A 72,089-nucleotide genomic window follows, 5' to 3' on the forward strand; every position below is an offset into this window, starting at 1 on the left:
AGGACATGTAAAACACATCAAAACACACAAAATGATGGACGGAATGTTGCACATTGGAAAAACATTCACCTCCAGTCACAGATCTGGGTTTAATCCATCGTTATTTTGCTCACCACGCCACCGCAGCTCAGACATGGCCATATGCAAATCAGTCTTGACCCTGTGCCTCATGGGAACAGTCCAGCCGGAACTGCCAAGCCATGTCTTCCCTGGACCGGGATCAAGCATCCTAGGACCGGTTTCGGGGTTTCACCCCTCTTCAGCCAGGATAGCTTGACTCCAGTGGCGTAGTGAGCACGGGACCCACGTCTGGGCATACCCTTCCCACATAGGGCAAACAGCAAAACACACAAAATGTTGGGCGGAATGTTGCACATTGGCAAAACATTCATCTCCAGTCACAGATCTGGGTTTAATCCATCGTTATTTTGCTCACCACGCCACCGCAGCTCAGACATGGCCATATGCAAATCAGTCTTGACCCTGTGCCTCATGGGAACAGTCCAGCCCGAACTGCCAAGCCATGTCTTCCCTGGACCGGGATCAAGCATCCTAGGACCGGTTTCGGGGTTTCACCCCTCTTCAGCCAGGATAGCTTGACTCCAGTGGCGTAGTGAGCACGGGACCCACGTCTGGGCATACCCTTCCCACATAGGGCAAACAGCAAAACACACAAAATGATGGACGGAATGTTGCACATTGGCAAAACATTCACCCCCAGTCACAGATCTGGGTTTAATCCATCGTTATTTTGCTCACCACGCCACCCCAGCTCAGACATGGCCATATGCAAATCAGTCTTGACCCTGTGCCTCATGGGAACAGTCCAGCCCGAACTGCCAAGCCATGTCTTCCCTGGACCGGGATCAAGCATCCTAGGACCGGTTTCGGGGTTTCACCCCTCTTCAGCCAGGATAGCTTGACTCCAGTGGCGTAGTGAGCACGGGACCCACGTCTGGGCATACCCTTCCCACATAGGGCAAACAGCAAAACACACAAAATGATGGACGGAATGTTGCACATTGGCAAAACATTCACCCCCAGTCACAGATCTGGGTTTAATCCATCGTTATTTTGCTCACCATGCCACCCCAGCTCAGACATGGCCATATGCAAATCAGTCTTGACCCTGTGCCTCATGGGAACAGTCCAGCCCGAACTGCCAAGCCATGTCTACCCTGGACCGGGATCAAGCATCCTAGGACCGGTTTCGGGGTTTCACCCCTCTTCAGCCAGGATAGCTTGACTCCAGTGGCGTAGTGAGCACGGGACCCACGTCTGGGCATACCCATCCCACATAGGGCAAACAGCAAAACACACAAAATGATGGACGGAATGTTGCACATTGGTAAAACATTCACCCCCGTCACAGATCTGGGTTTAATCCATTGTTATTTTGCTCACCACGCCACCCCAGCTCAGACATGGCCATATGCAAATGAGCCTTGACCCTGTGCATCATGGGAACAGTCCAGCCAGAACTGCCAAGCCATGTCTTCCCTGGACCGGGATCAAGCATCCTAGGACCGGTTTCAAAACACATCAGCACATGTCCTGCCTTTCACCTACACTGCACCTTGCCCATGGGTGTATCTTGGGCCTATCTTAGGGGTGACTTACATGTAAGATAAGGGAAGGTTAGGGCCTGGCAAGTGGGTGCACTTACCAGGTCGACGAGGCAGTTAAAACCTGCGCACGCAGACACTGCGGTGGCAGGTCTGAGACACATTTGAAAGACTACTTGTGTGGGTGGCACAATCAGTGCTGCAGGCCCACTAGTAGCATTTGATTTACAGGCTCTGGGCCCCTACAGTGTACTTTACTAGGAACTTACCAGTAAATCAAATATGCCAATCATGGATAACTAATCACAATCACAATTTACACAAAGAGCATATGCCCTTTAGCACTGATCAGCAGTGGTAAACAGCCCCGAGTCCTAAAGCCAACAAAACAGGGTCAGAAAAATAGGAGGCAAAAGGCAAAAAGTTTGGGGATCTAACTGGGTTCAGGGAGGCGTGGAACTGGAGTCTGCCCCTGCTGTTGCAGGCCAGGGCCCATGTTTTATCACCCCAATCACGGAAGTCCATCAACGTATTGATTGGTCTCCCCTGGCTTTAGGCTGGTGGGAGGATGTCCTGGAACAGGCCTTTTTGACAAGTTTATCCACCAGGACAGAGAACTCACACTCCACCGGATGTCGGCATAGCTCTGGAAAACAGGAACTGAACATATGCTCTCCAGAAATTAAACACACAGCCCCTCACAGGTGTTAACCATACTACCCTGCACCTCACCAACCAGTGCCTTGCATAAGTGCCCTACATCACCCTCCTGAGACTGGTGAGACAGTGTCTGACTGTTTCTGTTATTCGACCCACACTTTTCTAGGTGGTCTCCATACTCACATACCAAGAGTTCTACCATGGGGGAACCCCTCTTACTGTACCTATCATCTAGAGTCAGTAGAGTGTCCATCCCACCACTAGGAAATATGATCCCCTGTACCAGTTCCCCAATCCACCTCAGGGACCCTACGCACCACTGGAGCTACCTCATAAACCTGAACCCCTTGGTGTATGTCGACCCCCTCCTTGAAGCTGGGCACCAAGTCTATGGGTGCGTGTACGTCTCCCTCAGTACTGGACATAACACTTTTGCTGCCACCATCTGAGCTGGACTCCGTCTTGATGGCTTCCACCTTCACCTCCAGCCCAGCCAAGCTCAGTTCATGAGCGACACACATTTCCTTTTGCTTGGCTAAGGTACTCTTGGCCTCAGCCCTCTCGAGCTCCTCATCAAGCTCTCTCAGCCTCTGATCACGAGCTGGAATCCTCATCTCCTACTCGAGAATCAGTTTTTCCTTACATGTTACCCTCTCAGGGTCACTGCCCTAACTTTCTGAGAAGTCCTCCTCTTCAGAATCATCTGATAGTGTTGCTTGCCAGAGGTTATCCTCATAGATGAACAGGGTTGACTCAAGATCCTTCCTTGATCTCCTCTTCACAGGCAACCCCCTCTCCTCGCAGAAAACACTCAGCTCCCTCATACTATAAATAGGCAGGTACCACTGGTTAACTTCCATTCTGCCAAGGCCTCTCAGGTGCAACAACTAACCAGGCTCTCAAATATCACTCAAAAATCCAGAAGGACACCAGAGAACATAAGAAGGAAAAATAGTATGTGGACACATAATGGTCTGCCCTGTACTAGTAGATTACACCAATTACTGTGGGTCAAGTACAAATACAAGTTCAAATCCTCACGGCTGACCACCAATGTTAGAAATGGTGGTCTCTAGTTGACCGTGGTCTACACCCTATCCAAGTAGGGACCCGTCCTTCTAGTCAGGATAAGGGAAGTAGACACCTAGATATAACCCCTGCTCACCCCCTTGGTAGCTTAGCACGAGCAGACAGGCTTATCTCTGAGGCAATGCACAAAGTATTTGCACCCAAACACACAGTAACAGAGTGAAAACAGTACAACAGCACACCACACCAGTTTAGAAAAATAAACAACATTTATCTAAACCAAACAAGACGAATACGACACAAATCCAACATACACCACTTAAAATATGACTTTTTAAAGCTGTCTTGCAAAAATACAGTTCCAAGAAAACAATAGTTCCAACTGGGGCTATCTTGACGTCTTGACAAGCACAAATGTACGGCACCGACTACGATATGCGCAGGCCGTCCACAGAGTCACACGGACCCCCAAAACAGTACCTTGGAAAATGATGAAGTCAAAAAACGTTGCACACCGTCATGGAGGTGAGGCGTCGTTGGGCCGAGGCAGCGGCGGTTCCTTTACTGTCACAGGGGATGCCAGGCATCAAGTGCATTCAGAGGAGGCAAGGCACAGAGTCTAGGCTTCGCAGGTGAGGTGAGGCAGTGTTGGCTGCGAGGCATTGGTTTCATACGAAAGGCGACCGGTGGTCGCCTCCAGAAGATCTTCGCCCCAGAGCCTGCAGTGTTTGTTGCAAACGGTAAATCCTCATTGAAAACAACAGGGCACCCGATGCCAAAACAGCACCCTGCACCTGCCGCCCATGTGCCGCTGTTGGCTGAAAAGTAACATGCAAAGTAATCCCAGTAATAACTGAAAAGTAATTCCAACTGTTGTATGAACAAGTGACTTACTTGTAACCAACCCAATTACATTAAACTGCATTCAAATAGTATTTAATTGCATTATTCTTGCAAAGTACTATTACACTTACCTGTACCAGGCCTGGTTCTAGGAAATAAACTAGAACTTAATAATATTTTTATACGAACAAATTGGTCTGCATTCAGTCTTTGAGTGTGTGACATCATTTCTTGCCTGAGTGTGTACAATAAATGCTTAACATTACCCTCTGATAAAGCCTTACTGCTCACTCACACTACCACAAATAAAGAGTAAGGTATCTACTTTTACCTCTGCCTACCTTTGGGCATCCACCAGACTGTGCAAACTATACCTTACTTTGGTATAGTATATACAGAACCAGCTTCCTACAGCATAGAATGTGTTGCACAGAGTGGAGTAGACTGTTGTAGAGTAGAGAGGTGTAGAGCAGAGTAGAATGACATAGAGTGGAGTGGGATAGAGTGGAATAGTGTAGAAGAGTAGAATGAATGGCATAGAGTGTTACAGAATTGAGTCGAGTGGAGAGACCTGGAATAGCATACAGTGTAGTACTCATTCATTCATAGTCTTTATTTGATCTCTTTTTCACAAAAGCGTCAATTCATCAAATAAGCCATAACACAGTATTATAAAAACCATATAAAAACACCTAAAACAATTAAAATTTATGTTGAATTTTTGCCAATTTCAACAGATTGGCCCTGTACAAGAAAAATAATATTTAAAAGCCATAAGTGAGAGCAATCATAGTCTTTGTACAATTTTTTGCTTCTTGGGCCCCCATCACTTAACTGAGACCAATTATTCATGTTAATACAGCAAGTTATGTCAACAAAGCCTGATTCCTCCTCTTTCTCACACATGCCCACAGAAAACATGCTACAGCGAAGCAGACAAAGGGTTCAGAGAGTACCTTTAAGAAATACAATGCCACCCTGCACTGTGTGAAGTTATAGCGCTTTAAAATCGGTAGGATAAAAGCGTTCCTTTCAGTAGGTAGAACTTGCAGAATAGTACTACATGTAGATCCGTTTGGGCCAAGTAGTTGTCGCATGGACAGGGGGGGCAAATCTGAGTGTTTAAACTTTCTCACTGGGAGAGCTAGAATCAAAGGGATGTAGTTCAGGCGAAAACGCAGTATAATGAATCTATGCTGAGCGAGGCTGATGCACTAAAGGTATGAAAATCCAACCCCTACTCTTGGCGGAATAAGATCATATGCAATTGTTGCCTTTGGTTGCCGATTCTTTTCACTCCAGAGACAGTTAGCCCTCTGGAGATACAACTCAGTCATTTGCCGCTTCGATAGCTTCCTACACAATGAGGGCTGCCTAAATAAGTTTCCCTGCTCCACAGCAGTCAATTTGGCCTCTACATATCTAAGCCAGCCAATCCTGTTGTAGTGGTCCAGTTTCATGCAGCTGGCAATTATGCGTTGCGTTAAATTGACAGTGGACCTCCGCCAAATCGAAAGACACAACAGGATTGGGGCCAGTCTGATGGTATCAAGCAAGTAGGGTAACCCCAATTCGAGGTGTAAAATATAGCTTGAAAGAGAATGAGGTAATGAGGCACGATTTTTTAAAAAGGTATCTTCTATCCTCTGTAGCTGATCTGAGTTTGCCAACCCTCAGACTCCCGCCCCATATGTTACCGCTGGCTTTGTTTTAGCACAATCGATATTTTTAATCGTGTCTAGAGGGCGTAGTAGTATGTCGCAGAATAAATTAAAGTAATGTGGTGTTGTGTGGAGTTTCATAGAGTGGAGTAGTGTTGTAGAGTGGCAAAGAGTGGAGTAGAGTGTTGTGGAGTGGCACAGAGTGTCGTGGAGTGGCATAGAATGTGTTGCACAGAGTGCAGTAGATTATTGTAGAGTAGAGTGGTGTAGAGCAGAGTAGATTGTCGTAGAGTGGAGTGGGATAGAGTGGAATAGTGTAGGAGAGTGGAATGGCATAGAGTGAAGTAGAGTGTTGTGGAATCGAGTAGAGTGGAGTAGAATAGTTTAAAGTAAAGGCGGCATAGAGGGAGTTGTGTAGAGTGTCATAGAGTGGAGTAGTGTTGTTGAGTGGCAAAGGGTGGGGTAGAGTGGAGTAGAGAGACAGAGTGGAGTACGTAGAGTGGAGCAGAGTTTAAGAGTGCAGTATTGTAGACTGGAGTAGAGCGTCAGAGTGGAGTGTCATAGAGTGGAGTGTCGTAGAGTGAATTGGCTTTGAGTAAAGTGGCACAGTGTGCATTGACGTAGAGTGTAGTGATGCAGAGTAGATTGGCGTAAAGAGCAGTGGCATACAGTGCATTGGATTTGAGTAAAGTGGTATAAAGTGCAGTGACAGAGTGGTGTAGAGTGCAGTGGTGCAGAATAGATAAGAGTGGTGTGGAGTGGCGTAGAGAGTAGTAGCGTAGAGTGGAGTGATATAGAGTGGAGCAGAGAGCAGTGGCATAGGGTACAGTGGTGCACAGTAGGGCAGAGTGGTGCAGAGCAGAGTGGCACAGCATATTGCCGACTAGAGTATAGTGGCTTAGAGTGCAGTGGTGCAAAGTAGCTGGTGTAGAGTGTATTGGTTTTGATTAAAGTTTTGTTGAGTGCACTGGCATACAGTGCAGTGGTTTAGAATAGAGTGGCATAGATGGCAGTGGCGTAGAGTGGTGCAGAGTAGAGTGGAGTAGTGTGGCTTAGGGTGCAGTGGCGCAGAGTGCAGTGCCGTACAGTAGATTGTTTCAGAGTAGAGTGAAATGATGTAGAGTTGAGTGGTGCAGGGTTAAGTGAAATGGTGCGGGATAGAGTGCAGTGGCGTAGAGTGCAGTGGTGTAGAGTAGAGTGGAGTAGCCTAGACTGGACTGGTGTATAGCGCAATGGAGAAGAGTACAGTGGTGCATAGTAAAGTGGGGTAGAGTGCACTGGCGTAGAGTGGTGCAGAGTAGAGTAGAGAGGCATACAGTTAAGTGATGTAGAGTGTTGTTGCAGACAACAACAGTGCTAAAACCGGCCCTGGAGGTAGGCCGTTGTTGTTTCAGTGGACCATGTATACCTACTTGATTGTTGACAACACAAACATCCAGCAAATAGTATACTGTGTTTTGACATAGACAGGATGTTTAAGACTGTAGTGTAAATACTGTAGTGGGTTTCCGGGCTCCTGTTTGTAGTTTTCATGAAAGCAGTAATCTGTGTATGGTTTTTATGGCACGGTTCTACTGCACATGTTGCACATACTGAGGCTATTGCTCATTAAGTGTAGTTCTGTAGGGTACACCTTTTGACTTGACAATGTGTGTTATTATTGAAAGGGTTTGGTACTAGGACCCACTGACTGTAAACTGAAAGATTGTTGAATATTCCCTAGAGGGTGACATTAAGCAAAAGCCAACAGTGCTTTGATAGAAGAACCGTAACATGAATATATGTTTAGTGCATGCACCTGCTCCCTTCAGGCCTGTTTTAAGGGTTATGTTACAACCTCGTAAAGTCAAGCATAGAAGGGGCACAAGTAGGCTCCTTGGGAAGAGTAATCTGCATTCCTCATGCTTTCCTATAAATGCTCTAACTTTGCAGTCACAGAAAGAAAAGTAAACACCAAGCTCCCTAGGAAGTCAGAGCCTAATATTTGACCTTTGTGTTTAAATGCACAGCAAATGTTTTAGGATAAGAACAAGATTTAAAGGCCTGTTTACAGAAAGTGAGATCTCGGAAGGATACAGTAAACAAGGTTTGGGCAAGAGAAGGGGCAAACTCAAGCTAGACAGCCTAAAACAGGGGTCTCCAACCTTTTCTGTAGTGAGAGCTACTTCTGCTCAAGGAAAGTCTTCCTGAGCTACTAGCAAATGTTATAACTGTAAAATAGTGACTACACTATGACCACCCAATGCAAGATTTTCATTAGTTACCACCCATGTATACCAAGTACGGTTACCAGCAGAAATGGTGGGGAAAAGTTCATCAATATTAAATGCCTCCCCTTGACTTATGAAGTAACATTCAGATCTTGACATGCTCAGTGGCACAAAGGACATACGCACAGCAGTACCTCTCCCCAGCTCAGTTTGAATTATCATTCACCAGTTTCTGAAAATGCACATTTTTCTATCAAATAACACTTTCCACTTTGGGCAAACAATCTCAATTTTCCAGAAGAAAACCCATTTTTGAAAACTAAAACCGCTTTTAAAATATCAGTTTTCAGTTTTTGAGAAATGCACAGTGTCAAAATATTAGCTTGTCATTTTCATCATGTACTTCCATGTACAAATGCCTCATATGGACAGACTACTTTGAATTACCAAGTATTACAGTCATATGACATGGATGCTCACCATAGCACCACGGATGCCTGGATTATGCCAGTAATGCCCACCATTATACTAGGGCCACAGTTGTGCCAAGGCTGGAAACCATACGGATCAGGGATAAGACCATATATCAGTAATGACCATTAATATGCCAGGAATAGGTACATAAAGACCAGTCATGCTCTTTGTAGGTCTATGATGGCTGCCAGTATACCATAACTAGACCCCAAATACTAAAATAGTCAAGGATAACCATTATTATGCCATTGGCACTTTTATGCCAGGAATGGACACAATTATGCCAAAGATAACACTCTTATGATGGGGGCTAGCATATATATATATATGGCAGTTCTTGGCACCAGGCATAGTTTCAGGAAGCAATAGTGTTTATTATGGACACACACATAAATGTTGATAAATCTCTTAATTTTTTCTGGTCTGGATCATACCGTGTTCTCCTCGGGTCTTGAGTTGATCATGCATCTAACAGACACATTTTCACTCTGACTCCTGCAGTCCCGCACTTTGGTGAGTAAGCACTGATTACAGCTCAGGCTACTGCTGCCATAGTTTTTTGATGGTGCACTGTTCACACACATGTTGTGACTGATAAAGGAGGGAACACAACATGGTCAACCTCCCTGTGGCTTAATTATATTGAGATTGGATACAGACTATCATGTAGCAGGTCCTATAAGCCGACATAGTGTGTGTTTGAGTGTTAGTATTAGTTACAGTCATAAGTTTAGCTGGCTGTCACTCTAAGGGTAATGAGATGATCGGTGCTGCCTTCTTTAATAGGCACCTACTCTCTGAATTTGATACTGGGCTTGACTTCACCTCAGAGAGCTACTTTGAAGGTACTGGCGAGCTACCAGTAGCTCCCGAGCCACTCGTTGGAGACCCCTGGCCTAAAACAAATGGAGCCACCAAATAGCAGTCCACTAACCTTTTGGTAGAATTGCTCCTTTCACAGGGCAGCTCCATCTAGTAGCTGCTGCTGACCAGGAGGTCAGGAGTTCGAGGCCTTCCTCCTCCCACAGGCTTCTGCCTGGGCCTCATCCCTGGTGGTCTAGTGGCAGAGCCACACTGCTCTGCTACTTGACTATCATTCTGATTCTATTTTTCTTTCTCTTTTTACTTTCCCCTGCTTCTGCCTTTTCCTCTTGCTTCTGCTTCATTGTCGCCCCTGCCTCTGCGATCCCCCGTGGCCTTGCCCCCCTTCAGTGACCCTTCCCGCGCTTTCCCACCTCCCAGCTGTCTGGTCCCCACACAGCACTATTTAATGACGGCCGCTGTGTGGGTGCATCGCTGGAGTGCCAAAGACACCAAAGGCAAGTCCCTCTGCTCCCGTCCGCACCTGGAACGGACCCAGCACCAGAGACCCTGGTTCTCGGACCTTTCACCACTACAATGCTAGCACCCTCTTATCCCTCAACTCAGGATGCCACACCATATGCCACCTCGCGTCACGGAGGGAGACCCATGAACCCTTTGCCTGCTGGAACTGCAGCCACACCTTCACCCATGACAAAACGCCAGCTCCTCCCGCAGCAGACCAACCGCACACCCGACCAGCTTAACAGCATCCTCCTGAACATGCGATCCCTCCACAAACACACCACAGAAATCTGGGACCTCCTCGACGACACCGCTCCCGACGTCGCCTTCTTCACGGAACCCTAGACCAACCCCAGTTCTGGACCAGACATCGCCATCCCAGACGGTTACAAAATCACCCGCAAAGAACAATGCACCAACCGACCAGAAGGAAGCATCACCCACAAGCACACCATCTGACTGATCATGCAGTCAAAAAACAACCATGGAACACCTTCATTTCCAGATCCAGAGCAACCTCAACACCTCCTTCCATGGCACCCTTGTCAACGGGCCCCCCACCCCCTGTCCGCCCTTCACTGATGCCATTGTAGACCTCAATGCACCCCACGCTCTTGCATCCACCGATTACATGCTACTCGGGGACCTCAACTTCCACCTGGACAACCCAAGCAACCAGAACACCACCTCCCAACTGGAGAACCTCGCCAGCATTGGAATCAAGCAGCAAGTCATTGCACCAACCCACAAAGCTGGACACACGCTTGACCCTGTCATCACCTACAGCCACACCCCCATACTCCTCTGGACCGACCTCCACTGCGTACATCTCGCCTTCACCATACCCACCGTTCACCAACGCCTTCTTCGCCCCATGTCACAGATGGAACAAGGCCACTGAAGAATGTCTCGTCGACTTCCTCAGCACGACCACTCCGCCTACACCAACACCGAAGCGTGCAACCCAGAAAACACCAGGCAAGCAACACACCTGGGTCACTCCCGCCCTTTACGAGTCTAGACACACCTGCCGATGACTCGAGAAGAGATGGAGGAACAACAAACCTCTGGAAACCCACTCAACCTTTAAATTCGCCGTCACTGCACATCACCGTCTCCTCAAAACCACAAAGAAAACGGTCTTCCAAGACATGAACGCCAACGCAAAGAGCAGCAACAAACTCTTCGCCATCGTCAAGAAGTTCGCCTGACTCAACAGCAAACCACAGATGTCCCACCCTCCCAAGACCTCGACAACAAACTCAGCACCTTCTTCCACCACAAGATCAAGCAGATCTACGACCGCTTCGATGCCCAAGATCCTGCCACTACACCCACCACCACTGCAAGCAACCACACCGCACCCCAACAGATCGTGTTAAACTGGACTCCACTCACCACAGATGACAAGCTCAAGACCAGGAAGAGCATCTACCCAGGAGCCCCATCAGATCCTTGCCCGTACCACATCTTCACAACTAGGAGTCAGGAAAATTGGGATCTGGCGCCCTGAAGAAAGCCTAGGACTGGCTAAAGGGCCAGTTTATAGGCTGAAACATGTCGACCCCTACAGATGCAGGGATACTACATAATCCCATGCGTCAATTTATTTTTTAAGCATCCCCTAGATCAACCTACATTAAAGGACAATCCTTGGAATTAGATACAGGGATTTTTATAGAGTCTAGGTCCCATTTCCACATGTACCCACCTTTTCCAAAGTTTTCCTCTTCATCGTGAAGAGCCCATTCACCACTGGAAGGTTCTTTAATGATTGAGGTGTGGCTGATGATGAAATATGACACCCGGGGGTGTGAGTGGAGGGATGTGAGGCCACACCTATCACTTTTTTGAAATTCTGTGTGTCCTACACATGTTTGGAGATGTAGTATTATGGAGCCTGCATTTAAGGAAAATTCCCAGTAATTGAGCAATTTGCTTTAATTTTTGTCATTTTTTTGCCTTTCTTTAATTTTAGTTCAAGTGGGGAGGACACAATCAAGCGATTGCCCTTTATCCTTTTATTCACTTGGACCTTTTTCCTTAATTGAAATATAAGGTCAGCCTTTTATAGGTTATGTTTTTTTAGGCAATAAAATCTTGCATTCTGGGGCACATCGACATATTCCTCCACTGCATGTATATTCAGATATATATTAGCAGAATTTGTATAGAGCCTTTTGCCAATAGTATGGCACCAATGCCCTTTCTAAACTGGGGGCTCTTTGTTAAATGTCTAGTTTAGTAAGTACTGAAGATGGTTAATGTGAATGTAAAAGGAGTTTGATCCTACTAAATACGTTCCACTGGATTATGCGCATGGAAGGGAGTTCCAAATGATTTTGACATTTGTTGAGCTAGAAGGTTAGTTGTTTCATTGCCCGACTTATGCAAACATTTCTAGGCAGTATGGCTAGCCAAGTAAATAACTGCAAGGTAATGTTTGCGCATGATGGCGTTGTATGTTTAAGCTAAAGTTGTATAAGATGCATGTTGGCGTTGAGTATAGGGAGTGCTGTTGAACTGGCAGTGCTTTGCCAACTATATGGATTCGGTGTTGTGTAAAGCACAGAAGAATGTCAGGGGTTTAAGTTATAATAGTTTGTTTGAAAAAGGCAAATTGTATGCGTAATAGAAGGGTGCTGTATAATGAGTATTGTGGTACTGTCGGGAGCCGATTATGCCATATATCTTAAGTGTGTCGGGTGCTTGCGGTGAGGTTTATCAATTGGGTACTATGGTTGCAGGTTGTTTGTATCATAGTGATAGCTGACCCAGGTGGCATATCTTAGGCATCTGGTTGGCAGGACAGGAAGGAAGAATAGATACGGTAGTGGTAGGATGGTGGCTTAAGAGAGAGACCAGGAGAGGCGTGTGAATTCAGGGTGTATGTGAGAGTTGCCATGTATGTATGTTGTGAGTGAAAGAGTGCATGTCTGTCTGGTGATTAAAATGTGGCCTGCCAGAGGACTGAAAAATGAATTGTACTCTGTTATAGAAATAATAGGCCTAGGATAATCGAATGATGATGATGACACATCCTCCACCTCCAGCACTGTTGACACTCAAACCACAGATCGCTCCTCCACCTTATCAATACATTTACCTGCGAGGCCCAGCAGCTGAAGAGGGACTGGGCGGGAGTTTGAGCTCAGACTGATAGGTGCCCTCACCCCTTCATTTCTCTAGGTACTCTTGACTTCTGAGATGGCATGGTTGCGAGGGTTTGCTGCCCTTGGGCTATGCCCTGGTTCTCAGCCAGCTTAGGGTGTCCTGGGTTAGCTCACCAGAGTGTAGGGCCTTATCTTGGTTTTTAGGTCTCGCCTGAGCCAGCGCATGCGCTGGTCTGGCAAGACATTTAGTGAGTGTGCTTCAGAAATCCGACCACAAGTTTTTGCTTGTGGCCTAAAACTTACGGTTATGCACGTGGGTATGCTCACAGCCGCCATCTGACTGCACCATCTGGCTTTCCTTTCTCGCTTGCGGGCACCCTTACACTCGCGGGACGCTGCAGCTGCTTTCCTTTTAGCACGCGCGCACACAACTCCCGGGCTTAGTGATTTCACCTGATATTGTCCGATTACATTACATTAGGCCACACCTGCATGCCTGTCCCGCATAATTATAGCGCAAACTTGAACCAAGGGCATTATAGCACTTCACACAGAAATCAGCTCCCCTTACACAACAGTTTGTAAGCATAGTGTAACGAAGCGATTTGCACGGAATCACAAGATGCTGCGCCTGACCCGAGATTCTAACCTAGTTACCCAGTTCTAACATCTGCAGCCCTAGCCGCAACGGGTGTGATATTAGGAGATTTGTCATAAGAAGAAGCACTCCCTGAGCTGTGAATACGTAGTGCTTTCACCTGATATTGTCTGATTACATTACATTGGGCCACACCCGCTTGCCTGTCCCGCATAATTATAGCGCAAACTTGAACCAAGGGCATTATAGCGCTTCACACGGAAATCAGTTCCCGTAACACAACAGTTTTTAAGCACAGTGTAACAAAGCGATTTGCACGGAATCACAAGATGCTGCGCCTGAGCCAAGATTCTAACCTAGTTACCCAGTTCTAACATCCGCAGCCCTAGCCGCAACGGGTGTGATATTAGGAGATTTGTCATAAGAAGAAGCACTCCCTGAGCAGTGAATACGTAGTGCTTTCACCTGATATTGTCCGATTATATTACATTAGGCCACACCCGCTTGCCTGTCCCGCATAATTATAGCTCAATCTTGAACCAAGGGCATTATAGCGCTTAACACGGAAATCAGCTCCCCTTACACAACAGTTTTTAAGCACAGTGTAACAAACTCAGCGCCACCACAGCATCACTCAGCACCACCACAGCCTCACTCAACATCACCACAGCATCACTCAGCACCACCACAGCATCACTCAGGGCCCCCACAGCATCACTCAGGGCCACCACAGCCTCACTCAGCACCACCACAGCATCACTCAGCACCACCACAGCATCACTCAGGGCCACCACAGCATCACTCAGCGCCACAACAATATCACTCAGCACCACCACAGCATTTCTCAGTACCACCACAGCATCACTTAGCACCACCACAGCATCACTCAGCACCACCACAGCATCACTCAGCACCACCACAGCCTCACTCAGCGCCACCTCAGCCTCACTCAGCGCCACAACAGCCTCACTCAGCGCCACCACAGCATCACTCAGCACACCACAGCATCACTCAGCACCACATCAGTATCACTCAGCATTGCCTTTGCACTAGTACACCACCACATCATCATCACTCAGCAAGACCTGAGTATCATTCAGCATCACCTCAGCATCGTCTCCGCACCAGTCACCACCACCACCACCACTACCACCTCAGCATCCCTCAGCCTGCTCTAGGAATCTGGCATCTGTTGATTCTCCCCTAGCGTCTGGCCGCTGCTAGTGTTATAATACAGGTACTAGTTCCCAACCTTCAACCTCCGATTGTTTATGCCCCCTCAAAAAAAAAGCTTTAACAAACAACCATTGGAATAGGTAGAAACAAGTTGCCAGCTTTGCAAGAACAAAAGAAAACTGAGGACATTTTTTATTGTAAATACTTTTTTTAATATGGTCGTTCAGTTGTACATAATGCCTTCTTGGTCATATATAAGGTAACAAAAATGCTTCTGACACTTTTTTATTAAAACTTTTCAGCAAGCTGCACAGCAGCCACACTTCTCTACAGCACAGCTTAAAGACATTGGCAAAGTCAATAGCTCTGGCTAAACCCTTATAAGGCCCCAAAGGCGAGACTTATTGGCTATGCCAATGCTTGTTCAATATGGTAGCTAAAGTTGAGCATCTATATTTTGTGCCTGACAATGGCCGGGCCTGATGAAGGTCTGGATTCATATTTGGATGTGTACGAAATGCGAGAACGGTTGCAGCGCTGAGACACCTGCTCGGTTAGCTCTGTTTTCAGGATCTTGGAGAGCTAAGAAAGAGCGAGCAGGAGAGTGAGTACAGTGCCATGTGTCAGGGGGAAGTAGAGTATGATAGGAAGGCAGGAGGAAGCACTGGGGCATTTTAAAGTGTAAGCAGGTGAATGAGTGAATGATTGAATGAGTGTAGTCTGTAGAGTATACAGTAGAAAAATGCTAAACAGGCAGAAGTGCCTGTAAGATGGAAGACAAAGGAGGAGTTCAAGGTCAAAATAAACACATTGACACCCTGGCACCATTCTCCATTTAACAGATTGGAAGACACGTCCACTAACCTGAAACAAGAGAATGTCAAGGAGAACTCATCACTTAATTTTGTCATTGGGGCCACTGACATTCCATGACATGATACATACAGGGGCAGGGTACTTTCTGTCCAGTATGTCACCCACCCACGTCTGTGGCATAACTTAAATGATGATCTGTCTGCTGTGCTAGTCTCAAAATAGAATACACCGCCTCCAAGGATCGTCCGTACTTGCCATCAGCTACCCTCCTTCCTGCACTGCAACAACAGAAGCATCTGCCACCCTAAATCTCACCTCTTTTTTCCTACAACTATCTCCCTTTTTGACCCCCCCATATGATTTAACATTGTTAAACCAAATGCAGTCCAACTCTTAAAACCTGCCCAATATCCACCATTTAAAATCTGCTTCAAGCATACATCTTGTAAATATTACCTCTCTCTGAAAGGTTTCTCTACCACATTCTGCTTAATGAGAACCCCCAACCTCTAGACAGGCACTCTCATCTTTGCGCACAAGCTCTACCTACGCCCACCGTGATAGCCTATAATTCTCAGTCGCCAAATTATTTTGCAAAAAATAGCTCATGTGAAAATAAATTACCTAAATTCTCTAACCAGACTTGTTTCCAACTGTACGTGTGATTTATTTATGTTGTAAATAGATTTTGAATCTAACTTTTCTAGTAAAATCACACGGCTTGTGTGACATGAATGCCACATCACTTTCGCACAAGATTACTAAAACTCGTACCCCTGTTCATGTAGCCAATGCTTATATAATATCATATGTTCAAGATGTAAGCTCCTTACTGATCCCTCCACCTTATTTAACACGTGTATTTGTAAAGCGCAGGTTCACTCTTAAAGCATCCTGTCACTGCGTGAGCGGTATTTACAACTCCATGGTACTCAATTTACCAACCTCGGAAGGTTGAAAGGCGGAGTAGACCCATCTGGATTTGAGCCTATTCTTCCAATAATAGATCAAATGAGTTGATGCTCTCATTGAATAAGCTCAAATTGGACTCTCCTGAGAATTGGTTTAGTGCCTTTTAGCTCTAGTGGTTGCCCCTCCTCTTAGGATTATGCTCATACCCATTTTACTCAGGGGCACCACAGCCGTAAAGGAGGGGTGGCCAGGCCTCTATGAAACGTTAACACTAATGATCCTATTAACGTCAGACCTATTTACTTTTACCTGAGGTGGGAAACAGTGTCACTGGCTATTTGGTTATCTTGAATCGTCGGAGTTTCTAGTCCCCTTAAGGCTGGATTCCGACTCTCTCTCGGGACACTGAGGTAGCCCGCGTTGGTGTCCTCCAGCTGCTTCGGTGTTTTTAGTCTGCGGCGGTTTTGGCCCTTCTGGGCCGTTCCGTTGTGTTCGATAGGCCGAACAGTCCATTTCGACTGACTATCTGTCTCTGCTGGCACCTCGGAGGCAGCTTTTGGGTGGTTCAGCTCTTTCCTAGAGAATCAGTCAGTGTTTGTTTTCTCTTTATCCTTTCCACTCGAATTCATGTCCCATCATGCCTGATGTTTCCCAAGGCGTTTCTCTTTCTCCCATGTTGTTTAATGTTGATACTGAGGGTTTATCATCTCTTTATTAGGCTGTTTGGTTTGAAGTCTTTCTCCTGTACCTCAGACACCCTCTCGGTATGATGAATGCCAGCTGGAAAGCCATCACCTGAAGCAGCATCTACAAATTCAGGACAAACAACTATTTCAAGTGAGACATCAACTTTGGGCACTCCTCTCTTTCTGGTGAACTGGGTTAAAATGTGTGTTTCATCTGAAAACACCTTCAGTGGAAAATGTGTTGATGTATACTAGATTATTCTGGTCACAGATTAAGTGACCAACGCTCAGGGGTCTGAGCAATTAATTTTATACACCCATGAGACCAGATGAAAAGCCCGTTTTGCACCCAATGTAGTCACCACTGCATACGTTTCCTCCCCATCCCAATCAGTCATAATATGCAGGGATCTAGAAAGGGTACAACCAGCAAACCTGCCTCAGATAAACCAGGCAGGTCAGGATTAACAGGTTGCTGCATTAATAGAATGATTCTAGGGGAAATCATGTTTTCAAGAATCTAAATGTACATAATAATCTTCAAAAGTGGCACGTAACAGCCACATTCCTTGAGATTCTAGTTGGGTTCTAGAAACAGTGTTACGGTTGTTTCCCTCATTCTCCTGCAATGGCGTCAGCTCTGATCTGAAGAAAGTACAGGTCCTGAAGCCAGCCAGCCAAACAGAAAACATCAGTGCCATGCCCAGCTTTCTTGGCGTGGCCGCATAGTATAGGAGGTCTACCCTGAACAGGACTTTGGGCCTGATTTAGATCTTGGAGGACGGGTCACTCTATCACAACAGTGACGGAAATACTGTCCACTGAAATATAAATCCTATGGGATATAATGGGATTTATATTTGAGCGGATGGGATATCTCTCACCGTTGTGACGGAGTAACCCGTCTGCCAAGATCTAAATCAGGCCCTAAAACTCTAAGAGGGCTAACAAGAAGCAAGCAGGGGCGGCTCCTCAATTAAGGCGGAGGAGTGTCGCCCCACTGACCTTATCAGTGAACTGCTTCCCTTCTCTCACAGCTCCGCCTGGTAGCTGCTGCTCCTGACCCTTGCAGGCCTGTGTGTTCGAGGCCCTCCGCCACCTGCATGCACCTGCCTACACCTCATCCCTGGTGGTCCAGTGGAGAGCATCTCTGCTCTGCTGCTGCACTGCCCTCTGTCTCTCTGCTTTCTGCCTTTTCCTCCTCTGATCTCTTTTTCACCTTCCTTCTTTTCTGCTTTTTGTCACCTTCTTTCGCTTTTTCTCTTTTTGCTCCTTTGCGTCTCCCTGCCACTGCTCGTCCCCCGCAGCCCGCCCCCCTCCAGCACAGCTTTGCCGCCTCCCGGCTGTCCAGCCTTCCCCCTCACAATACTTAATTGCAGCTGCTGCACACCGAAAGGAGCCATCTCACTGATCTTGTCAGGGAACTGCTTTCCTTCCGGCACAGCTCCGCCTGGTAGCTGCTGCCCCTGACCCTTGCAGGTCTGTGTGTTCGAGGCCCTCCTCCATGCGCAGGCACTCGCCTGCGGTGCCTGCACCTAATCCCTGGTGGTCCAGTGGGAAGCTTCTCTGCTCTGCTGCTGCTCTGCTTTCTGCATTTTTCTCATCTGATCTCCTTTTCACCTTTCTTTCATCTTTTCTGCTTTTTGTCACTTTGTTTCACATTTTTCACTTTTTCTCTTTTGCGCCTTTTTCTCTCCATGCCTGTCCCCCGCGGCACGCCCCTCCTCCAGCGCCGCTTTCCAGCTTCCCCGCCTCCAAGCTGCCTGCCCCCCCTCACACTACATAATGGCAGCTGATGGAAAACCAAAGGCAAGGCCGTCGGCACCCGTCTGTAACTGGACCACACCCAGCGCCACGGACCCTGATCCTTGGACCATCCACCGCTACGACGCCAGCACTCCATGCCCTCAACCTGGACGCCAGTCCGTCTGCCAACTCGCATCACTGAACGACACCCAGGGCCATTTCTCCTGCCACAACTGCACCTTCGCCAGCCTGTACACGCCAGACCCACTGACCGCATGACCCTCAAGAACCGGACCCGACCACATCAGATGCATCCTACTCAACACCCGCTCCTTCAGAAGACACGCCCTGTAGATCTAGAACCTGCTCAACTTCATCTCCCCCGACGTCACCTTCTTCACAGAAACCTGGATGAAGTCCAGCTCAGCCCCGGACATCACAACCACCAATCCAGAAGGACACAAAATCATCCACAAGGACCGCATCAACCAACCGGGAGGAGGCATCACCATCGTACACAAAGACACCTTCCGCCTCACAACCAGCTCCGACGAGCACTCACCTGACATAGAGCACCTCCACTTCCAGATCCAGACCAATCCGAACGCCACACTCCATGGCACCCTCATCTACAGACCTCCCGAACCCCGCACCCCCCTTCGACGAAGTCATAACTGACTTCATCGCTCACCACACTCACGCCTCAATAGACTATATCCTCCACGGTGACCTCAGTTTCCACCTGGACAACCTCGAAGACCACAACACCTCATCCCTACTGGAGAACCTTGCCAACATCGGACTCAAAAAACTGATCACCACACAACCCACTCAGCAGGACACACGCTCGACCCCATCTTCTCTACAAGCAAAAAACTTCTCCATCAGCCACACCTCCAAACCACACTGGACCGACCACCACTGCATCAACTTCTCTTTCACCAAACCCATCGTACGCCACTACACCCACCACATTACTCGCAGCAGCTGGAACAAAGTCCCTGAAGACCAGCTCACCACCACCCTCAGGAGGACCCCACCACAGACATCCATGGACGCCAACACCTCAGCATGCAACTTACACCGATGGATCTCCAACTGCGCCAACACACTCAGGAAACCCTCAGGCAAGCAGGCCTCCAAGAAAGCCCGCTGCAGAGTCCAGGCGCATCTGCAGATATCATTGAGAAAAGATGGAGGAGCAGCAAGATCACAGCAGACCACGCGCCTCCAAATACACCATCCCTGCACACCAATGCCTGATCAGAACAACAAAGAAAGCAGTCATTGAGGGACGCATCAACGCCAACACAGAACAGCAGAGAACTCTTCACCATGGTCAAAGAATTAGCTAAACCAAGCACATAGACAGCAGACATTCCCCCGTCTCAAGACCTCTGCGACAACCTCGCCACCTTCTCCCACCTCAAGATCGGGAGTTCTGTTTGTTGAATAGTGAGACTGAGTATGTGGGATTTGGTCAGGTTGACCCTAAAACCTGATACTCTTTCAAACTCCTGCAGGATGGAGGCTAAGGCCACAAGGGAGTTTGTGAGGGTAAGGAGAACATCATCTGCGAACAGACACATCTTTTGCATTTGGCCGGCCAAAAAGATGCCAGTGATTTTCTGCTCTTGCCTGATAGCTAGTGGTTCAACTACTAGGGCAAAAAGGATGGGAAATAGTGGGCATCCCTGTCTTGTTCCCCGAGACAGGGGAATGGGGTCTAAGCGTCATCAGTTGAGCTTGATCACAGAGGAGGGGGCGGTGTAGGCCGCCAGGATTTTCTCCCTAAAACTGCTTGGAATCTGGAGTTTCTGGAGGAACTCAGACATAAACATCCAGCTCTCTCTGTCTAATGCTTTCTCCACATCAAGGGAGTGGAGCAGGGCTTCGATCAGGTGGGCCAGGTGACGAGTATTATCAGACCCTTATCGGCTGCGAAAGAATATTACCTGTTCCAGTTCTAGATGCATTGCTAATATTTTTGTATACATTTTAGCGTCCGTATTTAGGAGAATGATAGGGTGATACAGAACGCAGTCTGACAGATCTTTACCTGGTTTGGTGATTAAAGAGATTTTCACCTCCCGGGGTCAAGCCATGGCAGAGGCAAAGGAGTCATAGAACAGGATTAGGAGTTCTTGCAAGGCTGATAGTAATGGTTTCTAAAATTCTAACGGCAGGCGTTTGGCCCTAGGGTTTTGCCAGTTGGCAAAGCTTTGACTGCCCTGTGCAGTTTCTCTGCATCTATCGGAGTTTCTAAGGATTCTCTTTTGTGTTCTGAAATTGAATCTCAATCGCATTGGCGTAAGAAATGACTTACGTGTGTGGGGTCTGACATGTCCTCTGTGTAAAGGGTCTGATAGTAGTTCCTGAAGGCCTCCTACTTATCCTTCATTGTGGCTGCCCAAGTTTCAGCATCCCACCTGATCCGTGGGATGTGGGACCTGGCTTGGTGGACTTCCGGTAGGAAGTCCAAACGACGGGACAATTTTGCGTCCGGCCAGCTACTTAAACACATGCTGGGCCGGACGCGCAGCGGACGCGCGCAGCCGGCACGCCGAAGGTGCGCCAAAGGCAAGCCAGTCTGCGCCCGTAGGCGCCCATGCCGCGCTAAGCGCTAGGAATGCTGCCCAAATTTCCCCAGGTATGACTTACACTCTATCAACTTTAAAGAGCCTCAACACAAAGGGCAATTGTGGATGTCAAATCCCACCAGAGAAATTAAGGGGGACTCTTACCTGCCACAAATGTAGACTAGAGCTCACCATCTTAGACACAGTCATTCGCACCAAGGGTAAGATAGCCACAACCTCCAACAAGGCACAATTAAAAGGTGGGCTAATCAATGCCCGCTCACTATGCAAGCACGCCCAGGACATTAAGGAACTAATTACAGAACAACAACTTGATCTGCTCTTCGTCACAGAAACCTGGATAAAGGACTGGTGCAAGCCTGACATTGCAGCAGCACTTCCCCCCAACTACACAATTAGTAGGGAAGACATTGGTGACTCCAGAGGAGGGGGGCTGGTATTTCACGTGACATTTTACACCTCACGAACTTTGAACTGGACACACTTAAGGGAGCAGAAAGCATTGGCTTCTGCCTTACAATAAATGCCCCCCTTGCCTTCTCAGGAGCCTTGGTCTACCGCACACCCGGCCTCAGTACCGCTGTTCTAGACTCGCTAGGAGAAACCTTAAGCCATCTATTATTAAGATATGCCAGTTTTACCCTCCTAGGAGACTTTAATCTCTACCTGGAATGCAGTAATGAGCTAGGAGTGGATAATTTCCTTGAAACAATACAATCTCTTGAACTACACCAACTAGTAGATGCCCCGACACATAAAGCAGGCCACACATTGGATGGCATCTGCTCCAACTTCTCCTTGCTGTCTGTAGACACCGCTAGCCCACAGATATGGTAAAACCATGAATTAATACCCTTTGTGAATAAGAATCCAACCACTAACTGCCCGGGCAAACAAGTCACCCCCATACAACCAAGATGTAAGTGAGTGCAATTAGACAGCAATCCTAAACTGGCCACCACCGCCCAGGCTCGAGTCCCTGCCCTAACTGGTAAAACGCCAGAAGACTCATGACTCTTCCATACCTGGATGACTACCATAAGCGACAAACTAATCCCACTAGAATTACACAATAAGAAAATAAAACCTAAAACTCATAAAGCCCCTTGGTTTACGCCCGCCCTAGCTCAGTGACATCTCCAATGCAAACAACAGGAATGTAAGTGGAGAAGAACATACGAGGTAACAGAGCAAAAAGCCTTCAAAATGTGCAGGAAAGCGAAAGTCTACCCTGTGGGTCTTGGGTGGAGGGGCTGACCCTGGTGCCTGGGCCTCCGCGGTTTAGGTGGTGCGTGGGGGGCTGAAATAATTGGGTGTGTTCCTCTCAGACGCGCGGTCGATTGCCTGGGAAAGGAACTTGGTGTCGGTGTGGAACGGGGTGTGTGAAGATCTTAAAGTCTGGTGCCACATGCCCCTATCTATATATGGTCGCTCGGCCATCTTCAAAATGGTCTCTCTTCCTCGTTTGCTGTACCAGTTGCAAAACCATCCATATCCTATTTCTTCGTGTTGGTTCCGCCAGGTTAATGCGACCTTGGGCCAGTTTCTATGGGGCGGGGGGGTTGTCAGGGTGGCTCTCCGTACTTGCTTTAAATCCACGTATTGTAAGGGGCTCGCTACTTCTGACATTCTTTCGTACTATATGGCCTCACACCGGTTGGTTTTCAATGAATGGTGGTATGGCGATAGGTCAGATCCGGCGTATACCCTGGAGCAACATTTGATGGGTGATCACTCGCTACATACGCTCCTCTATTCTGCGCCCTTGCGGCGTTCTCTGCCGAGTGTGACACAGCTGGTGTTTCAGGTTTGGCGGCAGGCGTTGCGGAGGATGGGCTGGTGGAATCGCCTAACTCGAGAGACGCCGCTATGGCAAAATGGACGTCTGCCGTAGTTGGCATCCTTGCCTGGCTTCCAAGTTTGGGATGCCATTGGGATCTCAAACCTAGGGGATGTTATGAGGGGGCCCATCCTGAAATCGTTTCAGGGTTTGCAGAAGGACTTTCAAATGCCGCATACACAATTTTTTAAATATTTGCAATTTCGGCATGCTCTCTCCCCTAGCTTGGTGGGCCTGGAGGAGTTGGCCGACTTCAGTCCGGTAGAGGCGAAAGTTTTCATGGGGGACCTGCAAGACCATAAAATATCAAAAAATTACCAGTCCCTGGTTACACACTGCTCCCCATCTTTACAGCGTCTCCGCGGGGCATGGAGGAGGATGTGGGCTCACTTGAGGAGGAGGACTGGACGGAGGCCCTGGCCTCCCCATGCGGGGCTGCTATTGCTATGAGCCTTCGACTCATCCAGTTTAAATACCTCCATAGGGTCTATTTTACTAGAGTCAGACTGTACAGGGCTGGTTTGGTGGCATCCCCGGAATGTCTCCGCTGCTTGCATGAAGAGGGTACTCTGCTGCATACTATTTGGGATTGTTCTGCGCTAGCTAGGTTTTGGCGGGGCGTACTGGCATGCCTTCCAGAGGTTCTGGATTTGGATCTCCCTCGTTCCCCTAAATTAGTACTCCTGCATGTTGTGGATGATATAGGCAACGTCTACAAGCGCCACCTGATGCTCCTGGGCTTTACCCTTGCCAAGCGCGACATTGCTAGGGCCTGGAAGGCGGCTGCCGCACCCTCCGTCTCAGTGTGGAAGGCAGGACTGGATTTCTGTATGGGCCTCGAGGCCCCCATTTTTACAGCACGGGGATGCCCGCGTAAACATTATAAAATCTGGAAGCGCTGGGCGGATTACAGGGGATTGGAATTGGAGCCAATTCCAGCACAGGGATTGTGTGGGTTATAGTCTTCTCCTCCCTTGTCTTGGGAGGGTCTGTATCATACGTGTACCGGGAGGCATGGTGTCTGTTGGACATTTTTCATAGCGAGGGTAGAACTGTAGCTCCGATCATACATGCTGATTTTGCTGGGTTGACTGTGCGATGGGGTGTGAGGTGGGGGTTGTTATCTGTTTTGTTGTTCAATTTTGTTGTATTTTATATGCACGTCCCTTCATTATTCCTTTTCCGTTATTACATGAGAAAACTGTCAAAGTCAGGATATTGTTCATTGATGCTACGGAAGCCTCTGGGTTACAGAGCTCCGCTGTATGTGCATTTGACAAATAAGATTTGTTTAAAAAAAAATGTGCAGGAAACAATATCACTACCAAATCAAATTAGCAAAAAAAAACCATTTTATTCCGAAAAAATTCTTGAGGCCAAACAAGATCAAAAAACAATTTTCTCTATCATAAAATCCTTCACCGATCCCAAGGCACTAAAGAAAGAAATCCTGCCCTCGTAGAGCTTATGCGACCAGATCTCGCTCTTCTTTGAGGAAAAAATCCTCAATATCCAAAAGGATTTTCCTACGCCTCACAGACATAGCCTGATTGCTGACCCGGAGACTAACCCTGCTGACACCAGCCATTCACTCCAAACCTTTAAACCAGCCTCACTAGAGCAAACTCAAGCCGCTATAGCCGCCTGTAAATCAGGCTCTCCTCTGGATGCCTGTCCTCCTGATGATACTACATACCAAATTATGGTTATTATTAACCAGTAGTCAACCAAATAGTCAATTCCTCACTAAGCTCTGGCATAGTCCCTGACGAATGGAAACTTGCCATAGTAAAACGACTGAAAAAAACAAACATTGACTCATCTAATCTCTCCAACCTCCGCCCAATATCGCTTTTTCCTATAATGGGAAAAATTACGGAAAGATTAGTCCACAAAGAACTAACAAAGTTTCTAGAAACCACCATGGACCTTTACCTCTGGCAGTCTGGCTTCCGTCCCAAGCACTCCACAGAATCTACCCTCCTGGAAATATCTGATACTCTCAAAATCATAGCGGACAAAGGAAGGTAGGCAGTACTGATTTTGCTCGACCTGTCCGCCGCTTTTGATACCATCTCACATAGTATTCTCCTTGCACGGCTCAAATCCATTGGCATCTCCAACACCGTTTTGGCATGGATTGAGTCCTTCCTCACCAATCGCAGGCAAGCAGTGTCCCTCTGAACGTTCCTCTCCACCGAACGTCCCATTAAAACTGGAGTGCCACAGGGTTCATCCCTCAGCTCGCTGCTGTTCAATATACACATGACCCCCACTAATTTCCCTGATAACTTCATTTGGGATAGAAGTAACGTCCTACGCAGATGACACACAACTAATCCTATCCCTGGACAAAGATTCTACTGATGCGGAACTCAATTTTAAACTCTGCCTAGCCGAGGTCATTCACTGGATGAGGAACAACCACCTCAGGTGTAACACCGACAAACTGAGATTCTATTAATGGGAAAAGACAATCCCTTCCAGCTAAATGATTGGTGGCCCGAGGGAACGATGCCACCACCTACCACTGCTAAAGTGGCAAAAAACCTAGGAGTACAGTTCGACACTGATCTCTCCTTTCGACCTCACACACTGACTGTGGCAGGAACCTGCTTCAACCTCATCAAGTCATTGAGAAAATCTTATGACTTCATCCCCCTAATGGCGAGGAAAACAGTAGCGGTTGCTCTGATTCTATCGCACCGGGATTACTGCAATAGCCTCCTAGCAGGAGCCAACAAACAAACTCTGAAAAGACTACAGGTGGTACAGCACACTGCAGCACGTCTAGTCCTTTCACTACCACAAAGGTCCTCAGCATCCGCAGCACTTAAAACCCTCCATTGGCTCCCACTTCACAAGATAATCCTATTTAAGATCCTCTTAATCACTTTCAGAGCCACACAAAACTTAGGCCCAACGTATCTCTCAGCCAGATTCACGCCTTACATCACATCCAGAACTTTGAGATCATCATCAGCAAACCTCCTCAAACCTCCCAACTTCAAGTACAAAACAAAGGGTGGCAGAACAGTAACCGCATTAGGAACTAAAGCCTGGAACCTTTGCCCAACGCACCTGAGGATGCTAAAAACAGAGGCACATTTCAGGAAGGCACTAAAAACCTGGATCTTTGTAGCTCCAGACGAACTCTGCCTATCCCTGATATAGAGTCCCCACGGCTTTAACCTCATCCCCGCCTCCGCATAGCGCCGGGATGCTCCTTATGGAGTCATAGTCTGCGCTCTACAAATGCAAAAATCTAATCAAATCAAATCAGTTTGCGGGTGAGAAGGGAATGTACTTTATCACCTCTGTTGTAAAAGAGGGTGTGTTCCGTGGAGTTTCAGCTGCACATTAGTCACAGACAGTTTCCGCTTAAGGAGTTTGGAGGCCTTCTGTTTATCAAGAACCTTCAATTGTCCTATCTTGGCTGTCAGGCACCAGCACCAGCCTCGCCTCTCTCGCTCTGCCTTTCTCTATACCTATAGTTGTCTCCCATATCGTGGCTTTGAAAACGTCTCAATGTGTGTGTGCTGAGACGTCTGTGGTGGAATTGTGTGAGAAATAGTCTTGAATAACCTCTAGGATGTCTGCTCTAGTCACATACACTAGAAGTGTTTGTGGGTGAAGTCGCCAAGGTGCAGGTTGTCAGGGTCTGCAGGGTTATCGTGCCATACCAGTTCTATGTGTGCGTCGTCCAAGATGGATATATCTGATATGTCAGCAGATGCCACCATGTGAAAGGAATAGTGGGAGATGAATATGTTTTGTTATGTTATAATATTTGTAGAGCGCATGGCTGCCCCAGCCATGGGGCGGCCCAGCACAAAGCTCAGACAGAAGATAGGAGACCGGACAGAAGAACGCCACAACTGATTATTCAGGGAACAGATGAGTCTTTATGGCTTTGCGAAAAGCACTATGATTGTGAATGTTTCTGATGTTCGCCGGAAGGGAGTTCCAGAGTTTAGGGGCCAAAGCTCGAAAAGAGTGTCCTCCGGCTCAGACTCTCTTGACACGCGGAATGGCTGCCAGATGCTGACCAAAAGAGCGCAGAGGACAAGAGGGCGTATAAGGTATTAGAAGGTTGGCAAGGATTTCAGGAGATTTGGCGTTAAGGATAGGGTGGGTAATGCAAAGTGTTTGAAAAGAACACGCTTCTCCACCGGGAGCCAATGGAGTCTATTGATGAACTCCGAAGTGTGACAGGTCCTGGGGAGTCCAATCAGTAGTCGGATGGACGCATTCTGAATACTTTATAGGTGTTGTGTCTCTGCTCTGTTAACCTCTAAGTACAGAGCACTGGCATAATCCAGCTTAGAGAGTATAGTTGCCTGGATATGTGACTGTAATCAATGCAGGAGTAAGTAGAGTGGACGTGTGAGTAGAAGGAGTAGTCTCTATTGTCGGGGTAGAGATAGCGCCAGACACCCAGGAACCCCAGTTCTGCCATTTCCATTTTCAGTAGGGCTGACATCGCTCCCATCCCCTGGTATGAATTGGTGTTATGTTCGCTGTTGGGGCCCAAGCCCCAAGCTAGGTTGAAGTCAACCACCCACTATAATGTCCTCAGAGGCGTCCCATAGGTGCTGTTTTAGTGTAGTGCAGATAAACATGTCTTATGACGAGATAGGGGCGGATATATTAAGGATTTCATTCCCTAGCAAGTAATGACCTTCAGGTATCTGCCCTCTGGGTCTCGTGTCGCAGAGGTAGGGTCGCTGCCTCCAAGTGATTTACAAAGAATCACCACTACTGCTGTTTTGGAGGCGGGAGAGGCCCAGAACTGATGGAAATTACTGTGATGTTGCATACGGAAATGGTCTGCATGTAATAATGGGTCTCCTATATGAAGATGATATAAGGGTCAGGCTGAGCTAAGTATGCAATATCTGCCTGCGCTTCTTGGAGGAGTTTAGGCCATGTACATTTAGAGAGAGAAGTTTAAGCTTTTAAGTGTGTGGCCCTGAGTGTTAGGGTAGCCTCACCAGGTTCCTGGGGAGCTTTACTATCCCCATATGTCCTGTCTGCCTGAGGGGGCAAAGGAGGTTAAAGGGTGGCTGGGAGAGGGAGAAAACCATAAATAGCGAAGGCCAATAAGTAACAAGTCCATATCCATCTACTTGTATGAGTGTAGGGTTCTGGTGCATATGATGTGTGATCCCCTTGCTAGAAAGGGAAAGTATGAGGGAGCATGAGCCAAGGTTTATCCGAGTGTCTCCTTGTGGTGAAAGAGTTGGGTGGGACAATCCATGTCCTTGCTCAACATATCACCCTCCGGACTTGTAAAGCACCTAAAGTGGATGGTACTGCAGGTTCGAGAGAACAGGCGCTTTATGTGGATCGCGACGTGGTGGACTCTCGAGGAGGGGAGCCGCCATTGCTCCATTGTAGGTGAGGGATTATAGCTGCTTTAGCATCCTCAGTTGATTCCCAGCACTTTTGTCTCCATTTCAGGTAGAGGTGTTCCATTCCGGGCACCGTGTCTTCCTCTCCAACTGCTGCTGAGTGTGGGGGGAGGGTCATACCCTTCTGGATCAGCTGGGAGGCCTAGGAAGGATTTAGCCTCCTGCAGCCAGCAAAGTACTTTGCACGGGTTATTCCATTGAAAAAAGAGGATAAATGGGTGGCCCCATTGGTAGGTGATGTTCCACTCTTTTAAAGCCAAGGTGACTGGTCGGAAATCTCTGAGCCTTTAGAGGGTTGCTATCAGCATGTCTTTGTAGAGGTGGTCCATTGCATAGCAGAAGATTCTGTCAGCCTTACCCTATGCCACTGTCATGATTGCTTGTTTACCTTCATATAAGTGGAAGCGCATTAGGATGTGGGTGGCTGGTCCAGCTAAGGGAGCTCCTGGTAGCACCCTGTGGGCACGATCTGGGGGGGTCTCTCCTAAGTGTATGGAGGACCTCTGTCACAAATGCCAAGATGTTGGATCCTTCCGCACCTTGTGGCATACCTTGTATTCTGATGTTCCTATGGCTCCAGTTCTGAATGTCATCCTGTTTCAGCTGTAGCTCGAGGTTCTGTTCCTCCAAGGCATTTGTTGGCCCTCAATGCGTGAGTCTGCTGCTCGCTCCAGGTGGTCCCCCAGCTCCGTCACCTTCCTACAGACTTCTTGAAGGAAGGATTTTAATTCTGCTTTTAGTGAGCCTATTCCTGTGCGTATTTCAGTGAGGAAGCAGTACATATATTCCTGTCAGAAAGGTCTCACCGGAACCTGATCGCCATCCCGTTAGGGAGCCTCTGGTTTGTGCGCCCCATTCCTTGTAGCCTGTTGTGTCCACATCTCTGCAATTGTGCACTCTTTGGCTGTTTTCTCCTTGTCAATTGTAGCTCTTTAGACCAAAGCAGTATTGCCTATTTTGAGATTTTGTAATAAAACTTGTTAACTTTTTTCTGATCTAGAACTTCCTTATTGAGTGATCTCAGTCACTATTTTGATGTACTGTGCTAATTTTGTTCAGTCTGAAGTCGTGGAGGGTGGTGACTCTTACTGCTAGATTAAGGGTCCTGGAACCAGAGGTACATTTTAAGTTTATACTACCATGTGTATGCTTTAATTAATATTCAATTCAAATTAAATCAAAATCCTATAAATCAGAGGATGATCCCAGCATGGGGTCTCATCAAAACAGAAAGACAAAGGAAAGACAGCCCTCTCCCTGAATCTCACACTGAATCTCCTACTCTGCTCTATTCTCACCATTCTCTAACATTTTACACACCTCAACGCAGTACTCATAAGACTGTTCAATCAGGTTAAAGTGAGATGATACAATTATGTTCTTGTTAGGTTCTCAAGATTGCTCACAATATAAGCTTCTTTCTGCGTCCTACAAACGACACTATCTGTAATAGGATAAAAAACATGGACTAGACTACACATGTCTGTAATAGGATAAGATACATGGACTAGGGTGCATACTGCAGGGGCGATAATACACATTTTGCCTGCATCCTGAAGGCTGCTCTCTGGAAAGGGGAAAGAGGGTCCCATAAACCCCGGTCATCCCCTTGCAGGGGAATCTCTCTTCCATCTTTAAAGTGCATGTGGCATGCTGCCTGCTCTGTGACACACGGAGTGGCTTTGAAGCAGCCGCTTGGTATCTCACTGAATGCGCTGCCCCCAGGGCAACACAAGTTTGTGGCTGCCCTGGGGGCAGTGCAATCATTGCAGTAGGGCTCACTGTCCCAGTTTGCACCTGGTGCACGCTTTTAAAGGTGCGTCGTGGCGCTAATACGGCCCCAGGTGCCTTCTTGAATGTGCTAATTATTAAAACACTGTACAATTATCACAAATAAAATAAAACATTTCTTCACATGAGAAAGAAGGAAAAAATGAACATCACGGTCGACAATGACAACTCCAGATCATCTATAAATAAAATGTTCATGTGTTACAAATCGAGATGGCAAACAACATTAGCCATTTTAACCCCACTTAGGAGCTAAGGACGTGCTGGCCATGTCCATAGCACCGGCGCTCGGGTGCTAAGGACATGTCTAGCACATCCTAGCACCCCTCATGGGGGAAGCGCTGGTGCTCCCCTGCGGGCTCCCTACCTCATGCCCCCACCAGGGATAGCCGTGGAGGCAAAAAACCACTAGACATCAGGGAATGTAACATTAATGAATGTTGGGTACCTGCACCTTGGGCAATGGACGCTCCTCATTTCTAGGCACATGTTTTGACCGTTTATTTGTCCCCGTACCCCCCCAACCCCCACAGGGCACATCAGCCATTTTCTATGCCGGGGGGGCAGAAAACCACTAAACACCAGGGAATAATTTTCTGTGTGTGTGAACTGGAGTTTGGCTGTTGGTCTGTGTGAACTGCCATTTGGCGGCCTGTGTGTACTGGCGTTTGGCTGGTTTTGTGTGTGTACTGGTGTTTGACTGGCAATCTGTGTGGACTGGCGTGTAGCTGGCGTTAGGCTGATGATGTGTTTGAAATGGGGATTTTGCTGCCGGTGTGTGTGGACTGGCTTCTGGCTCGTGATTTGTGTGGCTGTAATTTGGATGGTGGTGTGAATGAACTGGTGTTCGGCTGTAGTAAGGGTCACTCCCCTCTAGGGTGTCAATTTCTTGCTTTTGCTGTGTGCCCCCCTTGGGGGCAGATCAGATTTTTGTTATGTTGATCTGTCCCCAATGTTGACGGTTTTATTTCTTGTCATTATTTGCGATCTTAATGATTTACCTTTTTTATTCTAGTGCAAAGCTTTTGATTTCCTTGGTAGCGACTCCTGCTTGCGATTTCGGCACTGGTAGATCTGCAGGTTGTGTCTGCATGTGTTTGGTAAGGAAACATTTTTTTACTGTTTACTTCAAAATAGTATCATTGCCCTGCTGGAAAGTATCAGTGAGGTGGAGATGCGTCCATCTGCCCTGATGAAATTGGCAAAAATTGTGTAGGCAATGAAACATGTCAGCCGTTCAAGTCAAAATGGTCTAAACATGCTATTTCTTTTAACCAAGTGCGGACACTATTAAAATAAAGAATGTGTGGAATAGTTGTTCACAATTCTTTTTTAACTAGGAGATTTATTCACTTTTCTTCACACTACGGGGCTTAGACGGTTGATAGATGACACTATTATCTACACATTATCATTTTTTTCACCACTTCACATGAGCCTGAAAGTTAGGCTAAACTTCTTATTCTTTCTGTCAAGAAAGTTGCCAATGATCACAGAACGAGCAAACTGGTGAGTACCAACCAGTAGTTCCATGGATGGTGCTTACGTGAGGCACTTTCTGACTTCTCTCACATTTTTTCTTTGGTGGGTATGAGATTAGTTGTGGATGGTTGATATATATATGTTTTAACGAGAACACTTAGAGGTAGGCATGACTGGATCAGTTAGCATAGCCATACCTAGGAGTACAAAATACCCGTTTAATATAAGTTACAAAGACTAAGGCCCAAATGCATCAAGGAAAAAAACAGTTGCAAACGGGCAGATACTCAGAATCTGCCCCTTTGCAACAGGTATTTTTGCATTTGGTATGCATCATCCCAAATGCAAAAATCGCAAATTGCGATTGCATTTAAGGAATCGCAAATTGCGATGCCTTGAATGCAATGCAAGATGCCATTTAAAATAGCGATTTCGCTATTAGGGTCTGCTAATTACCGAAAAATTATACCTGGTGGTAATTAGCGAAAACTTTGAATAATGCACTAAAGTGCTTTTTTCAAAGTTACATGTTACACACACACATGCCCTTGAGGCATGTGTGTGCGCAACATGGGTTTGCATTACAATTTCAGGGGTGCAACAGGGTGTCCTTTTGGCACCCTTGAAAATGCATGCGCAATTTGCGAGTAACTAATGGGTACTCGCAAACTGCGCATGCAATTCCCATTGATTCCTATAGGCCTGTAGGCCCATAGGAATGAATAGGAAGCCATTCCTTAATTGCAACTTGCAATTTGCGAGTCGCAATTAAGGAATTTGTAGGAATTGCTATTTTTTTTTTGCGATTCCTACATGCACAGGCTTTTGCGATTCCTTATTAGCGAATCCTTAATTTTCGCTAATAAGGAATCGCAAATGACATTTTTGATGCATGTGCCTGTAAAAGTGTACTGCCTAAGCAGGTTATTTTTCTTTGGATTCCGTGAGTGGAGTGCCACCTGGTTATATTCCCTCTCTTGCTCCTATTTTTTTGCTGAGTTCTAATTTGACAAAGCATTGTTTAGTGCTGTCTTGTTTGTTGTGTTAGTTTCATAAGTGAGCATTATGGCTACCGGCAAGCTGATCGCCCAGCAGGTTGTAGGTTTGCTTTCTAAATCTGCCTCCGAACATGGCTCTGAGACAGACTCTGCAACTGAGGCGGATGACCAAGTTTGGCAGTGAATTTTCTGTTTGAGAGGAATCTGATGATGAATCCACTATTAGTGCTGATGAAGTGCCTCTTTTAGAAGAGGACAGTGATATGCCAATAGTGCAGCAAGAGTGAGCTGCAGCCAAGGGCTGGAAAGCTTCCCATTGGAAGTGCGGAACCGTAGGTTGCCCCTAACAGGTTCAGTCTGTTTTGCCTATCTTTAGTGGTATTTCAGGGTGTAGAGTCAATCCAGAAAATGTTTTGCCTGTCAATTTCTTCCAACTGTTTATTGATGATGTGTTTTTGGATGATATTGTTGAGCAGACTAATTTGTATGTAGTACCGTTTTTGAGGGACAAAAGTGCGTCACTTAAGACCCACTCCAGAGCTATCTGCTGTGAGGAAATATGAATTTTTATGGTCAATTGTGTCCCCTATCTTAGACCCCAACGGCTCCATGTACATGCTACAAGTACATGTATGTTCCCTCCAGTTCTAGCTATGAAGACGCAAATACATGTGCGTCCAACGTCAACATGTCCTCTTTCAGATCCGCCATGAATGGGTCAAATATTCCATTCCTAAATATGATTGGCCACCGACTTTATATGGTTCACTTTTCTAGTTTTACAGTTCAGGCGAGTAGGCCCTGGATTCTGTCATCAAGCCTTTTCCTGCTTCTGCCTCTGAAATACTCCAGCCCGGACCTGCATCCGTATCCATGAACTTTGTCCTACTCCCTGCGCGGCTAACGGTGCCTGACGCGGCCTGTTGCCTGCCAAAAAACTGTATTCAGCCTTCAAGTTATCTGCTCCGCTCCTCACCCAATGCATTCCTGTCTAGTAGTTTAGGTAAACATCCTTCCAGCTACCGAGCAAAGAGCTTGGCCTCGCTGTCTTTTTGCAAGTAATTCATAGCCCCTGTTACCATGGAAGATTCCTGCCCCCTCGCATCTCATGTAGACACATAGACGCTTGTACATGCACTAACAGTCAGTATAGAATAGATTCCGTCCGAGAAACCTTTCCTTTTGGATAACACAGTTCCTTAAACAAAGATATTGGATACGATTTGGGATTAGGTTGACCTGACCCCGCAGACTTTTGTCTCCACATGTAGAGCTAAATGTCAATTCCCCTTCACCCTCTAGTTGCACGTCAATCACACGTCATGCGGCTGCGCGCGCATCTCTGCCAAATATTTCTGCTGACACTGCAGGATTCTCTTATGGATCCACCCACTTGTGACATCATTTTAAATGACGTTTCTAGTATACGCCTGTATTTACGCCTATTTTCATTACGTATGTGTATTCTTATCTGTATTATCAGCTGTTACGCCTCCTGCATCTGTCTTAATGCAATGCTTTTCTTATATATATTGTTACTTGTCAATAATGTATTGCCTATCCCTTCCTGAACCTTCGTGGTGATGGAATAAGATTGCCTAGTTCGAACTATGATTCCTTTGTAAGGAATAAAGCCCTTTTCAGAACCTCTAATACCACGGATTCTGCCTCTTATTTTGACTGAGTTATTCTTACTAGACTTTACCGCATAAAAATAGTACAGGTAATTTAAATATTTACCACATAAATTGGCGTCCGAACAGGGACACTTTCTCATCTCACGCGCCGGAGGTGCGTTGCAGGCCCGGTCCTCTGCCACAGCTGGACGGACAAAAACGCGTACCCGCAGGATTTCCTGTATCTCCCTCTGGCCAAGCGGGGGTGACTGAGGCTGCGATCAACACCCAGACGAGGCGGTGAGAAGTGCGAAGTATCCCGACCAGAGCCTAGCTGAGAGAGCAAGATCCGAGGTATACAGAGGCCCACCAGGTTCCGAAGTTCCGAGTCGAGTCGAGTCCAGTCCGGTCCAGTTCAGTTCAGTTCCGAGGCCTTCCGTTCCGTGCTACCCGGTGAGTACCATTGCTGGGGAGGCAGTTAGACGTGCACATTGGTTTGTGCCGGTCCTGACGGATTTGGGTACACAAATCCGGTCTGCACTGTTTTAGCAGTGTATCTGTACTGTTTAGCAGTATATCCAGTATGTTCATGTATATATAATCTAGTATTATCTAGTATTAGTATTATGTCAGTAGTTAGTTTTCTCTTAATTATCATTGTTCGTTAAATGTTAAATGTTAAATGTTTTACTGTGTTCAAAAATTGTGGTATGAATGAATGTTCATTATTGTGTTTTTTCGTATTAATTGTGTTCAAGTCCAGTTCAAGTAAGAATCAAGTAGCAAGGTTTAAAAATGCCGTTCTTTTCAAAATTAAGACAGATCAAAACTAGAAAAGGAGTACTCGAAGAAGCTGTTCCCATTCCACCTAGGGATACTCCAGGGTATTTTATGTATCATAAACATGGCTTAGATGCCGTGTTATATCTTGATTTATGGGTGGACTACACCAAGGATTTAGCAGAAAATCAGAGATGGCCCGCAGCTGGGACATGGGATGCAGATTGCATCATGAGAGTAGAAGAAGAATTATGGAAAAAGAAAGCCAGACAATCACAGAAAGATGCCATTGAACTATGGCATAAAGAATCGCATAGGCGCACAGAGAAAGCGCTCAGACTGGAAGAGAAAAGTAGGGAGAACTCCAATAAAGCCCGAGAAAATATGCTAATTGAGGAAGGTACCCGAGTAAAAACAGAACAAGTAGACAGGCAACGAAACACTCTTATGAATGGTATGTATCCTCTCTTGGCCGAAGGTTTACCTAAGGCCACCCCGGAAATACCGAAAGATTTGCCGCCCCCATTACTCCCGATTAAAGCACATCCCAAGACCGCAAAGGATATTTTCCTTTCCTCCTATTTAGACGATGCAGCTCCCGAATATGTTAATGTTCCACCACACCCACCATCTGTCGATGGTGCTCAACGCCGAGATCATCCGCCCCCAACTCCGCAACCACAAACTCCTCCGCACAATCCAACTGTTCCTGCATCCACAGTTTCTACCTTACATCCCACAAACCCTTTTATGTCTAGCACCTCAGAAGGTGCGACAGGAGGTGCGGCAGCAATTTTTGCCACGCCACCATTACGAAGTAAATCGTCTCTTAGAGATTTAGCAAACCAACGTACACCACAAATAGCAACGTCCGACATGTTTAAGGAACATCTTATAGATTGTAGATATGACCCAGTGCCCGGTAAAAATGACAGAATGCTGTTATCATCACTACGTATACGACGAGCTTCATCGTATTTAACGACATTACCAAGAATGATTAAACATTTAGACAATATATATCGCTTTGTCCAAACAGGGCAAGGCCCTGAAAGTATTGACGAAGCCATGGAATACCAGAAAGTGGATGTACAGAGACTATTGTTACGCTTCTTCATAAACTGCTTGATCAGAGACAGAGATAGGTCCGAGGTAGATCAGGATGAAATGCAAGTCCTTACCAGATGGGGTCAGAATATATCAGAGGGAAAACACGATAAACAGACATGTATAGTAGCTATGTGCAGAAAGATCCGCAAGGAAGTAGAACGAACACATAAAGCCAGATCGGAGGCAGACAAAACTGAATCAGAGGGAGAGGAGGAGGAAGAATCAGAAATGCCCACAGGACAATTAGAAACGAATGCTTATGTAGGTAGGGGAAGACCTTGTAACAATACCAGATACTTTAATGACCCGATACGTCCGATACGTCCAGAATGTAACAGACATTTTCAAGCCCCTATGCTAAATGCGAAGTCCCCTGAACACTTATTCCAGGCTGCTGATAAATTACTCCGAGACCGAAGGGGGTATCACATGCTTGATTCTATGGATGAACAAGAATTAGCCAGTCAGCAGTACAATGGGCTGACAGTTCTGAAAAATACAGTGATGATGCGTTAGCACACACGTTTTTGAATCTTACCCCAGAAGAACAGCGTTTAGCTGGTATATACATGATACAGCACCTCGTTATATTGTATAGAAGCCAACGTTCCGATCCTGGTCCCCTACCCGATATATTGATGGAATTACTCACGAATAAATGGAGAGGTTCGGGTAGAAGAAATTCTAGAACATCGACACCAGTACACTGTCTTCGTATGCCCAGAACATGTTTCAGTTCCCCCCAAGTTGGAAAGAAAAACGTATCACATAGACAGACAGAATCCCTTACGCGAAGTGCACCCAATCAGAGGCGAAGACAATACTTTTAAACGCGTGTTTGTGTACACGCCCATAACTAAAATTGAATTATTAGAAATGAAGAAAGTGGTACCTAGCCATGACAAAGACCCAGCAGGTTTCCACCGTGAGATAAAAGACATGTTACTCATGGGAGAGTATACTTATCCAGACATTATGAAAATATTAAAAGTTTTATTGCCTGCCGGTATTTACGAGAAACTCAAAGAAAAGGAATGGGAGGTGGGAGACCAAAAGATAGAGTGGACAGCATTAGAAAACGAAGAAAAAGCCCGAGCTGCAGGTTCAGGGCTTGGGGAAAAGACTACAGCATTACCAGGATTATTAGTGCAGGTACTACCACGTCTATTGACTACTAAAAAGGAAGACTGGGGTGCAATTTCAGCCTGTAAACAAAAACAAGATGAAGACACTAGTGATTTCTATTCCCGATTTGAAAAATGTTTTGGTATTAATAGTGGCATAAAAGCAAGTAGTGAGTCGTATCCACATCTGTTTGTGACAAAATTAGTTGAGAATTCCCTGCCCCAAGTTAAAGGTAGAGTATTAAAATTCGAGAGTACCTGGCAAGGTAACACACCGTCACAGATGTTACAAATGTTACAATATCATCACAATAGAATTAGAGAAGAACAAGAAAATGAACAAAGACGTATGAAAGACACGAAAATGAAAATGCTTGTTGCGCAGTCAGTTCCAGCTGATGGTCATAAAAAGGGTACAACACAGTCCAATGATTCAGTAGATCCTGTTAGAGGAACATGCAACTATTGTAAACAGCCAGGTCATTATATACACGATTGCGCAGTTCTAAAACATAATATCTCTACGGGTAGAACCAAGGAGAGACCACGTCCGCCTAGACAGGATCAGATCCAACAACAAGTACCTCAGAATACACAGCCTATGCCAGTTCCACAACAGACCGCACCACAACCACAACAACAACAACAACAACAGCCACAGCCTATTGCTGCAACACAAAACACGACACAACAGATGTACCAGTATGCACAAAATGACTATCCAGAATATCAGCGCTACACATGAAATAGCCTAGAGAGGGAAGTTGGCCCACCCCTTATTGAGGTTCCCGTAGATCAAGAAGGTCCTTACGTACAGAGTCAAGTATTAGGGAAAGACAGAAAGTTTCTACTCGATACAGGGGCAAGCAGAACCACTATCCGTCGCAGCGAAGTGCCAGGGGTACCCCTCTCAGGCTCACAAAATATTTCCCTTGGTTTTTCAGGAAAGCCCATTATTAATGAAGTATCGCAACCGCTTGCATTAACGGTCGGTCCATTAACACGGACTACAGATCTATTGCTCACAAAATCATGCCCAGAAAACTTGTTAGGTATAAAAACATTGAAAGCTCTAGGAGCTGTAATATGTTGTTCTCCGGAAGGAGTACGACTATTTTTGCGTGACTTTAAAGGTCACTATGTGTCTAGAGACATGGATCATCGGTTACAGAATCTACCTACACATTTATGGGCACAAGGCCCCACTGATGTAGGTTGTATGCACATTACACCATATCGAGTTACACTCAAAACAGGAGTAGTATTACCACGAATACGACAATACAAGTTACCGCCAGATGCTGTTGTGGCTTTACTGCAAATCATTGACGAGCTCATTGCACAAGGAGTGGTTGCAGAAACGGACTCCAATATATGTAATTCCCCGATAATTCCGATTCTTAAACGAACTGATCCAAAGGCACCACCAGTATATCGATAGGTTATTGATCTGCGAGAATTAAATAAATGCATTGTACCACAATACCCTGTGGTCCCAGATATCTCTTCATTGCTAACAGCCATAGATTCAGAAGCAACGTTCTTTACTGTAATTGATCTCAAGAACGCTTTCTTTAGTGTCCCAATTGATCCGGAAAGCCAATATTTGTTCGGATTCAGTTTAAATGGACGAAGTTTTAAATTCACACGCGCACCTCAAGGATTCACAGAAAGCCCCAGCATCTATAGCCAAGCACTGAAAAGAGAACTTGACAGTATCCACATGCCAGCTAACACTGCCTTGCTTCAATACGTCGATGATCTGCTGATCACCGCCCGAAGCGAACCTGAATGTGAAAAAGCATCACTGACGGTTTTACATTTCCTAGCCGACAAGGGGCACAAGGTGTCCGCTTCAAAGCTGCAATTCTGTGTCCAGCAAGTTGTGTACCTTGGGCACTTGCTGTCCAAGGGGGGAAGACAGCTTACACCCGACCGTATTCAGTTAATTGTTAACATGCCGACACCCAAGACACAAAAGGAGGTACGGGCATTCATAGGCCTCACTTCGTACTGTAGGCAGTGGATCCCTCAATATGCATTTCTAGCAAAACCACTCATTCAGTTGACAACACAGGAGGCAGCGACATCAACTGTCCTCCCTTGGACTCAGGAACATACGCAAGCTTTTGAAAACTTAAAGAAAGCTTTATGTCAAGCACCTGTTTTAGCAACACCATGTTACAGCAAACGTTTTACACTTTTTGTTACAGAACGAGAAGGTACTGCTTTGTCAGTACTCACGCAGGAACAAGCAGGATCACATAAGCCATGTGCTTATTTTTCCAGTACATTAGATCCCGTAGCTCAGGCTCTTCCTGCGTGCCTGAAATCAGTCGCAGCAACAGCTTTAGCAATCCGACAAAGCGATGCCATAGTGTTAGGACATCAATTGACAGTACAAGTACCACATGCAGTAGAGGTTCTCTTGAACCGGACCCAAACACAACACTTGACCATAGCAAGACTGACGGGTTATGAATTAACATTGTTCCAGCCACACATAGAAATCAGACGTTGTAGTACATTAAATCCTGCCACACTTTTGCCAGTAAGTGGAACAGACCCATTGGCACATGATTGTATTGAAGTCATTACTATTACGACGAAACCCAGACAAGACTTGACCGATATTCCATTATCAGATCCAGACCTGACATTGTATGTAGATGGTTCATGCATGAGAACAAGTACAGGAGAGTTAGTGGCCGCTTATGCAGTCACAACAGACACTGAAGTTATTGAAACAAATTGTATAGACACTCTGTCAGCTCAAGCAGCAGAGCTCATCGCTCTGACACAAGCCTGTATTCAAGCCAAAAATAAGAAAGTCAATATATACACAGATTCACGTTATGCATTTGGAGTCGTCCATGACTTCGGCGTACTTTGGCGAGAGAGAGGTTATTTAACTTCTCACGGTGCCCACATCCAGCACGGTCCCCTTATTCAAGCTCTGTTAGATGCAATACATCTGCTGACTGCAATATCGATTATGAAGTGTAAAGCCCATACAAAAGTGACTGACATTATTTCTCAGGGTAACGACCTAGCTGACAGAACAGCTAAACAGACTGCTCAGAATCAGACTCATACAACTGACACGACAAAGACAATAGTTCCGACAACAACACGCTGCATGACAGTTAAGGATCCTGCCCTTGATGTAATTGACATACAGACACATGCTACACCAGAAGAAATAAAGAAATGGACTGAATTAGGAGGGATCCAAACGGATCAAGGATGGATGACAAAGGGAAAATCTATATGGTTTCTCCCCGACTCAATGGTTCAAGTCATCATTAACACAATACATAGTCCAGCGCACCTAGGAGAGAAAGCTATGCTAGACAGTATTCAACACATTTGGTTCAATAAACACTTGCGAGCAGCAGCTAAACAGAAAGTACGTACCTGTATGATTTGCTGTCAGTTCAATCCAGGAAAAGGCGTACCTGTAGAACAGGGTGGATTCCAAACCCCCGATCACCCTTTTGAAGTCCTCCAGATGGATTATATCCAGATGGAACGATGTCGAGGATTCAAATATGTCCTCGTAGTTGTATGTGCTCTTTCCCGATGGACAGAGGCGTATCCCGTCTCAGATTACACTGCCCCGACTACTGCCAAACAGTTAGTTCGAGAATTCTTCCCACGGTATGGTTTGCCCCGTGTCGTGTACTCAGATAATGGCCAACCGTTCTCATCCGAGCTAATGAAACATGTTTCACTTTTGTTAGGCTATCAATGGAAATTCCACTGTGTCCGACATCCCGAGGCAGCAGGTCTCGTGGAGCGGCATAATCAAACTTTGAAAATTAGACTGTCCAAAGTATGTAGAGAAAAAGGTGTCGACTGGATAGTAGCCTTACCAGTTGCGCTCTTTTACATGAGAATGGTAGCACACTCTCGAACAGGGCTATCCCCGTATGAGGTGATCTTTGGTAGACCACCAAATATGTGGGGGACGCCTATACCCCGTAAAATAACTGATGTTGATTGTAATATGCTGACAGATTACCTGGCTTCCTTGATGTCTGCACTACAATCTTGTCGTTCACAGGTAGCTGCAGCTTTTCCCGATAACACTGAGGTGAAGTCCCATGACGTGGTTCCGGGAGATCTGGTACTGATCAGGAACTTCGACAGAAGGAACCCGCTGGAGCCTCGCTGGCAGTCGCCTAAACTCGTCTTATTGACCACAAGGACAGCTGTGAAGATTGAGGGACGTAAAGGGTGGTTGCACTCGAGCCATATCAAAAAATGTCATGGACTATCATCCGACTTGAATTATCCGCCCTGCATTCCCTCACAGACTGACTCGAAACTCCCCCTGGTTGAAAAAACTGAAAAAGAAAACTATAAACTGAAACTAAGGTCTAGCAAGTCAGACAATTTGATTGTTTAAGTCCTCTTCAAGGTGAATCGGTTGAATTTGTCTCTGACATGTATCCTCTAGACCGAAATAGAGAGAGAAATAGACAGAAACAGCTAAAAAAATATGCGTACTGTAAATCACTTCGTAGTCATTGCATAGTGACATTGTTAATTATGTTTTTTCTAAGTCTTCTGATTATCATCACCAGTATGTTATTACACATGTATTACCCTATTTCCAAGCGTGCTTTCAATGTTACTGCCGAACATTCTTTTAGCGAACTACCCCCGCATGAGTTGTCCTATAGATTTGCGCTGCGCAACAACACATTCATTAGTATGTTACATCATTCCCATCAGACCAGCAATGCTACAAATTGTTGGATATGTGGCCGACTCCCTCCCTATCAGAAATACAAGGGAGTTCTGCCTCTCTTTCCGTATCCATTCACCCACAATGGCTCCTGTGGAGCATGGTTTAGTTTGATTAATTCCCTAGATTCAAATTCAGTAGTTTATCAAGACAACTGGGTTTGGGGAAACCTGAACCTAGTTTTACTTAAAGTCTGCTACCCTAACAAGGAGGGACTTCCCAAAAGAACAGGAACTGATCTAGAAAATGAAGTATATGGATTAGGTAATTTTACACTTAATCTCATGATCCTGAATGTTGAATCCGAAGCTACACCAATCTTGCCCGCTATGTCAGTATTTCCAGTTAGAGGCGAATTATGTGTAAGAAAGAATGGTTCAATTCACATGGGCCATAGTAAATGTACCACTGTAATAGAATTCAGTGATAAAGGCAAATCTACGTTTAGAGCTTCTCGTCACTCCTACTTCATCTGTGGTCACACCGCATACATACGCCTACCCCTAGATTGGGATGGTACCTGTTACATTGCATTCCTTCTGCCACCTGTTTTCCTAGCCCCGCCTGATTACCATAGGAATACCCATTTAGTACACAATAGACAGCAGAGAGATCTCCCGATTGTCGACTACACCGAAACAGCATGGGAGCAATACACAGATTTCAATAAAGGTTTCTTTCCCTACATAGGTACAGTCACTAATAGTAAGTTGATACGTAGATTAACTAGAACCCTTGAAGCAGTAGTGAATGAAACTACTTCCGCCTTAGGCAACTTAACAGAGGAGCAGTCTGCGATGCGGATTGTTGTTCTTCAAAATCGTCTTGTCCTTGACGTCATCCTGGCCGATAGGGGCGGAGCTTGTAGGGTCATCGGATCAAGTTGCTGTGTTTTCATACCAGAAAACGCGCCGTCAGTATATAAAGCCATAACTCGACTTCATAAGATCGTAAGCCAGATACATCAGAATCCAGGCACCTGGACTTGGTCCGGTTGGTTCTGGAGCGTGTTGTCAGCCTGGGGATGGAGGATCCTATCCTTCCTAGGTATTGGTTTACTCATTCTATTCAGTTGCTGCTTGTGTCTACAATGTGGGCCAGCGATTTGTGGTCTGTGTGCCACATCGTGTATCCCGCCTTCGAATTTTCACTCAAGATCCCGGAAGAAGAAAGAAGAACAAATGATGCTATATGAACAGATTGATGGATTGATGAAGATGGATATTTCATAAGGGTCCGTAGGGGACAAGGAGGGAATGAGGAAATATGAATTTTTATGGTCAATTGTGTCCCCTATCTTAGACCCCAACGGCTCCATGTACATGCTACAAGTACATGTATGTTCCCTCCAGTTCTAGCTATGAAGACGCAAATACATGTGCGTCCAACGTCAACATGTCCTCTTTCAGATCCGCCATGAATGGGTCAAATATTCCATTCCTAAATATGATTGGCCACCGACTTTATATGGTTCACTTTTCTAGTTTTACAGTTCAGGCGAGTAGGCCCTGGATTCTGTCATCAAGCCTTTTCCTGCTTCTGCCTCTGAAATACTCCAGCCCAGACCTGCATCCGTATCCATGAACTTTGTCCTACTCCCTGCACGGCTAACGGTGCCTGACGCGGCCTGTTGCCTGCCAAAAAACTGTATTCAGCCTTCAAGTTATCTGCTCCGCTCCTCACCCAATGCATTCCTGTCTAGTAGTTTAGGTAAACATCCTTCCAGCTACCGAGCAAAGAGCTTGGCCTCGCTGTCTTTTTGCAAGTAATTCATAGCCCCTGTTACCATGGAAGATTCCTGCCCCCTCGCATCTCATGTAGACACATAGACGCTTGTACATGCACTAACAGTCAGTATAGAATAGATTCCGTCCGAGAAACCTTTCCTTTTGGATAACACAGTTCCTTAAACAAAGATATTGGATACGATTTGGGATTAGGTTGACCTGACCCCCCAGACTTTTGTCTCCACATGTAGAGCTAAATGTCAATTCCCCTTCACCCTCTAGTTGCACGTCAATCACACGTCATGCGGCTGCGCGCGCATCTCTGCCAAATATTTCTGCTGACACTGCAGGATTCTCTTATGGATCCACCCACTTGTGACATCATTTTAAATGACGTTTCTAGTATACGCCTGTATTTACGCCTATTTTCATTACGTATGTGTATTCTTATCTGTATTATCAGCTGTTACGCCTCCTGCATCTGTCTTAATGCAATGCTTTTCTTATATATATTGTTACTTGTCAATAATGTATTGCCTATCCCTTCCTGAACCTTCGTGGTGATGGAATAAGATTGCCTAGTTCGAACTATGATTCCTTTGTAAGGAATAAAGCCCTTTTCAGAACCTCTAATACCACGGATTCTGCCTCTTATTTTGACTGAGTTATTCTTACTAGACTTTACCGCATAAAAATAGTACAGGTAATTTAAATATTTACCACAGCTGGACTCACATGATTCTCCACCAGATTGAGCAGTTCTGAGGTTTAACTTTGCTGGGGGGATTGAAAAGGATCACTGTCATTATATTGGTCTACTAGTCCCTTGATTGCAACTCCTATATTTCCAGCCACTATGAGTCGAGAACTGTAGTTGCTTCTGCAGCGGATGCTGCATTTTGTGGATAAATGCTGCAGCAATGTTACATGATCACTCTGATTGTGAAGGTCTCTTCAAGATTTAGCCTGTCCTTGACCATTTAGTAGATTGTTTATCAGGGATCTATGTTCCAGGGAAATATATATCTGTGAATGAGTCTCTGGTCTTGTTCAAGAGGCATTTGGTTTTCAGACAATACATTACCAGCAAGAGAGCACTTTATGGTATTCAGCTGTATATGATGTGGGAAAATTACACTAATTATGCGTATATATCAGGGTGCACAGAGGTAGGGATTCTTCAATTGACCCCTCCCTCCCCCGGTTGTCCTTCCACTTTTGGAGCCAGTGAGAATATTGTGTGAGAAGTTGCCATTTCACTTTTTCACAAGAGTTACTGTTTATACATGGACAATTTCTACACAACATTTAAAGAATTGTTCAGAGTGGGCAGTGTGGCACGTGGCACAATCCTCTATAAACGTAAAGGTTACCCTAAAGAGTTTCAAAAACTTGAAAGGGGACAGAAAAGTGCTTTGTGAAGTATTGAACTCCTTGCTGTGAAATTTTCAGACAGAAAGAGATGTCCACATGCTGACAACTATTCATGATGAAAATACTGCGCCTGTGACTGCTTAGGGTCAGGTCTTCAGAAGTGCGCACACCAGTGAGCATTCTAGACTACAACAAGCACATGGGAGGTGTAGAGTAGATCAAACCTTGGAGCCTTACCATGCGGCTCGAAACTCGTACATCTGGTAAAAGAAGGTGGCTGTTCAGTTGTTTCATTTGGCCTTCAATGCTTACGTTGTTTTCAAAGTTCGTTCTCCAGAATCCAAGATGACTTTTGCACAGTTTCATCAGTCTGTAATAGGCAGCCTTGTTGCAGTTAAGCAGGCAAGTGTTCCTAGAGTCGGAGTAGTGGGGAATGTGGCTAGACTGAAAGATCACCACTTTACTGAATACTTTTCTCTAACACCAAAACAGACTTTTCTTGTCGAAGATGTAGAGTCTGTATATGAAGAGGAGTATAAAAGGAGAGTCTTATGTACTGCCCTGAGTCACCTTCTAATCCTAGCCTATGTGTGCCCACATGTTTTAAATTGTACCATACTCAAGTATTGGGAGCAACTATGACAGAAAAAGGGAACTGACTGTGGTCTGTATTGCTATATATTTTCTGTTTAGATGGCTGGTTGGCAATAGTTTGATGTGCTTAGTTACACCTGTTGTGTGTGCAGTCATAGTTGGTATTTCATATTCTACCAACAGGCTGGTTCTTTCTATTTGAATACAAACGTGCTCTTTTTAGTTAGATGTCTTATTTTTTTTCCTATCTGTCAAATCAAATCAAACAGGATTTATGAAGTGCGGCTAATCACCCGTGACCCGCAAGGGTATCCAGGTACTGAGAGCTTAGCTGCTCGAGAGGGTTCAGTTGAACAGCCAGGTTTTGATTCCCTTCCTGAATTCCAGTAGAGAGGGCCCGGTGTGGAGGTGGAAGGGCAGGCCGTTCCAGGACTTTGCAGCGAGGTAGGAGGAGCATCCTCCACTCTTGCTCAGCCAGATGCAGGGAGTGTGCATGAGGGAGAGGGAGGTGGAGAGCAGCTGTATGGAGGGTTGGTGGCAGTTCAAGAGTTGGTTGATGTATGCTGGTCTTTGATTGTGAAGGGCTTTTTAGGTGTGGGTCAGCATCTTGAATTGGCATCTGGATGGGGAACCAGTGGAGCTTCTTGAGGTGGGGGTGATGTGGGTCTGTTTGGGGAGGTCAAGGATGAGCTGGGCTGCTGAGTTCTGTATGGTCTGCAGTCTTCTCAGGAGGTGCATGGTGATTTTTACGTAGAGTGTGTTGCTGTAGCCCAGGTGGCTGGTGACTTGAGCTTGAGTGACTGTTCGTCTGGTGCTGACGGGGAGCCAGCTGAAGATCTTACGGAGCATGTAAAGAGTGAGGAAGCAGGTGAAAGAGACTGCATTGATCTGGCTTTTCATTGTGAGCATGCTGTCCAAGATGATGCCGAAGTTGAGGGCCTGGTCTGTTGGGTTGGGTGACGGTCCGAGTTCGGAGGGCCACAAGGAGTCATTCCAAGGGGCTGAGTTGTTCCTGAAGATCACTTCTTCCGTTCTGTCCGTGTTGTGTTTGAGGCAGTTATTTTGCATCCAGTGGGCAATACTAGGCATTTACTTGTGGAAGTTGGCTATAGTGGTGGAGGGGTTTTCAAAAAGCAAGAGGATGAGCTGGGTGTTGTCTGCGTAGGATATGGTGTTTAGTTCATGGGTTCTGATGATGTTGGCCAAGGGGGTCTTTTAGGTGTTGTACAGTGTGGGGTTGAGAGATGAACCTTGAAGGACACCGCAGACTATGTTTTTGGGTTCCTAGGTGAATGGTGGTAGGCGGATTCTCTGGGTTCTGGTGCGGATGGAGACGATCCATTTGAGGGCGTCTCCTTGAACTATGATGTGAAGAAGCCTCTTGATCAGGGTATGATGGTTAACAGTGTCAAATGCTGCTGAGAGGTCGAGGAGGATCAAGGCTGCCATTTCTTCTTGGTCTAGGAGGGTTCTGATGTTGTCGCTGGCGGCGATCTGGGTGGTTTTTGTACTGTGGTTGGAGCGAAATCCAGATTGCGATGTGTCCAGAAGATTGTTGTTCTCTAGATGATCTGTGAGTTGACGATTGATGGCTTTCTCGAGGACTTTAGCGGGAAAGGAGAGTAGAGAAATGGGACGATAGTTCTTTTTTTTTTTTTTTTTGCAAATCTTTTTATTAAAACTGATTCGACAACATGGCATAGTAGCACAAAATCATAGCAAAGGTGGCAGCAAAACAAAGGTTCTTCAGTATACATTAGGTTTATGAGGTAGGAATTACATGGTGAGGGAGACATCTTCATCTAGCAATCGGGGGGGGGGGTACATATATTACCACGATATACGTTCCAAGGGGCCTATACCTTGGACCATTTACGGGGGCAGCCCCGAGCAATATAGACAGATTTCTCCCGCTGCATGCACCAGTCAAGGTCTGTTTTCCAGTCCGCAATTTTGGGTGTATGTGAAGCCCCCCAGAGCTGTGCGATATTTCTTTTGGCTATCATGCAGCCGAGTGTGACCCATTGCATGGCGTAATTGTTGAGGTCTGTCGGTTCCCAAATATTAAGGAGGCATCTGGGAGCTTCTGGTTGGATCTCGATTTCTAGAGTGTCACTCATGATTTCGTGTATCTTCCGCCAATATTCCTGAATTAGCCTACAGTGCCATAAAATGTGCATAAAAATGCCCGGTTGTGTGCACCCCCGTCTGTAAGACCCATCCGTCTGGCCCCCCATGTGTACCAGTTGGGGCCCCGTCACATATATTCTATGTAAGATTTTAAGTTGTACCAACCGGAGCCGCACTGATATAGCGACTGTTCTAGGGGATGAAATCGCCTCTTGCCACCCTTCGTCGTCTAATTCAATACCATCTGCTGTCCATTTCTCTCGCAACAAGGTCAGGGGCTCGCTCATATTATTGATAAGTTTCCTATACGTTAGGGATATAGCCCGTTCAGGCATATGGCTAACGAGAAGTCTGTCCTCCAATGGGGAGCTGTCCGGCAGGGAGCCTTCACCAGTTAAGACGGACTGCAGGAGGAGCCAAGATGGCGACCGAGACGGCAGCGTAGACTCCCGGCTCCGTGAACCTCCGCATCCCGCACGGATATCCTGCATGAGATCCTCAGCCTGCGCGATGCGATCGTGTTTGTGAATGAGAGTGGCAACCGATCGTGTGACTCCGAGGTTTCTGGCTGCGGTACCGCCTGAGAAAAGTGCATTTTAAATTTGCGGCCCGTGCAGCCCTGGAGCCTGGACCTCGAGTGGACGCCTTGGCCGAGTGGCAGTTCAACAACAGCGGCCTGTGGTGACTGGGTGGAGTCGGTCCACCGGAGCGGTGCCAACCTCGGCCTACATTTCGCTGTGGCCGTTCCTGCCGCTAAGCGAAGCGGACCGAGTGCCTGCCCGGGGGTGCGACTCTCAGATTCCCCGGTGATAGCCCCTGCCCTTGGCAGCGAGCTGTCCGGACGCCGCCCGTAACTCGCCCTGATTCTTGCAGGCGGCTCCCGGATTTTCGCGGGAACTGGTCCGTGGTGGGGACGACTGTTGCCCGTGCCCACGCAACGGATACATTTTTGCCTGCCCCCGGACCCTGTTTCCAGCGCCGTGGGCCTCGAGGCGCTTGTTCCTGGGTCCCGGCCCCCATACGGGTCGGGCCTACCCGACGGCCATTTTGTTGCGATGAAGCCTACCATCCTGTCCACTGGGTCACAGCAGGATTGGGAGTGTGTGACTTTTGGGAGTGTGGCGGAGCGATCGCAGAGAGCTATGCTGGGGTACGGCGACCTCCTCGAGGCCCTCGGTGCCCTTCATTCCTCCCTGGTTCATGGCGTCGGGGTCTTGGGGAGTAAGCTCGATGGTGTGGCATCAGCGTTGGGACAGTGGCGGCCTTCCTGTCCTCAGGTACACAGGGACTTCCCACACTGCACACCGGAGGACAAAGTCGCGGCCACCCCTGAGATTGGTGCACAGCTGGACACTCCGGACAGTATGCTACAGTGTGATCGGCTGGCTGTGGGTCTGATCTGTTCCGGAGGTATTGGACCTGAGCGGGAGGTGGTGGCCTCGTTCCGTGCACGGCCTCCGGTGACCCAGGGACAATTCAAGCAACAGTTGTCTACTTTGGCTGCTTCCGCCTTCCTGGACCCTGTGTGCAGTGCAGACTCTGGGGCAGCACTGGGAAGGCCGTCCTTCCATGATGTGGACTGTGTTGGTACTCAGAGACTTCCACCCCACCTGTGTGTGTCGCTTCCCGGTCGTTTTTGGACACTCCTTTACCTTGGAACATCGGACATGGCGCTGGGTCGAGGGGTAGGCATGGGCAGAATTGCAAAGAGTGGTCAAGGATAAGGCTGATCCTTCAGGGGTGGTCATCTAGTAGACGGGCGGGCTCAGGGGTTGCGTGCTCTCATGGTATAGCTATTAGCATAATCGGTGCATAATGCTCCCCATCTTTCTTTGATATGGTCGATTTTGTGCTGTTCACTGTTTGCTTTGGGGAAAACTTACCGTGCGGGAGGGGGAAGCCGGGGGTATGTTTTGAAGGCCCTCCTCCAGTTTATTAATACTTTCTCTACCCCCCCGTCTGGTGGGGTTCTTTTCTTACTCCTTTTTTCCCTGTTTCTTCTATATTTCGGGTCTGGTTCCGGGGCGACAGGCACACTGCTGGGGGGAGGGGCCGTACTCATCTGCAGAGGTGCAGGGTGGGGGGTTGGGGGAAGGGGTTCTTTAGTCTTCATCTCCTTTTTCCATGGCCTCCTTTTTCTTCTCTGATTCTTCTTGTTTTTTCTTTTCTGGGATCAGCGTGGTACATCTCCTTTGTTGTGAATCGTCGCCTTTTCATGTGTGCCACAATTTCCGGGGTGTTCCCTGGGCTTTCGGGCAGGGGACTGCAGGTGCAACTGCTCATGATATTCTTCCCCATCCTGAATTTCCTGTGTCTGCGCCATTGATCCAATAGATTGCTGATTATTGCTTATGTCATTATTCTGCCTGCCTCTTATCGCTGTTGGGAAATTGTTCGGCACCTGATCCTTCTGTCTTTTTCATTATAAAATGAAAACCCTTTTTATCCTGCTGTCCTACCTGCGCTGTTCACTGGTCGGACTATATTAGCATGAAGATTCTGCTCCCCGAGGTGCTGCCTGTGTTCACACTTGATCTTTGTTGCTCTGATTGCTTAGCGGCCGGCCCCGGGGGGTTGTAGGCCCATACTTGTTATTGATTGAAATGTCAATAAAGGTTTTTCAAAAAGAAAAAAAAAAAAAAAAAAAGACGGACTGCAGTGCATGTCGGACCTGAAGATATCTAAACAACTTAGAGTCCGCCAATGAGTATTGACTCTGAAGAGCGTTGAACTGTTTTACTCCCTCTGCACCCCAGAGGTCTCCAATACTGGAAATGCCGATAAGGTCCCATTTAGTAAAACCTTTGGAGTTTCCCAGATAACCTAGCTGTTGTGAGACCCAAAGGGGGGTGGCAAGCGTTAGCCTATTACTCCAGCCTAGTGATTGTGTCGCAGCGTGCCAGATCTTGACTGTGTGCTTGGTAGGCCCCGTGAGTGGGTATTTGTCAGGCTTGGAGTACAGAGGGGACGATAGTTCTTGAGTTTGCTTGGGTCAGTGGACAGTTTCTTGAGAAGTGGTTTGACTTCTGCGTGTTTCCATTCTTCGGGAGAGGTGACCGTGGAGATTGAAGTGTTGAAGGTGGCGGTGAGTTGGTTGCTGATCGTCTTACTCCCGAGGTTGAACATATGGTGGGGATAAGGGTCTGTGGGTGTTCCTGAGTGGACGGAGTGCATGATGGCTGAGATCTCTGAGTGGTGCGCTTGTCCCAGGCGGTGATCTGGTGTTTGATTCTGAGGGAGCTAGGAGGATGAGGGTGTCGGAAGCAGTGGGTTGGGGTTTGAAGTGTTTGTAGATGGTGGAGATCTCGTCATTGAAGAAATCCATCAGGGTGTGCAGAACTCTTGGGAAAGGGTGAAGACGTTTTCGGTGGCTGAGGGGTTGGAGAATTCTCTTGCGATGTTGATGAGTTCTTTGCTGTTGCTGGAGCTGGCTTCAATTCGGTCAGCTACAGTATTCCTTTTCATCTCTTTCAGGAGTTGATGGGAGTGGTTGAGCGATGTCTTAAATATGGTGTATATGTGAGCTCTTTGCTAATGCGCCATTTCCTTTCTAGTCGCCTGCAGTTGTGTTTCGTGGTTCTCAGTTCCGTGGTGTATCAACTGGTCTGCTTGGTGGATCTATTGGGTTTAGTGGGTTAGACGGGGGTGACTCTGTCGGCATTACCAGTATTCCAGGAAGACATTCTTGACAGTCTGTTCTAGGTTGGTTATGGTGCTGTGTGTGTAATCTGTTCATTGTGGGAGCGTTTTAGAAATGTAAGAGGTGTGGAGCTTCATGGTGATGTCTGGGTAGCGTTTGAATGGCGTCTAGCTGCCAGTGTGTATGTAGTGAGCAGCAGCAAGTCACTACACACACACCATCACCGAAACACCAGTACACACATTCCAGCATCTGCCAGGCGGTGTGATTGCTGTGTCTAAACTGGTGTCTGGCTGGCAGTGTGTTTAGTGATTTGCTGCTGGTCACTACACGCACACTAGCAGCCAAACGCCAGTCTACACACTCCACCAGCTGCCGTGATATGAGCGCTGTGTCAGTCCTGTAGGCATATGAAAGTGATGGTCCCTTGAATGGTGTTGTTTGTTGATGTGAGTGTCGTAATGTACTGGGCCCGTGTGAATGGTCTGTTAAGCTGTTGGTGCCTTGTGGTGGTTCAGTATTAAATAATGATTTTATTAACAATGATTTCCACATTTTAATTCTCGTGAAATCTTTTGTGAATGAAATTTTCATTTTGAACTTTTCATTCACCCTCGTGCCAAATCCAACCAGTATGATATTTGTCTTTTCTGTTTTCCTCTGCCACGATGTACATTGTTTCTAGGGAAAATCTACTAACCCCAGATATTTTCATAAACTAGAAACCTGGGGGACTCCAGGGTGGTGTGTCTTGTGTGGGTACCAGAAGGTATTTTTCCCTAAAAGCCCTTACAATCCTCAAACATAGGCTAAACACACAACTTTTCTTCATATTTCTGTGACTCAAAGTACTGGAGTCGGCAGGGAACCTCAAATGTCCTGCCACAAACAGTTCCCACGTGTCTCCTGATAAAAAATATACTTCACCTGAGTGGGTAGGCCTAGTGCCCGCAAAAGGGCAGTGTCCAAGCTGCAATGCACATCAACCAAAGGGTAGCTGCAGTTTTTGGGCTATGGCTCGACTGCCACCCCGGGAAACCTAACATAACCAGGCATTTCTGAACTCTAGATACCCAGGAGAATACAGGGTGCTGTACGTCTAGTGGATCCCGCAAACATTTCTTATCCACAATGCCCTGCAAACCTCAAAATGTACCTAAAATCACACTTTTTGTGCATTTCTGTGAAAAATTCTTCCGGAATCAGAGGAAATCTACAACATTCCTACCACCCAGCTTTCCCCCACTTGTCCTGATAACAATGTTGCCCCACTTGTGTGGCTGGGCCAAGTGTCCATAACAGGAAGAGGTCAAACTAAGATCAATGGGAGTCCTTGAAAAGGGATACTCATTGACTTTGGTTTGATCTGTTTCTGTCACGCACATGAGTGAGGTACAATTTTTATCAGATGACTTGGGGCAATGGTATGTGGAATGTGTTACTCCCTGCAGAATCCAGAATTTTCCACCACAGAAATGTGAGCAAAATATGTTTTTAGTCAAAGTTTGAAATTTGCAAGCACTTTTGGGGTAAGGCAGCCTGGTGAGGGCCACGCAAGTCAATCCACCCTCGATTCCCCTGGGTATTTCATTTTTTTAAATGTGCAGGTTTGCTAGGTTTCCCTACAGCTAGTGCCCAAAATCCACAGCTAGCCACATTGCATAAGAGGGTCAGTTTTCAGTAAAAAAAAAGTGAAATGTTCATGTTGCGTTTTGGCACCTTTCCTGTTGTTGCCACTAGCCATACCGACACAAGAGTGGTACCACTTTTATCGAGAGACTTGGGGGAATGGTAGGAAATGTATTGCCTCGTACAGATTCCAGAACTTTCCATCACAAAAATGTGAAGAAAAGGTATTTTTTTTGTCAAAGTTTGAGGTTTGCCAGAGTTTCTGGGTAAGAAAACCTGGTGAGAGCCATATAAATCACCACGCCCTGGACTCCACTGTGTGTCTTGTTTTTAAAAAATGTGCAGGTTTGCTGGGTTTCCCTATGTGCCGGCTGAGCTTGGGCCCAAATTCCACAGTTAGCCACATTAAAACAAGCACTGGCATAGCCAGTAGGTCTCGCTTTTGGGACCTTATAAGTGTTTAGCCATGCAACAGTTGATGTTGTTGCACCAAGGATATTGTGCTGCATAACTAATACTTATAAGGTCCCAAAAGCGAGACCTATTGGCTATGCCAATGCTTGTTTTGTTTAAGAACTTTGAGAGTGCATGTATTTTCCCGCTGTCTCCTTTGTGTGATTGTCCCCCCTCTCCACTGTGCTTCGACTTCCTCTCACTCTTCTGTGTGGATCTCCCCCCAGTGTCCATGCATTGCTCATGGCCTTTTTATCTCCCCAGCCTCCACACAGCCTCCTCTTTGCGGCAGTGCACCTAGAGGAGATTTATGCGGCGCTACGGTGGTCAGAAGTACTGTATGTTGGGTGGACTGTCCACTATATTGTCATTACTGCCCTCTACTTTTGCTTCTTTCCTTTCTACCACCCATGACATATTTAAAATTAAAGCTGTGTATACAGTCTTACCCAGTATGGAGTGTCGAGCTCCATTTTCCAGGTTTCCGTATGATATGTGACCTTGTTGCAGGGATTTTTTTGTTCAAAGAAATCTTCATTGAAATGCAATTGCGACAAACAAATAACAAATGATACTTAACATAAAATCGACAAAGTTATACAAATACTGTATGGGTAAGATAGCAAATAAACAAGTTTAACATCCTTATAAGACAGAAAATGAGAAACAAATTGAAAATTTCACTGTAACTGTGCAGAGATTAAATAGTCAATAAAACATGTGGATAACAGGGGCATATCAGAGAGCATTTGGTGGAAAAGTAAAAAATACAAAAATATATATATATAAAATCCATGCCATCTTCCTGCAGTGCTTAAAATAGAAATATATAAGTGCAGGTACTCACTTTTTAGCGTATACTTGTTTGCTTCTGAAAAGTGTTGGTACTCTCCCATTAAGTGTACTGTAGCAGTGTGGGCAAATGCAGATATTCTCCATTTCAAATTGAAGAAGTGCAGGTACTCTGTACCGGATAGTATCTACCCATTTAAAGTGCTTACTGCTGTGAATGGTGGTACCTGTAGTGCACACTCGGGACTGGATCATCGCAGGGACTGGACTAGAAAGGGACATAACTGTTCGGTACCAGCGTTGAGCGGTCTTAATCTGCAGGCCTGGCTACTTTACCTCACCTATGTGTTTCAAAGCTGCTCAGGTGTCCCTGTTTATATCCGGCGGGTGGGGGCATAGAGCTTTGAGCATGTTGCTGATAGTAACTATGAAACGTGTTTCATTGTCTCACGCCTGTGCATAGCTAATTGTCTTGCGTTCTGTTAGTTGTAGTTTACTTTAATCCTGGGCGTAGTTCGCAAAGTAGCGCTACGCGTAGCTACGCAAAGTGCACTTCGCACTACGTGAGCTACGCATAGCACTTCGAGAACTGCGTAGTACCCTGTTCGCACTGTGCAAGATGTCGTTTTCAATGATTGCACAGTACGGACAAGCATCCGGCACTGTGCAATCATTGAAAACGGCATCTTGCACAGTGCGAGCTGTAGTTTTCTGCCGCTCGTGTAGATTTTTACTCGAGCGGCAGCTTTCTCAACGCGGACTGGTAGTTTCTCATTGCGAGCGGTCGTGAGCATACGCGACCACTCGCAATGAGAAACCTGACCTCCCCGCGTTGAGAATCTCGCCGGGAGGTTTATTTTCCACGCTCGCGATCGCCAACTTGATGTTGCTGATCGCGATCGAGGAAAAAGTCTCGCCGGGATGTCATTTTGCTTGCTCGCGGTCGCCAACTTGACGTTGAGGACCGCGAGCAAACAAAAAATGACCGCTGCACTACGCTACGCGTGTTTGCACTGTGCTACGTGCAATTCGCGTAGTGCGAAGTAGCACAAACTTCGCAAACTACGCGAGCGTAGCGTAGTGCTTTGCCCAGGCTTAGTTTACTTCAATAATTTCAGGCCTACAAGTTCCAAAATGCAAAGCAAAAGCCAGAGACTGGTGGGAGAGGTCCATGGAAGGTGCAACAAAATTGGTCATGTTCGTAGGTAGAATTTTGGCAAAAATGCAGACAGGGGTGCCAAGATAATAACACTTTAAACGTATTAGCCATTGTGCTACAGTTTCCCTTTCCCCATTAGAAGCAGGGTCGTAAATATCTTAGAATTAAAAGTGCACTTGTCCGAAAAGCCAACGCTGACTGAAGGTATCAGCACTCGGTAGCTGTTTAAATATTCAGCCAGGTGCATTCTGCTGCTACTAGAAACCAAATAGTTAAAATTATGGTATTTGCACTTTTCTGATTTGGATTAAAATTAAGTTTAGGTTTCGAAACTTTAATGTTTTAGGTCAAATGATACAGCAATTATTTTTGGGTTAAAACGTATAATTGTCACCGTCTCTGTGTTTTTAGGGGCAGTATGTTTTAGCTACAGCAATTCTTTTAGACCGTTTTGATCTGATACTTCAATCACCTAGTATAATTGAAGTGAATCAAGACTACAGCTCCCAGCATGCATTGGATGTTAAAATGAAACCGGAATACCGCTCGGTTACTGATAACCCTACTTCCAGTTGAAAGTTACCTTATTTGCACAACTAGTAAGTGACATTTGAAATTAAGCGCTGATCAGGAAACAATACTGATGGGAGACCAAGAATGAGATTAAAAGCAAGGTTTAAAAGTCTACTGTGAAACTTTAGATGTCCATCTTTAAAACTGCAAAACTAAAAAAACTGTTTGTAAACCCTCTGGAAGGGGAACCCCCTCTTGTTATGGACTGACACTGACGCGGGGCCAAAGTGAAAGTGATCGTGGGGGAAAAATGCTACCGCTGGCCACAGCTTGAAGTGTATGTGCGCAAGTGGTGCGCGCGCAGCAGTAATCACGCCATATGGCGCCTCTGCTCAAGCGCGCCCCCGCGCACATGCACTGCAATCTGTGGCCACCAGTAGCATTTTTTGAAGCCCTTACTTAAAGTCTCGCCAGACCAGCGCAAGCGCTGGGTCAGGCGAGACCTAAAAAGGGTCAGTTTCAGTGGAAAAATGTGATGTATCTATGAAGCGGTTTGGCACCTTTCCTGTCGGGACAACTAGCCCTAACCACACAAGTGAGGTACCATAATTATCGGGGGAACTTGGGAGAATGGTGGGTGGTAGGAAATGTGTTGCTCTCTACAGATTCCAGAACTTCCCATCCAGAGGGAGCGTCACCCCCCCCCCCCCCAGCCAGCAGCAGCAGCTGCAAAATTTTTTAAAGAAAACTATAATAAACCATGTTTATTAACATTTTATTTTCTCCTAGTGTGGAGTCTAGCCAGGAGATGACAGGAATTGAGGGGGAGTTGTTGGCACTGTTATCAGTGCGCATGAGGGTTTGGCCAGCTGTCTCAGGCCGGCTTAACAGCCCTGGGCACTGAAGCTGTTTCCAACCCAAGCTGCATTGCCGGGTTGGAGACAGCAGGCACAGGCTCCCAGTCTCCCTGGGAGCACAAATCGAGGGCGCTCAGGCCAATGCTGACGCTGCTGCATGCTGTGAGAGTAGCGTCAGGATTGGCCGCAGGGCAGTCTGGGAGCCTGTGCCTGCAGCGGAGCCAAAGGAGCTGCAATGCAGCAGGATTCAAGTAAGGTATTATTTAGTTGTCCCCCTCGCCCCGCTGCGCCACTTTGCCCTGACACCAGCTACAACTGTTCCCATCACAGAAATGTGAGGAAAATGTGTTTTTTTACTCAAGGTTTGAGGTTTACAATGGCTTCTGTGTATGAAAACCTGGCGAGAGACATGCAAATAACCCCACCCTGGATTTCCACAGGTGTCTAGTTTTCAAACAGTGCAGATGTGCTAGGTTTCTCTAGGTGCCTGTAGAGCTAGGGCCCAAAATCTACAGCTAGCCACATTGCAAACAAGCATTTACAATGCAACGGTCTCGGCATTGTTAAAGTTAGAGCTATTGGCATTGCTCATGACAATGCCGTTTCTTTAAATGTTTTAAAAACAAAAAACATAAACAAAAATAATGTCATGAGCAATGCCAATAGCTCTAACTTTACCAATGCCGAGACCTGTAAATGCTTTTTTTTTTACCAACCGAGGCTCGTGCAATATGAGTCGGGGCGGAAGTGCAAAATGGGTTTACTGTAAAACAGTGATGTTGTGCGCCCTCCCTCCACCCCTTCCACAATCAGGACAAGGAAGACATCTGTCTCTTTACCCCCCCCCCCCCCCCCCCCCCAATCTCCTCCTGGGGGATTAATTTCATTAGTGAAGCTCTTGGGGAGAGACGGGGGAGTCAGTCTTATTCAAATGTTGTCTGAAAGCCAATTGTTTAAATACCCAGGAATAAAGGGGAGTTGCCGCAGCCCCTGTGACCTCTGACCCTCTTTAGTAAATTGAAAGAGGACGAGAGAGCGCCTCGACAAAGCCCCTTTGAGGCGCTAACCCCGCCTTCTGTCTGGAATAGCTCAGCAGTGTGTGCAGCCCTTGATCTCATCTGCTGCCTCCAAACTGTCCCCCTTTGCAGAGGCGCATCGTTTCACAATCTGTTGCATTCTGGGACATGTAGTGTCGGTTAAATCAATTAAACACATACAACTCAAGACCTAGATGGTTGAGGTTTGTAAAAGGAAACACCCACACTGGAACGTGTGGTGAGGTGATGTCATGAGGTAGCCCCCCCCCCCTCACCTCCCAACAACGCACCCCTCTTTCATCACTGTCCCAAAGAGAAGATTCGTTTCCGTGAGGGTACTCAAGAGCCGTTTGGAATTTAAGCTATGCTTTTCCTATTTTTGGGACTTTATGTTAAATTTTCTACGTCATCAGTCTACGTCATCAGTGAAAGGCTTGGGGAGCAGCAATCTCAACTCTTTTATTCCGCCTGTCGTCTCCCACTACAAATAGCCCTCTTTAGTGTCTCTGTACCCCCCTCTGCAGCGCAGGACACCGACGGAAGCCTCTGCAGGGAACTTACACATTGTCGTTTTTTTTCTGCTCAAAACGTTTCCTTGGTTTTATTTGTTTGTAATTTATATATTTATTAATACAAGGCATGCAACACTTATTGTCTTTACATGTTCAAATTATTGAATGAATGCTGACTGTCTTGTACACTCGCACCTCCCAGTCCCACATAACCCCCGGGGGGGGGGGTTGGGGGGGTCCATCGACCGTTCATCATACTCAACACATTACAGCGTACTGAACAATTACCCTGATATGACACGTATTCGGGACTCTCCCCTCCCTCCTTTCCTTTTACACGCAGTCTTCGAACACTTGTGACGCTGTCATTAGATGTGTGATATCGGGTTAACAAGGTAGTTTAGCCCCCTGGAGGTCACGCGTTTCCTCGCCCCAATAGCATGAAAGGTGGATTTGCCCTTTTGCGGTTCAAACCCGAGGTCAGCAGAATAGTGACGTGTTCGCCCCGAAACTTGTATAGCAAATGCTACTGTTAGTTTGGCATCCAAGCGCTTTCTCAGAACTCGTGCGCCAGATGTTTACATAAGCGGGTGGTGTAAGCACGTTTGGTGACGTGGTGTTAGCGCAAGGCTTACTATATGTGTCAAAGTTGGTAACTGTCAGAGTTGGTAATGTGAAAAGAATTAGTCTGTGCTGGTGAAGACCTCTCTAGCATATCTGCCGGTGAGTACATCTGGTGCAATGTTGTGCTCACGAGGGTGTGGTGTGTTTAAGCTTGTGTGACACGCAGCCGTCCTTGTAATCAGTGCAGGAAGAGGAATGTGGCGATGAGTCCAGCGGAGTGGGTTGTCTGAATCACCCTGAGGGACCCCCGCCGCCCCCCTTCCTCGCACACAAGTGTGAGAGACCCTGCCGGGCTGAAAGTAGGGAGAGAAGGGGGAGTACATGGAGAACGGAGAGCCTCCGAGCCAAGAAGACTAGGGAGGAAAGTATGGCTGCAGAGGAGGCCACCGGAGGGGCCCGCAAGGCCACCAAAAGCAAACTATTCGAATTCATGGTCAACGGTGTGGTGAGTAAACAAAGTTACTACGAGCTGAAGCCACTGTAAAGCGAGCTGCACGAACCTGATGCTGGACACCACCGCCTTTCTCCGAGGCACAGCAGAAATGCCTCGGAGAAACGCAGTGGCATTTTCGGATTCGGGGCGTGTTTGTCTTTTCTCTCCTCCAGCCATTGGCTGGAGGAGAGAATGAGACTTCTTGCAAAAAACACGCCCCCCGATCCGAAAAGGACGGGGCCTGATCGGAATGACTGACCTCTTCTCCAATGGCTGGCCAGCATTCAAGAGGCCAGCCAATGAAGAACAGGGCAGAAGAGGGGCGGGTTCAAGCCCCTCTTCTCCAAGTCATTAAATCTCCGACTTCCGGTTCTGCCTTTCGGCAGACCGGCCGTCCTCGACCTAAAAAAGGGTCCTCTTTCAGTGGAAATGTTATGTGCACCTGTTGCATTTAGGCGCCTTTTCTGTCGTGGGCACTAGCCCTACACACAGAAGTGAGGTACACTTTTATCAGAAGACTTGGGGGAACGCTAGATGGTAGGAAATGTGTTGCTTCCTGTGGATTCCAGAACTTTCTATTATAGAAATGTGAGGAAAATGTGTTTTTTAGTCAAAGTTTGAGGTTTGCAAGGGCTTCTGGGTGAGAAAACCTAGTGAGAGTCATGCAAGTCCCCCCACCCTGGATTTCCCTGGGTGTCTCGTTTACAAAATTGTGTAGGTTTGCTAGGTGTCCCTATATGCCTGCGGAGATAGGGCCCAAAAGCAACAGCTATCTACATTGCAAAAAAGGGTCTGGTTTTAGTGCAAAAATGTGATGTGTCCATGTTGCGTTTTGGGACCTTTCTTGTCGCCAGCATTAGGCCTACCCACACAAGTGTGGTACCAATTTTATTGGGAGACTTAGGTGAATACAGAATAGTAGAACAAGTGTTATTACCAAATGTATTTCTCTGCATTTGTGCCTTCCAAATGTAAGCCAGTGTGTAAGAAAGAAGACATTTTGAGAAATGCCATCTAATTCACATGCCTTTATGGGTACCCACAAACTCATTGATGTGCAAATAACCAGTGCTTCTAAACTCCATATCGTGTGCCTATTTCAGAAATACATAGGTTTCTTTGATACCTATTTTGTACTCTTTATATTTTACCATATGAATTGCTCTATACCTGTTACACAATGAAAAGCCAATGCAAGGTGCAGCTCAGTTATTGGCTCTGGGTACCTCTAATTCTTGGAAAACCCATAAACCCTATATAACCACACAACCAGAAGGGTCTAGCAGATGTAATGGCATATTGCTTTGCAAATCGCCATCGTGACAAGAAGTTACAAATGAAAACATTGTCATAAATGGATGTTTTTTCCTACTAATTTCCAATATCTCTTTATTCCAACAGATAGTTTCTTTGGGAAAACATGGAGAAATCTACACAAATGACCCCTTGCTGAATTCGGTATTTTTTCTACTTTTCAGAAATCTATAACTCTCCAGGATCACCCGTGGGTTTCACAGCGGTTTTCACCACAGACTGGAAGTAAGTTGAAAGCACAAAAATTAGGAAAATGGGTTACCTCTTTGATAAATGCCACAACTGTGGTGAACAAAATAGTTTTTTTTTTTAAATTCAGGTCTGCATGTTCTTAAAAGCCGGGAAAACTGTGACTTTAGTCCAGCAAACCTTTTGTTCATGCCGTTTTTAGTTAAAAACAGACCCTTTTTGGCAAAGCACTTTTTTCTCTTTTTCCCCCCAAACCTCAAAATTTAGCTATATTTTGCCTATTTTCCCAATCTCCTACACTGTAATCCACAAACCCTGGGTACTTTTAGAATCCCCACAATATTGGGGGAAAAGGAGGAATATTTGGAGTGGATTTCTTATGTGGAAAAGAAGTAATGGATGACTAAGAGCGTACTACCCTAAATGACTAAAAAAGGACTTAGCATTCTAGGGGGGAAAAGGCTTAGCAGCCAAAGGATTAAAATTCTATTACAGGACCGGAGGCTTCGGATTATGCCATCTCCTTCTTTACTGCATAAATCACAGCAGCCAGAAAAACATACAATTTAGTAAACAAACTACATTGTCCATGGTGCTTTGCATCAGCCACGCCTCCTTAGCCCTCCATAAGAGCCCTGGTTACTGTCCCATCATCCTCTTTCTTTGCTGCTCGCAGCAAGAGATGAGTACCCCTCACGTTACCTTTAAACATTTATTTAGTGGCTATATGCCAAGATTGACAGAGCGCGCTGCGTTTAGATCTATAATATCGATGTGCATGATTACTTGCGATTATTTATTGAGGGTGTTTACTTGCAGTTTTTAGGTTTTGTCCAGCGCTTTGTAGGGGGTGAGTTTGCGCCGTGCGAGGGAGCTCTGCTCCGATTGCTAACACTGCTGGGTTGCGGGATCTGTAACACGCTTCTCGGTGCGAGAGTACCACGCTGCTGGGCGGCGAAAAAAGGCCGGTTTGGTCAAAGCGCTTCTGGCGCCGGTGTTTGGGCTTCCCTATTCGCCCGTATACGCTGCAGGAGCCGGGTGGTTTCCGTCCGACGTGTGCAGCTCACGCGATCCCATTGGGCTGGTTTTGGGCTTGTTCTGGGCACGCGTTGGGCTGCACACGCCGAGATCGGCCCGTTTTTTTTCGTTTTCTGCCACGTTTTCAGGAAAACGAGTAGAAGGAAGGACGCCTGACTGGCTGCAATAATTGTCGCCCTTCAGGAGTGTGCACACGCTCCAAATACATTAGCATTTCGGCTCCTACGCCTATATCAGGCTGGAATAATTGAGTACAGCTTTGCTGAGGGGGCTTGGTACTGTGAAATAACTCTTTTGTGCAAGTGGGCTGGCCCCCCCCCCTTACTCCTCCAACATATATATATATATATATATGTCAGTTGGCAGTTTATGTGACATTGATTACTCTGCCCCACTATATTATTATCGTGGAAGAGTGGGTGCGTTATGAAGATGAGGAGGATGTCTATTATGAGGGACAGCAGGAGACTGTCCGTGAGGATAATATAGTGGAGGCTCTGGACGCCTTCGTCCAATCCTCTGTGAACAGGGCTCTGGAGACCACAGTACCCAATACTGTGCAACAAGCATTGGCAGCTGCTCTGAAACCAATCACCAAGCAGCTTGAAAGTTTTGCCAAGTGTCATGGTTTTACTAAAGACAGGCGTAATGTTATTCCGGCTACTGAAGCAGTCAAAGTGAGTCGATGGCCGCATGCTAGGGCCCTGAATTCACTTCCACCACCACCTACTGGCGATCATGAGTACTCCACGTGAGGCAAGGCAAAGAGTAAGCAGAGGGTCTATATGGACACCGATACCACGACCACAGATACCGATGCTACCACGACAGACGATAAGACCCCTCCCAAGAAGAAGGCCAAGAAAGTGGCTTCTTCCACTCCGGAGACTCCAGTTAATACTCCTTTCACCTTCAATCCTAGTGAAATAGTACATCCCAGATCTTCTGACTGGGCTCCAGCGCCTGAGGTCATTGAGTACTTGCATGAGAACATTCGAAAAGGGTTTGATAAAGAGGTCTGGAACCGGCTTAGGTCGGAATGTCCTCGACCAGATCTACCTGATAAAGTCGCGGAAACTCCCGAAATAGATGTACATTTGCTTACATTTCTAAAGAAATTCGCCAGAGACCCCAAAAAAGGGATAGATCCTGCCTGAAGAGGGTGTCAGGACAAGCTCCTTGACGTTGTAGGCCCCCTCACAAAAATACTGGAAATGGCCTTGGTGGCCAAGGAAGCAACGACCCCGATGGATCCGGATATCCTTGCAGGGTGGACGCAGGGGGCCATTTGCCTGCTAGGCAGTGCCAACTGTGCCATACCTACAGATCGGCATAAGTCCTTGCTTATGCGTATGGACACCAATCTTACCGATCTGGCAGCAGCTGAACCTGGACCTCTCGCTGAGGGCAACCTCTTTGGAGACCGTTTTGTGAAAGATGTGTCAAAGTACTTGGGGACCTTTACATCACTTGATAAAGCTCAATCAGGAATCAAGCGAGTATTTACGCAAGGCCTTTTCAACAGGGCCAGACGAGCGGGGGAAGCTCGTCAGGCCGTTTCTCTAATCAAGGTCCCCCCAGAGGTGACTATGGTCGCGGAAGAGGTGAATGGAACCCTACTAGAGGGGGAACCTTCTACCCCACTCGTCGTTGAGTCAACAAGCGCCGGTTCCACGGAGGTGGCAACAGAGCAGGCTTTCAAGCACAGAGTTCCGCAGGTGAGTGTGACAGATTGGTCCCTTTTACCGTTGGGGGGTCGCACTCAGTTTTTTCTACACAATTGGTGCAACCTTACCCAGGATGCGTGGGTAATTCAGACGGTTCAAGGGTTCCAACTGGAATTGGAATTTTATGAACCACCCAGTCAGGACACATTGCCGAATCCTCTCCATTTTTCCCAACAAGAATGCATTTTTATAGACAACGAAATAGAAGAATTGCTGCAAAAACATGCAATAGCTTTATGCAACAACAAGCCTCACGGTTTTTGCAGCAATATTTTTCTGGTCCAGAAGAAGGGTGGTGGCCACAGACTGGTCGAATTTGAGGGAATTCAACCACTACCTCGTTTACAAACATTTCAAAATGGAAGGGATCCACCTTTTGGCGGATCTGTTAAAACAAGGGGATTGGCTGGTCAGACTAGACCTCAAGGATGCCTACCTGTCCATTCCCATTTTTCCTCCACACCGCCGTTTCCTGCAATTTTAACGGAAAGGTCGGTGGTTCGAGTATTTGGCCCTTCCTTTCGGGCTTTCCTCGGCTCCTTGGTGCTTCAGCAAGGTGATGAATCCGGTGGTCGCACATTTGCGGGAACAAGGGGTGCACATGATTATCTACCTGGACGACATCCTAATCATAGCTCACAGTCCGGAATTGGTTTCACATCACCTCCAAATGACGATCTCTCTCTTGCAGAGTCTGGGGTTCGTAATCAACCATGCCAAATCGGCTCTGATCCCGTTGCAGACTACAGAGTTTCTGGGTTTTGTGATAGATTCCCAGAAGGCCCAATTGCGTCTTCCCAAGGCGAAGCTCAGGTACCTGAAGAAAGAGATAGTGGCACTTCTCGGCAAGCAGGTAGTTTCTCTCAGGGTTATTGCCAGAGTAGTGGGTTTATTGGCATCGTCCATTCAGGCGATTTTCCCGGGATCACTACATTACAGAGCATTACAGAGGCTCAAGATCCAACACCTACAGAAGGGTCTGGCTTACACAGACCTGGTTCCCCTGTCACAGGAAGTGAGGGACGAGATGCGATGGTGGCTGGGCCACGTGGAAGCGTGGAACGGAAGAGCCATTTTCGGCTCCCTGCCCGAGGTTGTTATTGAGTCCGACGCCAGTCGTTGGGGTTGGGGGGCACGCTGCGGCGATATTTCCACAGGCGGAAGGTGGTCTCCCCAGGAACTAGCACTACACATAAATTGTCTGGAACTCCTAGCGGGTTCCTTTGCGATTCAAACTCTGTCCCCCAAGCAGACCTCCTGCTGCATCCTTCTACGGATGGACAACGTTTCGGCAGTGAGATACATAAACAAGTTGGGAGGAACGAGATTGTCCCTGTTGGTGGAGATTGCCAAGGACTTCTGGCATTATTACCTGAACCGTCAGATAACGGTAATAGCGGAATACATCCCAGGACAGTCCAACCTCATAGCGGACTGGAATTCCAGACATCTCAGGGATTACAGCAATTGAAAATTACTGCCGATTATATTCCAATGGCTGCAGGAAATTTGGGGTCCGTGTCAGACGGATCTGTTTGCTTCCAGGCTGAATCGACAAATTCCCAACTTCTTCAGTTGGAGACCGGACCCAGCAGCAAAAAGCAACAGATGCACTCCTTCAGGATTGGTTGGGGTCAGTGAATTATGCATTCCCACCTTTCCTTCTCATCCCGAGAGTGACATCACACATTCTCAGACAACAGGCAGAGGTGATTTTAGTGACGCCACAATGGAGATCGCAGCCATGGTTCCCGATATTGTTGGAAATGAGCTGCGATCTTCCCAGGATGCTCCCATGGTCGGAGTCTCTTCTCCTGGGACCTCACGGGGAACAACATCCACTGATCCTATCGGAGCGATTGTCGCTGATGGCATGGCGACTTTGCGGCAACAGTGGGAAATGCCGGGGTTTTCGGAGACAGATTCAGTTTTCATCAAACAAGCTTGGGCGCCTTCCACCAGGAAGCGGTACTCTTCAGCCTGGACAGGATGGATGGGTTGGTGCGTGGAACGGCACCTGGATCCCGTGGGGGCTGGCCTACCCAATATTGTACATTTTCTTTCAGAGAAGGCAGCAAGCGGTTTGGCTTATCGGTCAGTGAATAACTTTCGATCAGCCATTTCGGCGGGGCATTGCCCGGTGGATGGGAAACCGGTTGGTATGCATCCTATGATATGTAAACTTCTTAAAGGCATTAGGATAGCGAATCCCCCCAAACCTAAGTATTCAGGTTTATGGGATGCCTCTTTAGTCATTTCTCTTTTCAATAGTTGGCCAATGAATAAAATCTGCTTTCAAGAAAACAGTTGTTTGCAAAGTTAGCAATGCTTTTATGTCTGTCAGCTTGTAGACGTTCATTGGATGTGCGGGCATTGGAAATTACAGGTAGAGTATTTACTCCGGAAGGAGTTTCTTTTAATATTACAGGTCGTACCAAGACTCTTTCCAGACATATTGAGTATAATTAGGCTATTTGGTTTTAGGTTTAAACCTATGATAACTGATAAAACCCCACCGAAAGGAAAATAGCCATCACTGGTGTAATTATATAAACACTGAAAAAACACCTTTGCAACCACAAACTAAGTGCCATTCAAAGAAAGGAAAAGATGAGTGAAAGAGTCATTTTTATTTCGTCCTTAAGGGGACAATACAATGTAACTTTGTTATACAAGGTAGTATCAAGAGAGACTGGGCTAACATTATTCTGCTTGAGTTTTGTTGTTTAGGGATGTCACTGAAATATTGTCTCTTCTTCCTTCTGCTTTTTTTAGGTTTGTGGTCTTTGGTCTAAAGATGCAGTGTTTAGATGCATTTGTAGGTCTTATTTAGTTATTTTATAAACTGTAGAGAATTGGGAAACATCAAAATCATATTTGAAATTTTGGCTACATTTGACTTCACTGATAGGTGAAATGGCTGGATTAATTAGAATATTTCCTAATATTTAGCATCACATTTACCCACAGACAGAGAATGGGTGAAGTCCTTTGATACATCTGTCCCCCATCTAGTGAGTCAGTATTGATTGTAAGTGAATTGCCAAACAGCCCAGTTTTCAAACATTCAATGCAAGATGTAGTGACAGGTATGTGTGAAACGAATGTTGTCACCAAGCATCTGAGATAGTGGTGAAAACATGACACCAGGCATTTGGTAAACATGGAACAGTGTCACTTGGAATGCTGCTGAAAAAAGTTCCTACCAAGTTCAATTAAGATTGGAGTGATATTGTTTGTATTTGCAGTAATTCAGCTACGTATATGAACAAGTTGTATGATGGCCTGTCAAAATCGATACCTGAGCTGAAGTGCTTCCCTGTAAGATATCCTTGTCACTTGCTAGAGTGTATGCTGAAAGCATCTTTACAATCTTCAGAGTTAATGAAGAATGCTATTGACTTAGTAGTCCATTCTGGTGCAGGAAAAATGTATTTTGTCCTCATATATACCCTATGCACACACTACCTATACACATGCACCATCTGTGCAGAAAGCAAGCAATAATAAAAATTAAATTACAATTTCATAAACACCGGAAAAACACTGTTTCTGTTGTTTTTAATGGCGCAAAAATGTGTAACCACGGATAACCACTGTTTTTTAAGGTATTGAAAAAACTGACAAAACCCCACCAGAATTTACCAAAAATAGAAACTGAAAACAGGAAAGCCTAAGTATAATGCTTTCCCTAGCAATGAAAAATTATGTTTTGTCCAATGCTTGAAAACTTATGAGGAATGTACTCGGTCATTGAGGCCTGAGGGCTCTACTCAACTTCTGCTTGCTTTGCAAAAACCTTTTAAACCAGTGTCTGCTGCAACCACAGCCAGATGGCTTTGCCATATTATGAAGGAAGCTGTTGTTGATATTCAAATGTTTGGTGCACATTCTGTGCGTGGTGCCATGGCATCAAAGTCATTTATGTTAGGTTCTAGCATTCAAGACATTATGCGTTGTGCTGATTGGTCGTCTGAATCAACTTTCAAGCAATTTTATTATAAGCCGGTGGGAGATATAACATCTATTGTTTTTAATAAGCGTTAAACTAGCATAATCCGAAGCCTCCTAGCTAGCATTTGCGCCAAGAATTTTCAATTCTATTAAGGACACGGAGGCGAGGATTATCCCACCCGGCTATGTTACAGTATGATTGGTCATGCTTACCCACCCGTTGATATTGTATTGAATTATAGTAATACGCAGAAATTACGGGTTGTTCATGTTTGTTTTCCCTAGGCGCAGACAAGAAGTCTGAATAAGAGATGTCTTCAAGTTGAAGCCTTTCGATGGAATTTGGTTTCCTGTTAACTTCCATGTTGGAGGATGTTCGTGAATGTTATTGATTTAGTGGACTTTTATACAGTTCGAGCAAAGAAAGAGGATGATGGGACAGTAACCAGGGCTCTTATGGAGGGCTAAGGAGGCGTGGCTGATGCAAAGCACCATGGACAATGTAGATTGTTTACTAAATTGTATGTTTTACTGGCTGCTGTGATTTATGCAGTAAAGAAGGAGATAGCATAATCCCCCCCCCCCGTGTCCTTAATAGAATTGAAAAATGTTGGTGCGAAAGCTAGCTAATTTTTGATTCAGGCCTATTGTGGTATCTGGTAGTCAGAACCCGCTGCAAGGTCCTAGTACTGTCGCTAAGTGAACAAGGGTTAAGAGAATGTTGTTATTCAAAAGCTAAAGGAGTTGGGGAGAGCTAGGAGGAAGCTGGGGACGTGCGGTGCTATGCCGGATGAGGTGATAACTGTAACTTGAAATGAACTAGGAGTTAACAAAGAAGAACATTGTGTATCTTCTTGACTTTTCACACTGGCGACGAGTGGAAACGAGAATTCGTATGTGACACCTCAACAGCTGAGACTTGGTATTTCTGACGCCCGAACTCTGTGATTCATTTTTTTTCTCTTTGAAACTCCGCTACCAAGCCGACCGTAATTTTGGTACTTGGGAGAACTGCACTGCCCTCGTGTAAAACAGCCCTCGAGCCGTGTTACACTCTTCTGCATCGGCATGAGCGGTGCTGCACTTCAGTATGAGCTTCAATTCAAGCATTGTGTAACTAAGCAACCACAAATGCATCTACACGCTGCGCAGGACGTCCCTGGTGGCAAAAATGCTTTGGACAACTTCGTACCAGGTCTCAATTTATCTGCAATCTTCAGCTGCATACGTACATCTCACGCTGTGCACGTCGTCCCCACCTACCATATTTATTTGGGCAAATTCATACAAAGCCTCGAATATATGCACGTGCTCATGTTTACTTGAGCTACTTAACTTTGAGTTTGGAATACTTCAAGCATGCGCACAAGTGTGGCGGCCATATTCAATTGGGCACTTTGATTCACTTCATTGGCCATGTTTATTTAGGCTCAGGTTTTCAGCGGCCAGAGCCCACAACCAGTACAACATATTTCATAGCATAAAAAGCAGCCGTTTTTGTGTGGACTCAGGGTCCTTTCTCTTGGCACTTTAATTGGACGATTTGAAGCAACTTCAATGCACTGATTTTTTTATTATTTTCCCTCCTGGAGCCATTACCGTTTTATGGAATTACTTTTGCATCATCAGGAGTTTCTTTGTGAATATCTTTTCTGGTATTATTCTTAGAGTAGGGTACGTGAATATTAACTATTTTCCTTCCTGACAGGTGTGGACTCTCTGGAATTAACCGAATCCCTGTGAAACTATTACTTGTTAAATTGAGTAATTGAACCTGTAATCAAGCTAGTGAATTTTATTGTACAACAATTCAGAATGTAAGTCCTCCCCCATTTTTCTTATCTCCTAAGGAACCTGTTCTTCGCTGGTCAAAGTGGAAGATGGCATTTACTCTCAATGCCAAGGTGTGTGGCATGTCTTTGAATGATAAACATAAAACATCTCTTTTGATGCACTGCTTGGGTCCGGAAACGCAAGATGTGTATGAGTATCTTCCGGACTTAAGTGAGACAGACTCATTAGACTTAAATGAATTTGAAATTTGCATGAACAAATTGGACTGACATTGTCTTCCCAGAATAAGTACAGTGCTAGATCGGTATCACTCTGGGAAGCAAATGCAAAGGTCAGAAGAATCGGTGGAAGAATATATAACATAATTACGCAAATTAGCATCAACGTGTAATTTGTGGGCACTCTGTGGGGAACAGTTAAGGGATCTATTCATGCTGGGTTGTATTCTTGAAAAGGCAAGAGATGCATTATGGCAAAAAGACAACCCATCTTTTAACGATGTATTATCCACAGCAAAAACTCTTGAGCACCCAATGGTGTGTGTTGATACCATAAAGAAAGAATCAAGTGTGCATGAAACAAGTGATGGTGACAAGATCAGGAGTGTGAGGGTTAAAACATACAAGGAAGGAAATAAAGCTCAACTTCGTTGTTTCCCTTGTAATAGTGCTTCACATCTAGCTAATCGCAAGGATTGCCCAGGGTGGAAGTCAGTTCGTAAGAAATATGGGGGCAAAGGTAACTTTACAGAAAATTGTAGCTTAGGTAGTGACAAAGGTAAAGTGAGAGAAGTGCAATATGTGTTAGAGGATGATTGTAATGTGATTGTGCTGCAAGATGGTGCAAAGGATGATGAGGGCCCTGTGGATGAGGTGCATTTAGGAGGTACAAACATAAGCATGCTGTTTGATTCTGGAACCAAAATTCATGTTGATACCTAAGGAATTTTACGACCGGGAATTAAGAGCAAAAGTAGAGTTGTTCAAACCAGATGTAAAACAATGAGGGTACGGGGACAGCCTTTTAAGCTTCTAGGCTACTTCCAAAGTGACATTGAGATTGCCAAAAGGATCACAGAAAGGAAGGTTTACGTGTCTATGAGGGGAGACTCTTTCATATGTTGGATTCATCCAAGAAAGTTAGGTGTTTATTTTGATCTGAATTAGTCTCCAGCAGTAAAGTTGAGAGAAAGTGAATTTGGTGATGTGTAGCCACAAGTATGAAAGATTATATCCTAATGTGTTCAGAGAGGGATTGGGTTGTCTGAAGAATTATACTCATTTCATAAAGATCAAGCTGAGATCCATCCCTTAGGTCTGTAAAGTAAGAAATGTTCAGTTGAAAGTGAGAAATGACATGGCGCGTGAATTGGAAAGTTTGGAGAGAGACGGCATAATTGAAAGGGTGGAAGGGTCCTAATGGTTGTTCCTTTCTATTGATGGCAAAGAAAACAAGTGGTGCGGGGGGGGGGGGGGCTGCATCGATTTGAGAGAGGTGAATCGGTGTGTCATTGTGGACAGGCACCCGTTACCCAATATAATGGAAATGTTGAGTTCAATAGGGAATGCCAAGTGTTTCTCCTCCATGGAATTGACGTCCATTATCATCAGATAAGATTGCATCCATTGTCTCAAGATCAGACATCTTTTGTCACCCCATATGGTACGTTCAAGTATGTTAGGATGCCTTTCGGGTTGGTATGGGGTTCGTCCGTGTACCAGCGGGTGATGGAAGACATATTAAAAGGGATACCTGGAGTCAAGATATACTAGGACGATGTTTTAGTGTTTGGTAGTTTGGTGGTAGAGCAGGACAAAAGATTGCATGCGGTCCTCACAAGATTGGATTCCTGTGTAAGTTTAATGTGGACAACATAGAGTACTTGGGGCATCAGATTTCCTCTGGTGGTATCCGCCCAAGGAAAGGATTGGTGGCTGCGATCAGTAAATGCCAATACCAGAAAGTAAAGATGAGTTGGTGAAGTTCCTTGGCATGGCTGAATACTACAGCAAATTTATGGAAAATTTTGGAAAGAAGAGTAAGAACATGAGGTAATTGCTAAAAACGGGTACTGAACTTTAAGTGGAATGACGATTGTGAGAGAAAATGTATGTCTATGAAAGTGGAGTAGAAGGACACTCCTAGTTTGTCCAGTTTTAAACCAGGGCAGGAAATGGTACTAATGACTGATGCTAGTTCAAAAGGCTTGGGAGCCGTTCTTATGCGAGTAGTTGATGATGAAGAAAGAATCATATTGTTTTGTCCAGAAATTCAAG

This window comes from Triturus cristatus, chromosome 2_2, assembly GCF_964204655.1.
Source record: "Triturus cristatus chromosome 2_2, aTriCri1.1, whole genome shotgun sequence".
Lineage (NCBI taxonomy): Eukaryota > Metazoa > Chordata > Amphibia > Caudata > Salamandridae > Triturus > Triturus cristatus.